Source organism: Cucumis melo, chromosome 1 (genome assembly GCF_025177605.1).
Source record: "Cucumis melo cultivar AY chromosome 1, USDA_Cmelo_AY_1.0, whole genome shotgun sequence".
NCBI classification, from domain to species: Eukaryota; Viridiplantae; Streptophyta; class Magnoliopsida; order Cucurbitales; family Cucurbitaceae; genus Cucumis; species Cucumis melo.
The window spans coordinates 29,733,228-29,805,316 of record NC_066857.1 but is presented as its reverse complement, the minus strand read 5'-3'; the positions used below and the strand labels follow the sequence as shown (position 1 = coordinate 29,805,316).

Sequence of the window (72,089 nt, the reverse complement as noted above, 5' to 3'; positions counted from 1 at the left end):
AGAAGTGAGGAGATGGGGTGAAGTGGCGGCAATTGGTTGAGGAAGAAAAAGAAGAAGATAAGGGAGGGGGCGTTGATGGCGGAGATGAAGAAGAATAAGAATTTTAGGGTTTTTTTTTCAAAAAGAAATTTAATAATAATAATAAAATAATAATAAATAATAATAAATAATAATAAATAATAATAAACTAATAATATATTTTTATTATTTATTTTATTTCATTTTATCACCCAAAATATTTTCCTTTCCCTTTTCTTTTCCTTTTCTGACCAAACCAAATAATATAACACCCAACAAAAATAAAATCTTCAAAATTTAAGATAAAAGTGTTAAGAAATTTACCTTGAAAAATTGGGATGAGGTAGGTTAATTCCAAAAATTGGGAGGGAAATGGAAAAAGTAAAAAGAGAAGGGGAAATGTAGGTTTATTTTTTTAAAAAAAATAAGTTTTTTTTATAAAACATTCTTGACGTTTTTAAAACGTCAAGAAACGTCAATAAATTTAAAAATAAAAAATTTTGACGTTTTAAAACGTCAAGAATTTATCGACATTTCTTGACAGTTTTAAAATGTCAAGGATAAATATATACATTTGACGTTTTAAAAAACGTCAAGAATATCGAACTCATAAAAATTCTTGACGTTTGAAAAATGTCAAGAATGTAAAATAAACAACTTGACGGTTTCAAAACGTCAAGAAAAAAATGCATATTACTCGACGTTTCAAAACCGTCAAGAATTCTGTAAATTGCCTCCCCTCCGCCTATTAATCAAAATTCTTGACGGTTTTTTCATTAAACCGCCCCTTTCTTGACGGTTTTTCAAGAAACCGTCAAGAAAAGAAAAAATCAACCGTCAAGAAAGGGTCTTTTTCTAGTAGTGTAAAAATCCAACTAGTTAACAGAGTTACATCTAGTGATTACTATTTCGTGGTCCAGTCTTATGCAAACTCATTGCATAGGATACCCTCACTCGCATGTCGTATACACGAACACATTGGATCAATGTGTTTGTATCAAATACAAAGTGAGTCGTATCCATAGTGTTAACAGGATAAGGTACCCAACTTTAACCCTATATTATAGACCCTTTAAGCTGATCTTGAACATTGATCCCCGTATGTCTCTACATATTGTTCAAGACTCATCAAACAGCTTAGGATGTTAGTTTATTGGATTTAGGTTATTAAGACAAAACTAATAATATAATCAATAACACTTATTGAAATTATAATAATAAAACACTTTATTAATGGCAGTCAATTAATTATATTTATTATCTACGAGTTTTAGGATATAAAACCCAACAAGGTTAACATGTTCATGCATATTTTGTATGCATGTTGGGTAATTAATATGGAAATTAATTAATATGATTAATTAGTTGATAAAATTTAAATTAACATGATTAATTTAAAGTTTAATTGAATTGATTTTATTAAATATGATTTAATGAAATTAATTAATTATTGATTTATTTAAAAGTTAAATAAATCAAAACACCATATTAATTATTTGTTGTATTCCTAGATGAATGTTATAGGTTTATCTAAGAGTTTTATAATGGTTATAAAATAAATTAGATTTTAAAATCTATAATAAAGATAAGATACATGCTCACCTAGGTTAATACCATATCTTCCAAAATTAGATTTAAGTCGATATCTTGAAAAACTAGGTTACAAGAGGCACGCCTAATTCGATCTTGTCAACAAGTCAGATAAGATGACTAAGGAGTGGAGGCTTTTAAGTTGACGGTTTACAAAACACCTCCTACCTAGAGATCGTAATCAGTTCTTGAGCCTAGTTAACCTAATTTTATGAGCATGCGTGAGAGATGTAAGATAATAAAATTAGTTTATCACCTAGACATCGTAGGTTAAAATCCAGTATAAAAGTTATGCTTGGATGTTTTACCTAGATTTAGGATTTGTTTAAACAAAAATCCTGAATAATTTACCCAAAAATCTTTTTAGAACATTTCAGCTGGAGAAAAATATTGTACTTTTAGCTCTAGCGTTGCCAAGAGTTCACACCGTGAGGTTCATGCAGGGCTTTGGACCGTGCGTAGGAGCGGACTCCATTTGGAGAGTGTTTGCATAGGCTATGAACAAGGTGAATGGGCGAAGTAGTTCATAGTAAGTGGGTGAGGGATATATGACAATACATCCCACGGTCTCTTCCATTGGGTCGAACCGTGAGATTCTTATAATGCGCCTGCTTGTCTGCCCTAGAGCGACGTTCCATTTGAAGGGTTGTATTATAGGATTCGGAACATCGCGAACTCCATATTTGGATAGGGTCTCTTAGATAAGTTTTCATATTGTCTTTCCACTTTCGAGAGCATAATGATTCTCATCTCTAAGGACCGAAAATGGAGGGTTACACTTACAAAAATTACTAAAATAGTTAGTATATTCTTGACCGAAGTAACGGTAACTAAATGCTAAGTAAATATAAGATATTTGTGAGTTAGCATTTGGTCAAGATTGTCTTGATTCAAAGGACGAGTAATCGGCTACCCCTCGGTAGAGGTTATTCTAAACCTTTGAAATATCGTTGCAAAACATAATAAAGGGTATATTATTAAAAGTTTTGCTAAAAAAATTGGTTTATTTGGATTATAGTTTCTAAACAAAGTTTGTTTGTTTTTCAGCATGAATAGCTCGATAGTTCAATTATTAGCTTTTGAAAAACTTAACGGCGATAATTATGCGGCATGGAAATCAAATCTTAACACAATACTAGTGGTTGATGATTTAAGATTTTTCTTAACTGAGTAATGCCCTCAAACCCCTGGCTCAAATGCAAACCAAACTAGTCCGAAAGCATACGATCGATGGATAAAAGCAAATGAGAAAGCATGTGTCTACATCCTTGCTAGCATGTCTGATGTTTTAGCAAAGAAACATGAATCCTTAACCACGGTTAAAGAGATAATGGATTCATTAAAAGGAATGTTTGGGCAACCAGAATGGTCCCTAAGACACGAGGCAATTAAATACATTTACACTAAACGAATGAAGGAGGGGACCTCTGTTAGAGAACATGTCCTGGACATGATGATACACTTCAATATTGCTGAGGTAAATGGTGGTGCCATCGATGAGGCTAATGAGGTTAGCTTTATATTAGAGTCTCTTCCAAAGAGCTTTATACCATTTCAAACAAATGCGTCCCTAAACAAGATAGAGTTTAATCTGACAACCCTTCTAAATGAGCTCCAACGTTTCTAGAATCTTACCATGGGTAAGAAAAAAGAAGTAGAACCAAATACTTCTACTACAAAAAGAAAATTCTCAAAAGGATCGTCCTCTAAATATAAAGTTGGACCCTCAAAACCTAATCGTAAGATAGAAAAGAAGGGGAAGGGGAAGACTCCCAAACAAAACAAAGTTAAGAAGACTACAGGAAAAAGGTAAGTGTTACCACTGTGGTGAAAATGGGCATTGGTTAAGAAAATGTACAAAATACCTTGCTCAGAAAAAAGCAAAGAAGGAAGCACAAGGTAAATATGATTTACTTGTCCTTGAAACATGTTTAGTGGAAAATGAAAATTCTATCTGGATATTAGATTTAGGAGCCACTAATCATATTTGTTTCTCATTTTAGGAAAATAGTTCTTGGAAAAGGCTTTTTAAGGGCGAGATCACTCTCAAAGTTGGAACTGGAGAAATGGTCTCAGCTAAAGCAGTGGGAGACTTGAAGTTATTTTTTAATGATAGATATATCATGCTCAAGAATGTCTTGTATGCACCTCAAATGAAGAGAAATTTAATATCTATCTCTTGTATGTTAGAACATATGTACAAAATTAATGAAGCGTTCATTTTCCGAAAAGGTATTCATGTTTGTTCTGCTATACTTGAAGACAACTTATATAAGTTAAGACCAACACGAGCAAATTTTGTCTTAAATACTAAAATGTTTAGAACAGCTGATACTCAGAATAAAAGACAAAAAGTTTCTTCCAATGCCTTCTTATGGCACTTAAGTTTTGGTCACATAAATCTCAATAGGATTGGGAGATTGGTTAAGAATGGACTTCTAAGTCAGTTAGAAGATAACTCTTTACTTCCATGTGATTCCTGTCTTGAAGGAAAAATGACCAAAAGATCTTTTACTAGAAAAGGTCTTAGAGCCAAAACATCTTTAGAGCTCGTACATTTGGACTTTTGTGGACCAATGAATGTCAAAGCTCGGGGAGAATATGAATATTTCATTAGTTTTATTAATGATTATTCAAGGTATGGTCATGTTTACCTAATTCAGAACAAGTCTAATTCTTTTGAAAAGTTCAAAGAATATAAGGCTGAAGTTGAAAATGAATCAGGTAAAACAATCAAGACACTTCGATCAGATCGAGGTGGAGAGTATCCAAGACTATTTGATAGACATGGAATCCAATCACAACGCTGTGCACCTAGTACGCCTCAGCAAAACGGTGTATCAGAAAGAAGAAACCGAACTTTGTTAGACATGGTTCCCTCTATGATGAGTTTTGCTCAGTTGCCAGATTCTTTTTGGGGATATGCTTTAGAAATAGCTATCTATATTTTAAACAACGTTCCCTCTAAAAGTGTTTCTGAAACACCTTATGAGATATGGAAAGGGCGTAAAGGTAGTTTACGTCACTTTAGGATTTGGGGATGTCCAGCACACGTGTTGGTGCAAAACTCTAAAAAGTTGAAACGTCGTTCAAAATTATGCCTATTTGTAGGTTATCCAAAAGAATCTAAAGGTGGTTTGTTTTATAACCCTCAAAAAAATAAAGTATTTGTGTCGACAAATGCTACGTTCTTAGAGCAAGACCACATAAGAAATTATCAAACTCACAATAAACTAGTATTAGAAGAAATTTCCAAAAAAACTACAGATAGACCGTTCATCCACTAAAGTAGTTGATAAAACTAGGAATATTGGTCAAACACATTCTTCTCAAGAGTTGGGAGAACCTCCACGTAGTGGGAGGGTTGTACGACAGCCTAATCGCTATTTGGGTTTAAGTGAAGCTGAAATCATCATTCCTGATGATGGGATAGAGGATCCATTGACCTATAAATAGGCGATGAATGATGTGAAATGTGACCAATGGATCATAGCCATGGACTCGAAATGGAATCTATGTATTCCAATTCTGTCTGGCCTCTAGTCGATCAACCAAATGATGTAAAACCTATTGTTTGTAAATGGATTTACAAGAGAAAATGAGACCAAGCTATTAAAGTACAGACTTTCAAAGCTCGACTAGTGGCAAAAGGTTATACACAAAAGGAGGGAATAAATTATGAAGAAAATTTCTGTCCTGTTTCCATGCTAAAAACGATTAGAATACTCTTATCCATCGCTACTTTTTATGATTATGAAATTTGGCAGATGGATGTCAAGACAGCTTTTTTGAACGAAAATCTTGAAGAGAGTATCTATATGGTCCAACCAGAGGGGTTTATACAAAAGGGTCAAGAACAAAAGGTTTGTAAGCTTCAAAAATCCATATATGGATTAAAAAAAGCATCTAGATCCTGGAATATAATATTTGATAATGCGATCAAATTTTATGGTTTTGAACAAAACGTTGATGAACCTTGTGTTTACAAAAGGATCATCAATTCCACCGTGGCATTTTTAGTTTTGTATGTAGATGACATTCTACTCATTGGGATGATGTAGGTCATCTAACTGATATTAAGAAATGGCTAGCTACGCAATTCCAAATGAAAGATTTGGGAAATGCTCAGTACATTCTTGGTATCCAAATAGTTCGGAACCGAAAGAACAGAACACTAGCCATGTCTCAAACATCTTATATAGACAAAATACTGTCAAGATATAATATGCAGAATTCCAAAAAGGGTCTATTGTCGTACAGATATGGAATTTATTTATCAAAAGAACAATGTCCAAAGACATCTCAAGAAGTTGAGGACATGAGTAACATTCCCTATGCTTCTGCTGTTGGGAGCCTGGTGTATGCAATGTTATGTACTAGACCTGACATTTGCTATTCAGTAGGGAAGGTTAGTAGATATCAATCCAATCCTGGACGTGATCATTGGACAACCGTTAAGAATATTCTAAAATATCTTAGAAGAACAAAAAACTACATGCTTGTGTATGGTTCTAAGAATGTGATCCTTACTTGATACACTGACTCTAATTTTCAATCTGATAAATATGCTAGAAAGTCTACATCGGGATCAGTTTTCACTCTGAATGGAGGAGCGGTAGTGTGGAGAAGCATAAAACAATCCTGTATTGCCAACTCCAATATGGAAGCTGAATATGTAGCAGCTTGTGAAGCTGCAAAGAAAGCAATATGGCTTAAAAAGTTCTTAACAGATTTGGAAATTGTTTCAAATATGCATCTACTAATCACCTTAATACTGTGACAACAGTGGTGCAGTTGCAAATGTTGGGTTTTATGTCCTAAAACTCTTAGATAGTAAATATATAATCAATTGACCGTTATTAATAATTATTATTATAATTTCAATAAGTGTTATTGATTATATTATTAGTTTTGTCTTAATAACCTAAATCCAATAAACTAACATCCTGTTTGATGAGTCTTGAACAGTATGTAGACACATACGGGATCAATATCCAAGATCAGCTTAAAGATTCTATAGTATAGGGTTAAGGTTGGGTACCTTATCCTGTTAACACTATGGATACGGCTCACTTTGTATTTGATACAAATAATACATTGATCCAATGCGTTCATGTATGCGACATGCAAGTGAGGATATCCTATGCAATGAGTTTGCATAAGACTGGACCACGAAATAGTAATCACTAGATGTAACTCCATTAACTAGTTGGATTTCTATTTCATTAGGATGCCCTAGGTGACTTAGTCTTAATCCTGAGCGTATTATGAATTCCTGTTTGCGAGGGATTGTCTTTTGATTTGTACGGGTGAGAGTGGTCAAATTGCCGACTCAATATGCTTATCATTTTGGAGAAAAGACCGAGTGGGGAGCTGGGAACATAATCACACAAGATGGAATTCACTCATTCCCACATTTAGGGTAAGTAGATAAGTATTCCTTTAAATGGTGTCTCCGAGACTTGAACAAAGGGCCCTACCCTCTCTATGGAACGAGAGAGGTTTCTGTTTAGTGGTTGGACCATAAACAGGTTGTTCATTAGAGGAGCACTGGTATTTAAGGACTAGAAGTAACCCAGGGGTAAAACGGTAATTTGACCCAGCTGGTGTTACGAACACTTGTGAAGGACAAACTTACTGGTATTGGTCTATATCCGTGGACACATAAATATATCTACAGTGAGAAGAGTTCAGCTGTGAGTCTTTAGTGGAGTGTACACACAGTTAACGAATATTGATTAATGTGGTTAATAAGTTTAGCTAATTAATCTCATATCGTTGTAGCTTCTGATCTGTAGGTCCATTAGGTCCCCTTCCTAGCTCATAAAGAGTAATGAGATTTATTTATATTGGTTGTAATTTGAAATGTTCAAATTTACTTTGGAAATTAATATAATGTATATTGATACATCATAATATAAAGTTTATATTTTAATAAGACTTTATTATATAAATTTAATTTTGGATATGATTCAAAATTAAATTACGAGAGAATAAAATATTTGAATGAGTTCAAATATTAGTTTAATGTGAATTAGATTCATATTAAAACTATAGGTTAAAATTTAATGTGTATGTGATACATATTAAAACTATAGGTTATGAACGAAATTTATATTTGAATATGATTTAATTAAATTAAGACTATAGGTTATGCGAGAGATATTCATTTAAATATGATTTAAATAAAATATTAAATAAATATGATTTAATTAATTAATTAATATTTATTTATTAAATTAATAAGGAACGTGGGTGGTTTTTCCACGTTCCCATTTATTCTCTCTAACTTCCCTCTTCTTCCGTCTGAAGAAGAGGGAATTCTTTTAGTAACAAAAACACAGAAAGCGTCTTGTGATTTTTTGCAGAAAAAAGGATCATCGCATACTCTCAACTTTTTCTCTCTAAAAAAAAATCCCTCAATCCAATTTGGTTCCCACAAACCATCTCAATCAGAGAATAGGAAGGTTTCCAAGTGGTGGTGTCCAAGTTGGCATTTGGTAGATTCAGAGTCGTCAACGAGAGTAAGCTCTTAGTCTCTATATTTTCTTCAAAACATGTTTAACCATAAAAATTAGTTTTGTAATTTTTGCCAATGTATTGGTATTTTTAAGTTTCCAATTAAAATTGGGTATCTGTAATTCTTCCGCTGTAAAAGGTTTTCATCCCTTCAATTGGTATTAGAGTCATCTCAATTTTAATTGAGAATTTTTAAAAATTTGCATTGATTAGGTGGGATCTCTGCATTATGAATATGGGTTTTGAAATTGAATGTTTCTATAATTTTGGCCATAGATTTACTGTTTTGATAAGATCAAAATGTAAAGGCCCCTTCGTTTTTGGGCATTTTAATTTGTAAATCTGTAATTTAGAGTCCAATTTTTAAATTCGAGGTGTTTTTATGAGTTTTTCGACACCAAATTTGCCCAAAACGGACAACCGGAAGGTCATCAACGGAGAGTTTTTCGATTCTATACGGAAATCGAAGATAACAAAAAAAAATTCTACGGTTGGAGGTAGAAGAAGGGATGACGTCATCATGACGTCAACGTGACATCATCATAACGTCAGCAGCAGGGATAGGTTCAGTGGCTCAGTGTGCGCAGCGCGGCTCAACTCGGCTTGTACAGAAGGCTCGCGTTCAGCTCGGCTTGTACGGACGGCTCGCGTTCGGCTCGGCTTGTACGGACGACTTACATTCGGCTCGGCTTGTACGGACGGCTCGCGTTCGGTTCGGCTATACGAACGACTCACTTTTCGTCTCGGCTTGTACAGACGGCTCGACGCGGTCGGCTTGGTTCGGGTTCGGTTCTTTATTTGGCATCGATTCAGGCGGTTTTTGAACCGATTCTTCATATTTTAGGCCGGTTCAAGCATTTTTTGGCCAGTTTGGAGCGGTTTTTGACTGGTTCAAGGTTTTTGGGTCCGGTTTGAAGCTTTTTGAAGGTTTTGAGGCCGGTTTTGGAGCTTTGAAAGCACTTTTATGATATTTTTAAGGCTTTATTATTATAATTATTGCTTTATTTTATCCTAGGGGCCAATTTTATAGGTTTAATTGTTATTTAAATGCTTTATGGATGTCATTTAGATAAATCCCACCTTAGGTTAAGCATGTTCATGCATTTTTATATATTATAAATGTTATAATGTATGTTTCTAAAACATGATTATGAATTTCATGAGTAATTTAAAATATGTTGATATTTTAAATATATGAAATTGAATAAGCATGATGCATGACATTACTTAGTTAAATATAATTTGTTATATTTAAATTAATGTCTTGTGTATGCTTGATTGATTTTCATATTTTATTTAATATAATTGTTATATTAATAAAGATGAAAATTAATTTGCATTGTGCATATGACATCCATAGTTTAATATAATTGTTATATTAATGTAATGTATGCATGTAATATGGTTTTATTTAATTACAATTTGATTTTAATTATTTAAACCATAGTATGCATGACTATAGGGCTAATTAACTAATTTTATAATAGTTATAAAATTTAATAATTAGAAACCATCAACCTATAATAAAGAGTTGCATGCAAACATAGGATCTTAGGATTAATTTGGTTTAATTTTAAATTGTTTAAAATTAAATAGACCTAAGATCACATTAATTCTAATAGGATTAGAAATAAGTCTTATTTTAGTTTAATGAAACTAAGTAGGCCAAATAGGATTTAAGGTTATAAGGGAACTCCACCGGAAAGTTCTGTCTAAGGCTGAGGGTACTTAAGTTGACGGTTTACGGAACACCTCCTACCTGGGAACTAACCCGGAACCGACGTTGAATTAACCTTATTCCTATTAGCATAAGATGTCACTAGGTAAATTAAATGGTTTAATACACCTAGAAACTTTAGTGTAAAGTTTTATTATAAGTATTATAATAAGAATAGACTTAGTTCGATTCATTTAGCCGAAATTTAGCTAAGTACAACTAAACCCTAAATTAATAGAACATTTTAGTGAGAGAAAAATGGTATAAATGATATATCAATTTTTTCTCTCACGTCCCTAAGAGTTCATACGTGAGATTCATACTTGGCTTCGTGTCACCCTAGGCGCGGCATCCCTTCGAAAAGCATTTGTATAAGTCAATAACAAGGTGAATAGGGGAAATGTTCATAGTAAGTGGGAGAAGGATGCGTGTCAACGTATCCTACGGTCTCCTCCATTAGGTTGCACCATGAGATTTCTATGATCCGCCTGCGTGTCGTCCTGGAGCGACCATCCCTTCGGAGGGCTTGATCATTTAAGTTGGAACATCATAAACTCCAGAAATGGATAGGATTTCTTAGGTTAATCTTCAACAGTTGTCTTTCCTAACGGTAGCCTATTGAAGCATATCTCTGGGATACGAAAATGGTAGGGTCACACTTACAGGATGAATTAAGTTAGTTAATGAGTCCTGGACCGAACAACGTTAGCTAAGAACTATAGGAATAAGAGTTATTCTGGTATTAGTAATTAGTTGAGATTGTCTCAATTCATAAGAGGAGTAATTCATCACCCTTCGGTGACTGTTGCTCTAAACTTCTGAAGTATCGTTGCAAAAACTAAATCATTAGTTTTATTAGGGTTCTTTGATTGTCTATTTTTTGCTGAATTGATTGGATTATTTTGTGTAATGGGTTAAGACAAAGATAACTAATACAGTCAATTGTTTGCTATTTCAGCATGTCTTCCTCAATTATTGCATTGCTTAAAAAAATCAATTAACCGGTGAAAATTATGCAACGTGGAAATCGAAACTGAATATAATTGTAGTTATCGTTGATCTACGCTTTGTCCTAAAGGAGGATGTCCTCCTTTTCCCACTAAAAATGCATCCCAAAGTGTTAGGGATGTATATGACCGCTGGACAAAGGCCAATGACAAGGCTTGCCTCTACATCTTGGCTAGTATGTCTGACATACTGAGCAAGAAACATGAGATCATGGTTACTATACGTCAGTTCATGGACTCTCTTAGAGAGATGTTTGGGCAACTGTCCATTCAGATCAAACAAGAGGCAAATGTTGCCCATTCCAGGATGTTTGCACCTTCATCTTCTAGATTTGAGAAAATTTAGACGAGGAAAAGAGGGAAGGGGAAAGGTCCTACTGTTGCTGCTGAGGGAAAAGGAAAGGCTAAGGTAGACATCAAGGGTAAATGTTTCCACTGCAATGCTGATGGGCATTGGAAAAGAAATTGCCCTAAGTACCTTGCTAAAAAGAAAGAAAAGGAAGGTAAATATGATTTACTGGTCTTGGAAACATGTTTAGTGAAAAATGACCAAAATGCCTGGATACTTGATTCAGGGGCCACTAACCATGTTTGTTCTTCTTTACAAGAAACTAGTACCTTCAAGCAGTTTGAGGAGAGTGAGATGACACTCAAGGTTGGAACGGGAGATGTCATTTCAGCTCGTGCAGTGAGAGATGCTAAGTTGTTTTTCGAAAATAACACTAATACAAATATGGGTTTTAACGATGCAAGTTTTGCGTCATAAAGACTTTCAACGATAAAATTTTCGCGTCGTTGAAGCCACTATCAAGAAAGGCTATTTAACGACAATTTGAAAAACGTGTCATTAAATATGCTTAGATGACACCAAAATTGTGTCATTAATACCTTTACTTTGACGCAATAAATATGTCACCGTTATCTATAACTCGACACCAATATATTGTCATCAATACCCTTATATTGACGCAAATCATGTGTCACCGTTATTTATACCTTGACACTAATATATTATCATCAATACTCTTAAATTGACATTTTAAATGTGTCACCGTTATCTATTACTCGACACGAATTTATTGTCATCAATAATCTTATATTGACGCTTTAAATATGTCATCGTTATCTATACCTTGACACAAATATATTGTCATTAATACTCTTATATTGACACTTTAAATGTGTCACCGTAATCTGTCACTCGACACAAATATATTGTCATTAATACTATTACATTGACAATTTAAATGTGTCACCGTTATCTATCACTCTACACCAATATATTGTCATTAATACTCTTATAACGACGTTTTAAGTGTGTCACCTTTCAATATAACTCGACACTAATATATTGTTGTTGTAAATATTTCGTTACACAAAAATGTTGTCAAGAAATGTGCTTTAACGACACTGTTTCTGTTTAATAAAAGCTTATATGTCGACACATGTTTAGTGTCGTTATTTTTCATTTTCACAACACATATCTTTCTATCATATATTTCTTCTTTAAAAAAAATTAAATACTAAATTTCAGCATTACCCACATATGTTTGGAAAGATATTTATATTGATAATAAAGAAAATATAACATACATTATCGGTAAAGATTTTACAATAATCCAAAAGATAAATTTACTATAATATTACATGTATGTATGACCTAATCTAATCAAACTGACGCATAAATGAGAACTTGATCGATTCCATGGTCCGTGAATTCTTCAACTACCTGCAAATTTGAAAAAAATGAACCTTAGCTAACATTCATTACGGAAAATGCATAAGCATAAGCATAAACATTAAGTACATGCCAAACAAAAATCACCTTCTTAATAAGCAGACCAATAAACTTTTCAAAATAAGCGTCCAAAGTTCATACAACCAAGGTTTTTAATAAAAGACCCATAAGGAATGCAAAAGATTAAAAAAAAACACCGACTACATAAGCGTAAGCATAAGCATAGTATATAAATGTTGCAAATGTAAGTTTTGATTCAATCTTTACAGTCCAAGCAATGTTCTAGTTTGCATCAAATTGAAACTTAGCATAAACTTACCCTTAGCCCCCCTCCTCCAAAGTAAATACAAAACAACATGATTTCTATAACATATGTCTAAACGGATTGAACAAAATAGTTTTTCAATGACTACCATAACTGCAGAATAGTTAACAAAACAAAGTATCAAGTTCCTAAATACGTGTCAACATGATTCCTAAAACATACGTCTAAGCGGATCGTACAAAATAGATTTTCAATGGCTACCACTGCAGGATAGTCAAAGCAATATTCCTAAATACATATTAACATGATTCCTAAAATAAAATAGTTAAGTTACGTTACAAAACATAAAGCACGCTTACCTCTTTCTTTTACTAAATCTCCACCCCCATATCTTGATTACCCTCCATAGAGGCTTTTTCTTTCTTGCAAGTTCGGAAGCCCTAATAATGAATAGCAAACTACGTAAGTTATACAATTATTATTTCATATGCAATATATTAACTCATTATTTAATTCCTAACAGAGTTCATGATAAATTAAGTTAACATCATTTTCAAAGTTATTCCAAGAACAAAAGTTGCAACCAATGTTATGAGAAAACAACAAACAATGTAACAAATAACAAACACTTTAAAATTTTGCATACTGCAAAAATCCAAATAATATATAAAATCCAGTTGCAAAATAAGTAAGTTTCAAAACTTTCTTACCATGAAGATTGGGAAGTGTTGCTATCAAAGATCTCTTGTAGTTCCTCTTCTATCAAATTCAACCCAAAAAATCGAGTAGACAATATATTGATCTAAATAATCATTGTTTTTTCCTGGGAACCATAAAACAAGAAAACATCATCATTGACATTCAACACATAAGCAAATCTTTAATGGTTTAAATTGAGAAGTCCTAGTTTTGTATCTTATCCTCTTATAGTTTTAAATTTAGTCTATCACTATTCTTAAATATCAAAATTAGATGATATTGAAACTTACATAGCATGATACTTCATAGATTGGCAGAAGTTTGAAAAAACAAAAAAAGTCATCTAAGTGAAGAAAAATGAAATTTTTTTACTAATTGAAAAATGTAATATACTATTTGCGAGCTAAGAACGATAAAATCCATAAATGAACATTATTCCTTTCCATCTCAAATTTTTATATCCATATGGCAAAAACCAAATGAATTTTTCATACATTTTGCAATTATAGAAATTGAAAAATAAATAATAATAATAATAATAATAATAATAATAATCATAATAAATCAATAATAATAATAATAATAGCAAACCAATGTGAAATATGACAAATATAGGTTGGAAAATAATATAGGTTGGCAAATGATTTGACAAATAATACAGCAAACAATATAGTTGACAAATAATACAGGTTGAGAAATAATATAATATACAAGTTGAGAAATACTATATAGGAAATAATATAAAATAATATATTGAAAATAATATAAAATAATATATTAGAAATAATATAAAATAATATATTGGAAATAATATAAAATAATATATCTAATATAATATAAAATAATATATCTAATATAATATAAAATAATATATCTAATATAATATAAAATAATATATCTAATATAATATACAAGTTGATAAATAATAAATATTAAAGGTAACAAACTATTCTGTCTTTTACAAGTCTAATCAATTAATAAACACTAAACCAAAAAATTAAAAATAGCCAAATTAAATCAATCGGCTTAAACCTACTAAATTTGAAGCAACCATAAATTCAATTGCCCTAAATCTAACAAAATTAAAAGTTCAAATGACCTAAATCTAACAAATTCGAAGCATTGAAATTAATTGACTAAACAACAATAAATTCAATTGACCTAAATTTGAACTAACAATAAAAGCAAACAATAAAACCACAATAAACCCAATTGGCCTAACCTTAACAAAATTAAAGTCACCTTAAAATTAATTAACGAAATTACAACAAAAAAAATTGAAAAACTACATCTTATAATTTTTCAACCCTCAAAAGGGAAGGGAAAGAGAGGAAATCAAAAAAAAAATTACCTTTGACAGAATAGTTTCTGACCCTTCCAATTGATCTCAAAGGTACCCTAAAAAAAATAGTCCTTTGTTTTTATAGCGGAGAAGGTGGAGTGAGAGAGAAAATTGGGTTAGTTAAGAGAAAATAGGGGGAGAGTGGAGAAGGTGGGAGTAGAGAGAAAATTAGGTGAGTTGAGGGAAAATAGAGCAGAAGAGTGGAGAAGGTGGGAGTGGGAGAGAAAATTGGGTGAGTTGAGGGAAAATAGGGAAGAGACTGATATTCATTTTTAAAAAAAAAAAGTTAAATTCAAATTCAAATCTAACTTTTAAAATAAAATAAAAATAAAATAAAATAAAGTAAATAAATAAAATAAAATAATAAATAAATGATAAAATGGTGTATCTACAACTTCTTAGAACACTACCCCTCCATTGGATCAAAAAATATTTCTTGTAGACAAAGATAATCAATTGAATTTTGCACTTTAATTTTCTAAACAAAATGTATCTTGCATACTAATTAAACAATCAAGAGCAAATTAAAAGATTGTTTCATAGAGATCACATGGAATTGAATTCGTTTTTGAACAAAAATTAAAGAATCAACATGCTAAATAAAATAAAAATGGAAGAAACTCTCAAATAAATTGAATAACCATGATCCTCTTACCTCTTAGAAGATTACCCCTATATTGGAATAAAAGATTGATGGAATATTTTTTTGAGAAAAAAATGAATGGAAGAGTTCTGAAAAAAATGATATTTAAAGAGAATTTGGGTGAAAATTGGAGTTGGATTTATGAATGGATCAAACATAACTGAAAATTTTGATTAAGATTTACAGCTCATAATAGAAAAGAAATGAAAATAACTGCTTCATGGGTTTCGAACTCATAACTTCAGGGCCAGGTGCGCTCAATTTGACAGAAAGAGAGGATTTTCGGAAATTTGTTATATATTTACAAGATTGCCACTGAAAATATGTGAGAAAAAATGATCCAGGCTATGAGATTCGAACACAGGACATCAAAGGCGCCCGCGTAAGGAGAAGACGACATGTGGCATGCATAGATTGGCTGAAGAGTGAAGAAGGTGCGCACGTGAAGTCTTTCGAAAATGGGGAATAAAGGAACGCTCGGCTGGGATTCGAACTCACGACCTTGAGGTGTTTGCATGTGTGGAAGTATTGAATCTTTTTTGTTATTTACCAATTGGTCTCTGATCTTCGATTTATCCGATTTTGTTTTAAGTGTTTTTCATTGCATTGAGTTCGTAATAGAGTCTAGATTGCATTGAGTTCGTAATATGCATGATATAGGTGGAGACAGCCTAGACTTTCGCGTTTTTGGTAGAGAGAGAAAATGTTGAGAGAAAATATGCTATTGTCATATAATTTTAATTGCCTGAGAGAGGGAATTAACAAATTTTAAAATTTGAGGTTTTTTTATTTCGAAAATTTTTCAATGACACAAAAAATTTGTTGATAATTAACGACGCTTTAAATGTGTCAAGAAAAATTACATTGTGTCAATAGAATTGTGTCAATAAATAATTTTCAACAACACAATTGTACCTCATCCCATCTTTTTTATTTTCAACGACACAATTCCTTGATTAGTAGTATCATTAAAACTCATTTTTCTAGTAGCCGAGGGAGAAGAGAAATCGGAGTGACCAAGATTCTTCAACGGTAGTCTCTTAGATTGGTGGGTTCGACGACAGTCCCTTAGACAATGTTTGCTTGTTCGACGGTGTGAGATTAGTGGGTTTGACGACAATCTCTTAGATTTGCAGATGAGTTACATTGTTTCCCGTTTTTTGGTAGGGAAAGAGAGAAAAGGTTGAACAAATTGTAAAACTCTTTTTGAATGTCGCGCGAAGAGGGAATTGAAAATTTTTGAATTTTTGGTTTTTTTATTTCAAAATTTATTTAATGACACAAAGAATTTGTCGTTAATTAACGACACTTTAAATGTGTCAAGAAAAATTAAATTGTGACAATAGAATTGTGTCAAGGAATAATGTGTCACTTTTATTTTTAACGACACATTTTACTCCTACCCTATCCTTTTTTTATTTTTAACGACACAATGTTTTGATTTGTAGTGTCGTTAAAACCCAAATTTGTACTAGTGTAAATTCATGTTTTTTGAAAACTTGTACATAGTTCCTAAAATCAAAAGAAACTTAGTTTCCGTTTCTTGTCTTATTGAACATATGTACTCAATTAATTTTTCTATGAATGAAGCGTTCATTTCTAAGAATGGTGTACATATTTGTTCAGCTAAGCTTGAAAACAACTTGTATGTATTAAGACATAAGGAAGCAAAAGCAGTTTTAAATCACGAGATGTTTAGAACTGATAATACTCAAAATAAAAGGCAAAGAATTTCTCTAAATAACAATACCTATCTTTGGCATTTAAGATTAGGTCACATAAATCTCAATCGGATCGGGAGATTGGTAAAGAATAGACTTCTAAACGAGTTAGAAGATAATTCATTACCTCCATGTGAATCTTGTCTTGAAGGAAAAATGACAAAGAGACCTTTTACTGGAAAAGGTTATAGAGCCAAAGAACCTTTAGAACTTATACATTCAGACCTCTATGGTTCGATGAATGTAAAAGCTAAAAGGGGGTTTTGAATACTTCATCTATTTTATAGATGATTATTCAAGGTATGGTTATTTTTACTTAATGGAGCATAAGTCTGAAGCTCTTGAAAAGTTCAAGGAGTATAAGGCTGAAGTTGAAAATCTATTAAGTAAGAAGATTAAAATACTTCGATCTGATCGAGGTGGAGAGTATATGGATTTGAGATTCCAGGACTATATGATAGAACATGGAATCCAATCCCAACTCTTAGCACCTGGTACACCTCAACAAAATGGTGTATCAGAAAGGAGAAATAGAACCTTGTTAGACATGGTTCATTCAATGATGAGTTATGCTCAATTGCCTAGCTCGTTTTGGGGTATGCAGTAGAGGCTACAGTTCGTATCTTAGACAATGTTCCCTTGAAGAGTGTTTCTGAAACATCTTTCGAGTTATGGAGATGACGTAAACCTAGTTTAAGTCACTTCAGAATTTGGGGTTGTCCAGCACGAAGCAAAGTTATGCCAAGAAGTTGGAAGAAGTTGGAACCTCGTTCAAAGTTATGCCAATTTGTTGGTTACCCTATAGAGACGAGAGGTGGTCTATTCTTCGATCCACAAGAAAATAAAGTGTTTGTATCGACAAATGCTACTTTCTTGGAAGAAGACCACATGAGAGATCATAAACCACGAAGCAAATTAGTATTAAATGAAGCTACTGATGAATCAACAAGGGTTTTTGATGAAGTTGGTCCCTCATCAAGAGTTGATGAAACCACCACATTAGGTCAATCTCATCCCTTCTCAAACGTTGAGAATGCCTCCCTGTAGTGGAAGGGTTGTACCACAACCTAACCGTTATTTGGGTTTAACTGAAACTCAGGTTGTCATACCAGATGATGGTGTTGAGCATCCATTGTTCTATAAACAGGCAATGAATGATGTAGATATGGACCAATGGGTCAAAGCCATGGACCTTGAAATGGAGTCTATGTACTTCAATTCAGTGTGGGAGCTTGTAGATCTACCTGAAGGGGTAAAACCTATAGAGTGTAAATTGACCTATAAGAGAAAGAGAGATTCAACTGGGAAGGTACAGACCTTCAAAGCTAGACTTGTAGCAAAAGGGTATACCCAAAGGGAAGGGGTTGACTATGAGGAAACTTTTTTCCCTGTTGCTATGTTAAAGTCTATAAGGATTCTCTTGTCCATCGCCACATTTTATGATTATGAAATATGGCAAATGGATGTTAAGACTGCTTTTCTGAATGGCAATCTTGAAGAGAGTATCTTTATGTCTCAGCGAGAGGGGTTCATAACCCAAGGTCAAGAGCAAAACGTTTGCAAGCTGAATCGATCCATTTATGGGTTGAAACAAGCATCTAGATCTTGGAACATTAGGTTTGATACTGCGATCAAATCCTACGGTTTTGACCAAAATGTTGATGAACCTTATGTATATAAGAAAATCAACAAAGGAAAAGTAGCTTTCTTAGTACTTTATGTGGACGATATCCTTCTCATTGGAAATGATGTAGGATACCTTACGGACATTAAAGCTTGACTAGCAGCCCAATTCCAAACGAAAGATTTAGGAGAGGCACAATATGTTCTTGGAATCTAAATCATAAGGGATCGTAAGAACAAAAGGCTGGCACTGTCTCAAGCAACCTATATCGACAAAATGTTGGTTCGATATTCGATGCAGAACTCTAAGAAGGGTTTATTACCTTTCAGGCATGGGGTTCATTTGTCTAAAGAACAGTGTCTTAAGACACCTCAAAAAGTTGAGGATATGAGACATATTCCCTATGCCTCAGCTATGGGCAGCTTAATGTATGTTATGCTCTACACTAGGCCAGACATTTGTTATGCACTGGGAATAGTCAGTAGGTATCAGTCCAACCTAGGGTTAGACCACTGGACGTCGGTTAAAATATTCTCAAGTATCTTAGGAGAACGAGAGACTACATGCTTGTGTATGGAGCTAAGGATTTGATCCTTACAAGATACACTGATTCTTATGTCCTTCTCAAGAGTTGGGAGAACCTTGCTATAGTGGGAGGGTTATACGATAACCTGATCGCTATTTGGGTTTAAGTGAAGCTCAATTCATCATACCTGATGATGGGATAGAGGATCCATTGACCTTTAAACAGGCAATGAATGATGTAGACTCTGACCAATGGATCAAAGTCATGGACCTCGAAATGGAATCTATGTATTCCAATTTTGTCTGGACTCTAGTAGATCAACCAAATGATGTAAGACCTATTGGTTATAAATGGATCTACAAGAGAAAACGAGACCAAGCTAGTAAAGTACAGACTTTCAAAGCTCGACTTGTGGCAAAAGGTTGTACACAAAAGGAGGGAATAGATTATGAAGAAACTTTCTCTCCTTTTGCCATGATAAAGTCCATCGCCACTTTTTATGATTATGAAATTTGGCAGATGGATTTCAAAATAGCCTTTTTGAACGGTAATCTTGAAGAGAGTATTTATATGGTCCAACCATGGGGGTTTATACAAAAGGGTCAAGAACAAAAGGTTTGTAAGCTTCAAAAATCTATTTATTGATTAAAACAAGCTTCTAGGTCCTGGAATATATGATTTGATATTGCGATCAAATCCTATGGTTTTGAACAGAATGTTGATGAACCTTGTGTTTACAAAAGGATCATCAATTCTACTGTAGCATTCTTAGTTTTGTATGTAGATGACATTCTACTCATCGGGAATGACGTAGGTCATCTAACTGATATTGAGGAATTGCTAGCTACACAATTCTAGATGAAAGATTTTGGAAATGCACAATATGTTCTTGGTATCCAAATAGTTCGGAATCGAAAGAACAAAACTCTAGCCATGTCTCAAACATTTTATATAGACAAAATATTGTCAAGATATAAGATGCAGAATTCCAAAAAGGGTCTGCTGCCGTACAGATATGAAAGTTATTTATCAAAAGAACAATGTCCAAAGACACCTCAAGAAGTTGAGGATATGAGTAACATTCCCTATGTTTCTGTTGTTGGGAGCCTGATGTATGCAATGTTATGTACTAGACCTGACATTTGTTATTTAGTAGGGATTGTTAGTAGATATCAGTCCAGTCCTGGACATGATCATTGGACAGCCGATAAGAATATTCTAAAATATCTTAGAAGAACAAAAGACTACATGCTTGTGTATGGTTCTAAGGATCTGATCCTTACTAGATACACTGACTCCGATTTTCAAACTGATAAAGATGCTAGAAAGTCTACATCATGATCAGTTTTCACTCTAAATGGAGGAGCAGTAGTATGGAGAAGCATAAAACAATCTTGTATTATCGACTCCACTATGGAAGCTGAAAAATGTAGTTGTCCGTGAAGCAGCAAAAGAAGCAATATGGCTTAAAAAGTTCTTAACAGATTTGGAAATTGTTCTAAATATGCATCTGTCAATCACCTTATACTGTGACAACAGTGGTGCAGTTGCCAATTCACAAGAACCTAGAAGTCATAAACGTGGAATGCACATTAAACGAATCTACCATCTTATCAGGGAAATCGTACATCGAGAAGACGTTACAATAACAAAAATCTCCTCCGAGAAAAACATGGCTAATCCGTTTACAAAATCTCTCACCGCTAAAGTGTTTGAGAGCCACCTACATGGTTTAGGTCTACGCGGTTTGTAAAGTAGGACAAGTGAGAGACTTATTGGGATTATGCCCTAGTTTATATATGTGTTTATTGTACTCATATATATTCTCTCATTATAAAATTCTAACTTACTTGGAGTTTTAGTCCAAGTGGGAGTTTGTTGGAATTTGTGACCTAAAACTTGTACTTTGCTATTTGATTCAATGAAATTTATTATTGAATGTTATAATCTTAAAACCAATATATTGGTTTTATTAAATTTATTAAAACCAATCTTAAAACCAAAATTACATTTTCCGTAAATAGCCTCGGGACCTTAAATTTATTGGTTTTAAGATTATAGCATTCAGTAATAAATTTTATTGAATCAAATAACAAAGTATAAGTTTTAGGACATAAATTCCAACAAACTCCCACTTGGACTAAAACTCCAAGTAAGTTAGAATTTTATAATGATAGAAAAGTATATATACATGAGTACAATAAACACATATATAAACTAGGGCATAATCCCAATAAGTCTCCCACTTGTCCTAGTTTACAAACTGCGTAGACTTAAACCATGCAGGTGGCTCTCACACACTTTAGCCGTGAGAGCTTTTGTAAATGGATCAGCTATGTTTTGCTCGGAGGAGATTTTTGTTACTATAACGTCTCCTCGATGTATGATCTCCCTGATCAAATGGTACTTTCGTTCAATATGCTTTCCTCGTTTATGGCTTCTAGGTTCTCGTGAATTTGCAACTGCACCACTATTGTCACAGTATAAGGTGATTGGCAGATGCATATTTGGAACAACTTCCAAATCTGTTAAGAATTTTTTAAGCCATACTGCTTCTTTGGCTGCTTCACAGGCAACTATAAATTCAGCTTCCATAGTGGAGTCAGCAATACAAGATTGTTTTATGCTTCTCCATACTACTGCTCCTCCATTCAGAGTGAAAACTGATCCTGATGTAGACTTTCTAGAATCTTTATCAGTTTGAAAATCGGAGTCAGTGTATCCAGTAAGGATCAGATCCTTAGAACCATACACAAGCATGTAGTTTTTTGTTCTTCTAAGATATTTTAGAATATTCTTAACGATTGTCCAATGATCACGTCCACTATGGAAGCAGACCCTTTTTGGAATTCTGCATCTTATATCTTGACAACATTTTGTCTATATAAGATGTTTGAGACATGGCTAGAGTTTTGTTCTTTCGGTTCTGAACTATTTGGATACGAAAAACATATTGTGCAATTCCCAAATCTTTCCTTTGGAATTGCGTAGCTAGCCATTCTTTAATCTCAGTTAGATGACCGACGTCATTTCCAATGAGTAGAATGTCATCTACATATAGAACTAAGAATGCTACAGTAGAATTGATGATCCTTTTGTAAACACAAGGTTCATCAATATTCTATTCAAAACCATAAGATTTGATCGCAGTATCAAATATTATATTCCAGGATCTAGATGCTTGTTTCAATCCATAAATGGATTTTTGAAGCTTACAAACCTTTTGTTCTTGACCCTTTTGTATAAACCCCTCTAGTTGGACCATATAAATAATCTCTTCAAGATTACCGTTCAAAAAGCCTGTCTTGACATCCAGCTGCCAAATTTCATAATCATAAAAAGTGGCGATGGATAAGAGTATTCTAGTCGATTTTATCATGGCAACAGGAGAGAAAGTTTCTTCATAATCTATTCCCTCCTTTTGTGTATAACCTTTTGCCACAAGTCGAGCTTTGAAAGTTTGTACTTTACCAGCTTGGTCTCGTTTTCTCGTGTAGATCCATTTACAACCAATAGGTCTTACCTTACTTGGTTGATCTACTAGAGTCCAGACAGAATTGGAATACATAAATTCCATTTCGAGGTCCATGGCTTTGATCCATTGGTCACAATCCACATCATTCATTCCCTATTTATAGGTCAATGGATCCTCTATGCCATCATCAGGTATGATGATTTGAGCTTCACTTAAACCCAAATAGCGATTAGGCTATCGTACAACCCTCCCACTACGACGAGGCTCTCCCAACTCTTGAGAAGGATGTGTTTGACCAATATACCTAGTTTTATTTACTACTTTAGTAGATGAACTAGGTCTTTCTGTAGCATTCTTGGAAATTTCTTTTAATACTAGTTTACAAGGAGTTTGATGATTTCTAATGTGGTCTTCCTCTAAGAACGTAGCATTTGTTGATACAAATACTTTATTTTCTTGAGGATCATAAAATAAACCACCTTTTGATTCTTTAACCTACAAATAAGCATAATTTTGAACGATGTTTCAATTTTTTAGGGTTTTGTACCAACACGTGTGCTAGACATCTCCAAATTCTAAAGTGACGTAAACTTCCTTTACGCCCTTTCCATAGCTCATAAGGTGTTTCAGAAACACTTTTTAGAGAGAACGTTGTTCAAAATATAGATAGTTGTCTCTAAAGCATATCTCCAAAAAGAATCTGGCAACTGAGCAAAACTCATCATAGAGCAAACCATGTCTAACAAAGTTCGGTTTCTTCTTTCTGATACACCGTTCTGCTGAGGCATATTAGGTGCAGAGAGTTTTAATTGGATTCCATGTTCTATCAAATAGTCTTGGAATTGCAAATCCATATATTCTCCACCTCGATCTGATCGAAGTATCTTTATTGTTTTACCTGATTCATTTTCAACTTCAGCCTTATATTCTTTGAACTTTTCAAAAGAATTAGACTTGTTCTGAATTAGGTAAACATGACCATACCTAGAACAATCATCAATAAAGCTGATGAAATATTCGTATCCTCCTCGAGCCTTGACATTCATTTGTACTAACTACAGAGCAGGCCGCATCCATAGTGTTTATCCAGAATAAGGCGTCCAACCTTATTCATACACTATAGACCATTTGGGCTATTAACTTGAACTTAATCCATGTTTATGTATTTATATAAAGCTCAAGTATATATGACAAACTATTAAATAGCCTCGGGACCTTAAATTTATTGGTTTTAAGATTATAGCATTCAATAATAAATTTTATTGAATCAAATAACAAAGTATGAGTTTTATGACATAAATTCCAACAGGATCGACTTACTCATCATGGTTATATCAGGTGGACAGAAATATATATATAGTGAGGGAAGTGCAACTATGAGTCTTTAGTGGAATGACTCATTAGTTAACGAATGTTGATTAAGCTTGTTCTAAAAGAGTTTAGCCAGTTAATCTTGAATCCTTGGAGCCCATGATCTATAAGTCCATTAGGTTCCCCTACTAGCTCATATGGATTCAACTAAGAACAATATGTTGGAATAATTCAAATTGTTCGAACTAGAAAAACAAGAGAGAAACCGACAAGTATATAAGATATAAGCTGGTAGATATAAACTTTAAGTTTTGTGTTTAAATATGGTTTAAATAAATATGAACATAGATTCATATTTAAAAGCTTCGAAAGTTTTAAAACGGTAAAAGTTGTAAAAGTCAACATGTTGACTTTTAACTTTGAAAAACAAAACTTTGACCGGATTTATATTCAAATATGGTTTGAATTTTAGAAAAATGAATGGGGATTCATACTCGAGAGGTTAGAATTAGTCAAGACAAGTAAAATAACAAAAAGTCAAAAAGTTGACTTTTGACTAAGAAAAGTCAAAGTTTGACTTTGACTTAAATTGGTTAAAAGACCAAATTGCCCTTTGACTAATTTCTTTAACTAAATGTTAGTGAAAAATGTGGCAGATTATTATGAATTAGAAGGCACTAATTCCATTAAATAGTTAATGGATTAATTAGGTGTTAAGTTTATATGAAATAAATTGCATGTAAGTTTTCTATTTAAACTTCTCATTTCAGAATGAGAAGGGATGATGATTCTCGTATAAAAAACTCTAAACGATTTACCTACCTCCTTCCTTCTCTCTAAACGATTTTCTTCATAGAAACGATTCCCACAACTCAGTTCTTAGTCCTGAGATTAGTAGGTCAACTTAGTGGTTGTCCTTGCTCATGATCTGAAGGCAGAGAAGAAGTTTTAGAACAAAGTAGAAGTTGAGAACTACAAAGGTAAGCTCATCGTTTACTTTTTTACTCTCATCGTTTAGGTCTTTCGTTTAGAAGTTGCATGTTATTTTCTAAATCGTTTAGATGCATATAGAGTAGAACATGATCTTTTCTTCCGCTATGCATGCCATCTCTGATGTTTTTGTTCCAGCAAGTGCGTCCGTGCATCTATGCATGCGTGCATTCGTGCATGCATCCGTCCGTCTGTACGTCTGTCCGTGCGTCCGTTCGTGCGTCCGTGCGTGTGTGTGTGTGCGTGCGTCTGTACGTGTGTATGTGTGTGCGCATGCATGCGTGCGTCCATGCGTCCCTGTGTGTGTGTCCGTGCGTTCGTGCGTCCGTGCATCCGTGCATGCCTGCGTACGTGTGCGTGTCCGTGTGCGAGCGCGTTGGAAAATAATATGTCTTTTCATAAATAATTTGTAAAATAAAAAATGCTAAAATTAAGTGATTATCCATTGTCTTTGGTATAATTTTAAGAATTCAAAGTAACAATCTAAAATTAAGGTATAAAATTTGGATTTAAAAATAGTGTTATAAATTTGAATTAAAACTAGCGGTTAAACTAAGGGTGGAAAGTAATGTTAAAAATAATAGTAGAATATCAAATATGTATTATGTATTTTTATGTATTTTTTATAAATAATTTAAAAAATAAAAAATATGAAATAGTTGAATTTGTCTTTGAAGTTATCTTTAAAGTTATTTTAGGAAATTTGAATTCAAATTGACGATTTTAGGGGATGATGTAGATTGAAATTGTTATTAAAAATTTGTAATATATATTATTTAATATATTTTTTATAAATAATATGAAATATACAAATCCGTCAATTACTTGATTTTGTATTCTAGTAATTAGAGAATGTTGAAACTAAAGTCATATCTTTAGGTATTGTTAGTCCAATCTTATGCAAAAACATAATATTTTCTGATTTAGTTAAGATTTATCATAAGTGAATGTGTTTACAGATACAACTGTATTCGTGATATGTGATATTTTGTTTGATTTTTTGATCTTAATAAATACACTATCCCCTTCGTGGAGGGATAAATTCGGACCAAAAAATTAAAAAAATTTATGTAGTTTTATCATAAATAAAAATAATTTTGGAATTAGCTATTTTTCTTGTTTCTACAGAGGATTGATATTTCAACGGTTTCAATTACGTAAAAGTAGAGACTGACGTTCATGGAATTTCTCCATTCTCTCCTTTTCACAAATGTTGGCCCAAAATTAACAAGACCCACGAGGATATGGCCCAATAAATGACCATCAATCAAAACTAATAAAATATAAAACTAATTAAATTTGATAGTAGATTCACAGTATATGATTTAGTTTTTGAATAATACAATGGGCTAACTATTTAAGAGGAGATTTGTTTTCCATCCTTTAGAATTCAACTCCCAAACTAATTACATAGTTTTGAAAATTATACTTAATATATAAGTTCAAAAATTTAATTTTCATCCTTCCTAGATTCAACTTGAATCCAACTTTTATAATTATTGTAAGTTTGAGGATTTATTGTTAACACATTTTTAGAACTTTATAAATTCAATTGTTGCTATTGATATTAAAGTTTTAAGAATGTAATTATTTAGTTTATTATTTAAAGTATAAATAGCTGAAATAAATTCTATGAATACAAAAATATTCCTCAATAATTGAAATGAGACCAATCATATTACAAATTATTGGCAAAGTATATTAATAAATGACATTCTAAGGAAGCATTTATTATTATGGATTCTTTTATGACTTACAGTTCTTTTAAGGATTAGACAAAACATTCCTTGTTGGGTTCATCATAAATGTTATGCAATTAATGCTTAAATTAAACCCATCTCATACTTTCATAAATAATATTGAAGAGGGTAGATGATTTCATTGAGGTCAGTTTGTAAAATTGAAATTTTAAATCAAATACAAATACTTTTTAGTATGCAATCAAAAAAAATTTAATGGTTTTATTATATAAACAAAAAAAAAAAAAAGAAGAAAAAACAATTTGAATACGATGGGTTACTTTTACCCAAAGCTTTACTCAAGTCAGCCAACATATCAAGTCAACCAATATATCTATACATCCATGGTTATACAATATTCCAACGAGTCTAATGAACATTAATAATGAAACATTCAAACTAGGCTAACCAGAACCGTGACACAAAACTGTTTAAGAAACATGCATCTAGTTTGAGTTCTTCATCGATTTGTTCTCAGACACCACGGGATTCAGTACCTATGAACCTCTACTACATTCCACCTAAGTACATAATGACAGTATAAAAGGAGAAAAGAAAAGAAAAAAGGCTCACATCTCGTATACCAAAAAAGTAATGGTTGAAGCCAAAGAATACCCCTGATAATCCCACAACAGTGTGCTTCAAGAGAAGTTTCAACAAACAATCTTCTATGAATCATTTTGCAATATGATGAGCCATCAAACTTGTCTTTTGCCTTCCATACTTGATACCACTGTGACTGCAACTAAAATTTAACATGTGTTGAATGAATCAAAGTCTCCCATTGTAATTTTATGATGTCAATTCTTCATATTGTGCATGTTCAAGCATAGGTAGCAATCTAGACACCACATTTTGCAACATGATGTAATTTATTGACTTATTGTTTCTATCGACGTTCGATTTTGACATAAATGTAATATCTTGACATTCCAAGTTTTCACTAAACAGTTTATTCCAAAAGTCACGATCTTCATTGGTGTTTGCTTTCATCATAAGTTCTAGTACTTTTTCTAGGGTTGCAACACTCCTACCAGCACCACAGCCCATGGCTGTAGCAGCACCCACAGCATTGGCAATCGTTAGTGCATCAATGGTTGGCAAATTGTGTATATACCCATAAGCAATTGCTGCTACAAAGCTATCTCCACATCCAACAGTATCGACAACATTCACCTAATTCACAAACAAGATGAGCTTCATTTAGCACTTAGCTAAAAAGGAAAATTCAAGATACATTACCATATATTTGAAGCATTTGGACTTCATTAAGTTTCTAAGCAAAGTTAGAGCAAGCACAATTAACATCATTTCAGGCATTTATGGAGAGAACATAACTTACTTGTCGTCATACCATTTTGAGTAATAAAATGCATATCAAGACAACCTCAACAAAGCAATTCTGAGCATTACATTTGTTTTATCCAAATTCAAACCACTTTAATAGTGATCTCATCAAAATAATTCAAAGCCTAAAAGAAACCTAGGCTCAACACAAAAGTCAAAAGTTTGATGGGCCAACTTAGTCCAGCTTGTCAATTTTCTTTGGATTGGACTAAATCATATCTGCTTGTTTGGGCCATATTTTGGGTTAGTCGAAGTCGTGGGCCATTATCTAACCTAAAGACCAACTTAAAATTGAATTTTAGCTATAGTCAAAGACCATAGATGGTACTGAAGAAGAACATCAAAGAAGGTAAACGCTAATGGAATGATCATTAACGTGCCAAAGCAAAAGTAGGTCCATGCAACCTAAGTACGGGATGAACCAGTGTTCAGAATACATTTATGGTAAAAGTTAGAAATCCCTTTGGATTAGTAAGGATATATTGGTCTTAGGAAGTTTGTTAGTAGGAATTGGTCACGAATAAAAAGGAGTCGAGACAATGAAGTAGGGAACAATTGTGGATATTTAGTCTTGTGTGCACTTAGTGAGGCCCTAGCGATCAAGGAGTCAATTTTAGTTGTTTAGCAGTTTCAAGTTTGTTAGCTAAATTGCAGGAGAGTCTGCTAAATATAGAAAGTCCAGGAGATTCGGAAGCTGAGATTTGCGGGAGAGAAGGCGCAGCTTGAAAGAATATCATTGTTTAGTGAGACTTTTTGTAGGCTTCTTGTTTGCTATTATGTTCTTTGTAGGCTTCCATTTCGAAGACTTTTTGTAACTACTTTATAAGTATTATTTTGCATAGTTGGAGTCTCATTTTTAGAAGGGTTATCTCTTTTGTGGCTTGGTTTTGTATGTCCGTGCTAGTATTTTTTTCATTTTTTCACAACAAAAGTAGTTACTTAAGAAAAAAAAAAGAAAAAACATATACTAACAATCAAACATCCAAACACAACAAGAACAAAGAAGATGAACTGCACGGTGCACACTGCAACACTCTAATGAAAATGTCCACAACCAAAAGTCACAAACAATTCAAAGACATCAAGAAAATAAGCTGGAAAATAAAGTTGAGGGATTGGATGGAAGCATATGGAACATTGATCTAATACCTTGAATGCAGGTGCACAAGAGATGCTCGTCTTAGTTATCAAAATTGAACCTCTTGAACCCATTTTGACAATAACCCACTTTGTACGCACACCTTTTTTTAGCAACTCGTTACCTGCTAATATCGGATCCTGTATGCCTGTCAAGGACTCAACCTGCGAAATGAATTAATAATATATTCAATAGTAGATTTTTTAAAAAGAGAATGCATGTCTCTTTATTGATAAAAATATAAACAATAAGATAAAAGCTCATGGTACAAGAGGACTATACTGTGAGCAATTACAAAAATATAAATGGATCAAGAAGCGCACTCGAACATCTTAATTAGGTTGACACCCTGATGTAGAACATCTTCTATTCTTGATGTTTTTTTAAGTTCTTAAATGTTTCTTTAGCTATTTCTTAAGCTTCTTGATTTTAGCTAGGGCTTATCATTCTTGTATCTTGAGTTAGTTCTAAAATAACTAACTCAAATCAAAGTCAGTTTCCAAATTAACTAACTCCTAACAAATTCTTGTTAAACTTTCAGCCTATAAAAGGCTCCTCTTTTCATTAATAAAAGATATCTTGAAATATTTTCATAAGAAACTCCTAAGCTTTGCATCAATTGGTATTAGAGAGCTCGATCCTAGCTCACCCCATTCCAAAGAAACTTGGATCATCACCATTCCAAACCATGGATGCGGAAGCCTCCGTAAACCGACGCTTGTAGTTAGTGGAACAAGCTATTGAAGGACTCCGAAAAGGACAATCGGATGTGCAGCAATCAATAGTAGATTTGACTAACATTTTCACTCGATTTCATGTGTAGCTTTAGAAGAAGCAATTCAACCTCCAAGAAACCCAAGTTACAACAAATCAAGAACGGCAAGAAGTACCAAGAAACCAAGCTGCAGGCTGCAGCAAATCAAGAACGTCCAAGAAACCAAGTTGTTCACATCTACAACAATCGGCTCTATGGGGACAACTTACCAGGCTTCTTGTTAGATGATTCCGACTCTTCCGTGAAGAAAACTTGTTGAATATTCATCAAAAACCACAAAGAGGACTTGGTTTTCGACCATATTTTCAAGAAGATCAAAAAATAAGAATGAAGGTGGATCTTCCTACTTTCAATGGTCGAATGGACATGGAAAATTTATTGACTGGATCAAGAATGTAGAAAAAAAAAATTTGACTATGCCAATACACCTGAACACAAGAAAGTCCGATTAGTGGCTCTCAAGCTCTAAGGTGGCGCTAGTGCTTGGTGGGATCAATTACAAAATAACAAACGACTATTTGGTAAACAACCGATTAGAAGCTGGCCAAAGATGTTAAGACTCATGAAAAAACGATTCCTACCAATCAACTACCAACAACTACACTACAATCAATATCAACAATGTCACCAAGGCTCTCGAAATATCATGGATTAGACAGAAGAGTTCTATAGACTTGGCACTCGCCAACAACCTTCCTGAAACCAAACACCAACAAATTTCTAGATTTATTCATGAGTTACGGGATGAAATTAAAGATATTGTCAACTTACATCCACTTACTTTTCTTTCCGATGCTATTTCCTTGGCATCCAAGATTGAAAAAAGTGAGGAGATCAAGAAAACCAAGACCTTTCAAAGAAAGAACAGTGGGGGCAAACAACAAAAAACTAACCCCACTAACTCGTTTAAAAACTTTCAACAAAGAAGCTCATCCACACTTTCGCAGCCCATCAAGAAAGATGAAATTCCCCCAAAAAAATCCATCCACCAAACCAAGTGAAAATACTAGTAAAAAGAAGGTTGACAACATTTATAATCATCCTACTTTGGGTAAATGTTTCAGGTGCGGCCAACAAGGACATCTATCCAATGAGTGCCCTCAAAGTAGAACTTTGACAATTGAGGAAGGGCAAGAAGATGATTCAGAAGCCAACATCTATGAAGTTTTAACACCAAACGAGGGAGATCAATTATCTTTTGTAGTTCAAAGAATCCTTTTCACTCCAGCAGCTGATCGTATATCTCAAAGAAACTCTTTTTCATAATAAGATGTACCATTAATGGTAAAGTATGTCAAGTTATTATTGATAGTGGTAGCAGCGAAAATCTGGTATCTAAAAAACTTGTTTCTGCCCTAAATTTGAAAACTCAACCCTACCCAAATCCCTATAAGGTTAGTTGGATAAAAAGGGGGAGAAGCTACTGTTAGTGAGGTTTACACTATTTCTTTATCAATAGGACAGCACTATAAAGACCAAATATATGTGATGTTCTAGATATGGATGCTTGCCACATCCTTTTAGGACGCCCTTGGCAGTATGACAAAAATTATGTTCATAGGGGTACCATTGAGTTTGATTGGATGAGTCATCGTGTAGTTCTTTTACCTATAGGCAGCTCTCCCGAAACAAAACCTAACCCTAGCAAAGGGAAACAACTTTTCACGGTAATCAAAGGTAAAGAGTTCTTGCCATCAAATACAATACCTCTCTTAGCCTTTGTCATCAAAGGAAACGGCATTGCATCCACAGAAAATAACTTACCTATTGAGATAACTAACCTTTTAGCCAAATTCCCAAAAATCATAGAATCAACCACTTCTTTGCCACCTCTTAGAAATATACAGTACACTATAGACTTAATGTCCGGTAGCATCTTACCTAATCTGCCACATTATAAAATAAACCCTAGGGAGTACCAACTTCTACCTGAACAAATAGAAGAGCTCCTTAGCAAAGGTCATATCCAACCAAGCTTTACTTGCATCCAAAAAAGATGGTAGTCAGAGACTTTGTGTTGATAGTAGAGCCATAAACAAAATCACAATCAAATATAGGTTCCCCATCCCTCGTTTATCCAACCTCCTTGACCAATTGGGTAAAACCTCCATCTTTTCCAAAGTAGATCTCAAGAGTGCCTACCACCAAATTAGAATTAAACTAGGGGATGAGTGGAAAACAACCTTTAAAACCAATGAAGGGTTGTTTGAATGGTTAGTTATGTCTTTTGGTCTCTCAAATCCCCCTAGCACCTTTATGCGTTTAATGAACCAAATCCTCCAACCTTTTTTGAATCAATTCATTATGGTATACTTTGATGACATACTCATCTATAGCTCCTCTAAAGAAGACCACCTCAAACACATCCATTTACTTTTTACTATCTTACAAGAAAATGAGTTGCAAATTAACCTTAAAAAGTGTGAATTTTTGTGTTATAGCATTCATTTTCTTGGCTTTATCATAAATTGTAATGGTATTTCAATTGATCCTAAAAAGATCGATACTATTAGTTCTTGGCCTCAACCAAAAACTCCAAAAGATATTCAATGCTTTTTAGGCTTAACTTCCTTTTATAGAAGGTTTATAAGGAATTTCAGCACTATTGCAGCCCCCTCGATAAATTGTTTAAAAAAGGGTAGTTTCCAATAGGGACAAATTGAAGAAGACAGCTTCTTGCAATTGAAAAAAGCTTAGGCTAGCCCCCTTGTTTTAAAATTACCTAACTTTGATAAACCTTTTGAAGTCATTGTAGATGCCTGGAGTTTAGGAATATGAGCTATCCTTAGTCAAGAGGGCCACCCTTTAGAGTATTTTAGTGAAAAACTAGATATCTCTAGACAAAATTGGAGTACCTACGAACAAGAATTGTACTTGTTCTAAAACAATGGGAACATTATCAACTTGCTAATATTTTTATCTTGCTTACCGATCACTTTTCTCTCAAATTTCTAAATTCTCAAGAAAAAAACATTAGTAGAGTCCATACTCGATGGCTCCAATTCTCAACGATTTGATTTTGTGATTAAGCACACTTGAGGTAAGACTAATAAGGTTGCTAACGCCCTCAGCTGAAAAGGTATACTCCTCACCACCCTTCAATCTCAAATAATTGCCTTTGATCACCTTCCTACCTTATACCCCACTGACAGTGATTTTAGAATTATTTGGGAAGCTTGCTCTAATCATAAATATTGCAAAGACTACCACATTGTTAATGATTTTCTATTCAAAGGTGATGTTTTGTGTATACCTCATGCATCTCTAAGAAACATTTTGGCCGAGACAAAACATTGGCTACAATTTTTTCTAAATTCTTTGGCCACAACTTAATAGGGATGCCACTAACTTCATTAAGAGATGCTCTATTTGCCAGACCGCTAAAGGTAATTCTCAAAACACAGGTTTGTACACCCCTTTACCTACTCCTACTATTTGGGAGGATTTAGCTATGGATTTTGTCTTAGGCTTACCAAAAACTCAAAGGGGTCATGATTCAGTTTTTGTAGTCGTAGATCGTTTCAGCAAAATGGCTCATTTTATCCCTTTGCAAAAAGAACTTTTTATGCCTTGAATATTGCGAATCTATTTTTTCAAGTAATTGTTAGATTACATGGAATTCCTAAAACTATAGTTTTGGATCGTGATGTAAAGTCCTTGAGCCACTTTTGGAGATCCCTATGGAAGAAATTCGACACTAACCTACTATTTAGTACCGTTAGCCACCCCCAAACTCACCCCCAAACTAACGGCCAAACAAAGGTGACTAACCGCACTCTTGGCAACCTCATTCGATGTCTTAGCGGGGACAAGCCTAAACAAGAACCTAATATTGCCTCAAGCAGAATTTGCCTTCAACCACATGGCAAATCGCTCAACAGGGAAGTCTCCATTTGAGGTTATATATACTAGTCTCCCTCGGGTTACTTTCGATTTAGCTCATCTTCCCTCTGTTGTCAATGTCAGTATGGAGGTTGAAGCCATGGCTGACCGTATTTCCAAGCTACACCAAGAAGTAAAGAATCATCTAAAGCTCGCTAGTGACTCTTACAAAGCAGCAGCCAACTCTCACAAGTGTCTTAAGGAATATCAAGTGGGCGACCTTGTTATGGTGTACCTCCGCAAATCACGCTTCCCAGCAAGTGAATTCTAAAATGACCAACAAATGCATTGGCCCACTTCAAATATTGGAGACTCAGCCCCAACGCTTACCAATTAGATCTTCCAACTAACATGAGAATCAACCCATCACTCAACATTGATCTGTCTCCTTACCATGCTCCAGATTCCTTTTCCTTGGCTCCCTAATTTGCACTTGAGGATGAGTTTTTTCCTAGGGGAGGGGTTTGATGTAGAACATCTTCCATTCTTGATGTTTCTTTTAAGTTCTTAAATGTTTCTTTAGCTATTTCTTAAGTTTCTTGATTTTAGCTAGGGCTTATCATTCTTGTATCTGGAGTTAGTTCTAAAATAACTAACTCAAATTCAAAGTTAGTTCCCAATTTAACTAACTCCTAACAGATTCTTGTTAAACTTTCAGCCTATAAAAGGCTCCTATTTTCATTAATAAAAGATATCTTGAAGTATTTTCATAAGAAAGTCCTAAGCTTTGCTCACATCCTCGTAGTGCCATCATCATATCCATGGCCTACCAATAACAAAGCTAAATATAGCAAACAAAATCTACACAGCCTTGGCCATTAAAGGCAAACACAAGAGATGAAATAGTAGCAGAAATACAGGACTAAGAACAAAATACTAGAGAAACATAAACTTTGACAAAAATCTGCTAGGGTGGAGAAATGAAAACTAAATCTGCTAGGGTGGAGAAATGAAAACTCTCCAATTCAAATTGAGATCTTGAAGGCTAGCTAGCAAAGCACTATTTGAGAGAATACACCATGATGAGGCATTTCGACAGGCTACTTCATAACAAAGCACACCAATCTTGGGATTTGTCATGGAAGACCCGCTGGTTTCTTTCAAACCGAATTTCCGCCAAAAGAGCCTTTGATGCATTTAGCCAAAGAAGCTGAGAATGTTTGCTGAGGTGAGGCCCAATAAGAAGTTGCTGAAAGCTTGCTTTAATTTTATCACCATGCACCCAAGACGGACCAAAAAGAGAGAATAAATTTGCCCAGCAGCTACCTGAATAAAAGCACAAAAAGAAGAGATGGAGTCTTCTCCATGTTGATGGCATCACGGACATATGGAGGGAGAAAGTCAGCTTGAAGGCATTTTGTACTGTAAAACAGAAGAGACATTCAAGGAACCAATTGGCATTATCCAAATCAAAATATTCACTCTTCTAGGGCTCTTGGTTTTCCGAATGGCAACTCTTGTTGAACGGGAAAATGGAGATGGGTGGTTGGTGAGGGATTTCACAGTGAACAATCCATTTCCTGCTATTGACCAAGACCTTCCATGTATGTTGCTGACTACCTTATGCCAAAGAGTATCTTCTTCCATATAACGCCCTTCCCATTTTGAGAGGAGAGCCAATTTTTTTCCTTTTAGACCACCTAAGCCGAGACCCCCATCCACTGTAGATTTGTTAACAACTGACCATTTTACCAAATGGTTAATCTTGCTGCTACTATGCCCTTCCCAGAAAAAGATACTTAGAAAATGTTTCTTAGGAATAAAATCAATAAACCCTAGTTTCCTTTAACAAAGTTTTCCATTCTTCTTAAAGTCTTCAAGTAAAGAGAGGATATTCGGCTTCACTAAATCTCAATATTTCAAGAGAAACTCAGCTGAGAACCCATCAGGCCCTGGTGCTTTGCCTTTGGGTTTTTAACTGCTGCCAAAGTTTTCAAGGCTGTAAATGGAGCTGCAAGCTGTGTGTTCTGATTTGGGGTAATCATAGGCTAGTCAAAATTCAGGGGGAGTTGTCTCAAGCCAGGACTTTTCATGTACAGCTTTGCATAAAAGACTAGGACTGACCCTTCTATTTCTCAGAAGGAAAGTTGGCACATTTTGGTCGTAATCAAATTTCTTCTTTTCCTTGCTGCTACGAATTTATGAAAGAAACTAGTATTTTCATCTCCCAACCTTGACCAGTTCAGCTTACATGTCTGAATTAAACTCACCTCCTCCTTTTAAGGCCATGAAATCAGTCTTCAAGGAATTTCTGAGATTGTGCTTTTCATCCGACAACTGTAACGATTCAGCCATGTTGTCCCATCTCTAGATTTCCAATAAGAGCTCATTTTCCTTTCTCCTTTGCTTTTCCTGAAAATCCGCAAACCAATTCTTGACTGCCACTTTAACTTTTCATAATTTATCGCTAAGAAAGAAACCAGCCCAACCACTGAAGGTGCAACTTGTCCAAACTCTTTTGATTACTACACACAAGTTTTATCAGACAACCAACTATTGCAGAATCTGAAGGGGGAAGGGCCGTGGAACCAACTTGAGAACAAGAGGTTTGTTGGGGTTTGAATTTGACGGTATGGTAGAATTGGTATGGTTTGAGTTTGGGTTCGTTGAGGCACCTATAGCAACTCCGGGAGCCGCTATTTATTGCTGGAAATCCATTTGGAGGTTTGCCAGTAGTTGTTGCATCATGGCCTGAAAACACCATGTCAGACGATTCGCCACTCTCAACTCCGGGATAGTGACCGGTAGCCGGGTTAGAGAAATTTGTCGGTCTGGTCGGGACGAATGAGTGATGGCTGTGTACTGCCGGTGAGCAGTGGGTCCCAGAGAAGGGTTGGTTGTTGACGGAAAACAGAAGCTGCTTGAATGAGGTTTTGTCTCCGCCAGAATTAGGCTGATCGTTGACAGAAACAGACACCAGAGATACTCGTTGACGGCAGCTTAAATGGCGGCGGCGACGGCAGACAGTCCAGTGGCCACCGCAGCTGTAATATTATGGTTTCCCACTTGTTGTTCTTCTACCATGACGGCCAGGGTTTTGTTAACCATGATAGCTAGGGTTTTTTATCCATGTGTTTGATACCATATAAAAATTAATCAAAGAAGAAGAAAGAAGAACACTGGGTATACGTGGAAAACCCTAGTTTAGAAAGAAAAAATCACGATACGAGTCTTTTGTATATTTTTCTTATTATCAAAAGAACACAGGGGGTGAAATATTTATAGGCCATCATGAACCTTGACGAAAAAGAAACTAAACAAGGGTATGAAGATTACACAAATACCCTTAGTACAATTATTTTCAACAATTATAAATATATATTTATGACATAAATTGCTTACCATAGACTAGATGAAGGCATTTTTTTGACATGCTTAAATTGCAACTGAATAAAGGTTATATTTAAATAAATTAACAAGTCTACCTCATCAGAAGTTAAAAGCAGAGCGTCACTCATCCTCAAGAAATGGTTTAAAGCACTTCTTTCATCAGGAGTACCAACAGACAAGCTCTTTCCACGTGGTCCAGGATCAAAAAAGATCGATGTTCCAACCTCCAATGCATAATCCACAATTGAAATAATGAGGTTAGGGGAGAGCTCATCAAAGCCATAACCATTACAAAATAGGACCTTCGACCGTCTAACAGTAATTTTAACTCCTTCAGATAGTTCAGTAATCCAACTGAAAGCAGGCTCCTTAGTGAAATCAGCTCGACTGAAAGAAAAGAGAAGAAAAGCCTCAACAAAAGCCAATAACAAGCACTACAAATGATTTGATTTTTTTTTCCTTCTTTTTTTTTGTTTTTCCATTTTTGCAAGGGGCAGGAATGGGCTGGTCGTGCAAATGTTATGTGAGATTAATTAGAATATGTAGAAGTAATCTAAACAACCATAATTATCCCAAAAGAATACCACAAAATGGAGAATCATGTCAACAAGGATGTACATCTTTTTAACACAAAGGAAAACCTATTTTAAATCACTTAATATGCAATTCTTTTTTTTTTTTTCTTTTCTTCTTTTGGCTTGTACCTGCAAAAGCCATGTCTTTGTAAGGGATCCACCAGAACCCAACATAGAAGAGTCTCATAGGAGGTCTTTGACCTAACGCCACAACTAGCATCACTCATTCCAACTGTAGAAATTCCTTCCTCATGAAGTACATCAAGAAGAAATTGGCCATAGATTTCATTTCCCACATGACCAATTGTCGCACAACGAAGTCCCAATCTAGCTGCCGCTATTGCCATATTGCAGTTGCCGCCAGCTTCCCAATAACACTGGCATACAGAACCATATACTCGAGTTAAGTTGATTAATACAAGTAATGAAGACTATAATAATGTATTTTTTTAGAACACAACACTAAATGGCAAAATACGTGTGTGCTTGGCCAAGAAAAACTTGAAATCTGAGACTGTGAAACATAACAGTAGCTATTTTAAGTCATCTAGAAAAGTCAGCTCACAGCCCCTAAGAAACATTTATTACTCTTTTCCAATTAAATTGGCTATTGGTCAAGTATGATCATGTTAACTGTGTCAACTTTACATGAATTTTTCTCTGACCCAAAGAAATTTTCCAATTGTCTCTACACTTCGCCTTCCTATCTCATAGAGCATGCCTGCCTGATTAAATCAGAATTTGCAAAGTTCATTGAGGCAACCATACATCATTGAAAGTATAATTTGCTATTCCTACATTTTCTGTTTCTATGGATTCTGGTGTCCTGTAGGTTAGATATGCTATACCCAATAGTTAGTTTATGAGGGGTCTAGAGTCTTTGAAAACCAACCTTCCTACCGAGCCAATACCTGGTAGAGTTAGGATTATCTACAACATTTCCAGATAGAAAATGCATGAAATTGATGGAAAACCATTTTGTAACTATTGAAGAAGCATAGCAAGGAACATAAAGAAATATGCAGTAAACAATAGTTTAAGGTAAAGCTTGTATGTTGTATAAAGAAATTTTTAAAATAATATTGATGAAACAATGAAGAGATATATGATCAGAAGTAGAGAGAATGGAGTTATCTAAAATCTAAAGCCATTGGTTCTATGTCAGTTCAAGAACCACCCTAGGATTGTATCGGAGAAACCTGCAAGCAAATCCCTTTTAAAATGACTATGTTGTTTATCTTGGGACTTTGGAATTTTGGTTCATCGAAAGAAACTTTCAGAAAAGCTAACCCCTGCATTTCTTGTTCCAAAAAGAAAAGGAAAACTAAAGAAGAAGAAAAAAAAAGCTAACCCATGCAGGCCGAGAGTGAGTTAAAACTCATTATTTGGAAAGTTTTTTTGTTGGAATTAGTGGGCTTGGCCCCTAGGGTATTTATAGAAAGACTATGGAAATATTTACCCTAATTCCTAAATCTTTTCTTTTTTTATTCCCTTGTGTATTCTATTTATTCTCTCTCATTGTACCTATTGTAAAATGTACCGATACTCGGGTTTCTACATAAATTTGTGTGTTCTTTGTCTCTACTTTCAATATGGTATCAGAGAATCCTTTAGTCTCGTTAGTATTGATGGTAAGAATCCTTGGATACTGGACTCTGGTGCCACAGATCATTTAACCGGTTCCTCTGGACACAGTCCTACTTTCCGTGTGCTGGGAATGAGAAGATAAGAATTGATGATGTCTCCTTGGCTCCTATTGTCGGAAAATGGCAGATTTCTCTTTTTGACGGGTTCCCATTACACAATGTGTTTCATGTGCCACGAATTTCATATAATCTTCTGCCGATTAGCAAGTTTACTCGTGGATTAAACTGCAAAAGCAACATTCTTACATGATTCTGTTTCTTTTCAAAACCTGAGCTCAGGGAGTTGGATTGGCACTGCCCAACACAATAGGGGTCTTTACTTGCTTGATGATGATGCCTCCTCTAGTAGTATTTCTAGGACAACTCTTTTATCTTCTCTTCCTACTTTACCACTTCTGAAAAAGACCTTATATTGTGGCATTTCCATTTATGTCATCCCAACTTTAAATATATGAAATATCTATTTCCTCATCTCGTTTCTAAAGTTGATGTTTCTTCCTTATCTTGTGATGTGTGCATACAAGCTAAACAATACCGAGTCTCGTTTCCCTCGTAACCCTATAAGCGAACCCATTTTACTCTTGTCCATAGTGATGTTTGGGGACAATCCAAGGTCACTACCTCCTCTGGGAAACGATAGTCCTTCATTGATGACCATATTCATCTTACTTGGGTTTTCCTTATCTCCGACAAATCTAAAGTTACCTTCACATTCTGGGACTTCTATCACACCATAGAAACGCAAATCTAAAGTTACCTTCACATACAAAGATTGCAATCTTGCGGAGTGATAATGGTTATGAGTTTCAAAACCACTCTCTTAACGAGTTTTTATCCTCTAAAGGAATTCTTCACCAAAGTTCTCGTGCTTACACCCCCAACAAAATGGGGTTGCCGAACAAAAAATCGTCACCTTTTGGAAGTTGCTCGTTCCCTTGTGTTGTCCACTTCTCTTCCTTCCTATCTCTGGGGTGATGCCATTCTCACTGCCGCTCATCTCATCAAACCACATGCCTTCCCATGTCCTTCACTTCCAGACACCATTAGATTGCCTCAAAGAATCCTATCCCTCCACTAGTCTCATCCCTGATGTTCCCCTTCAGGTGCTCGGACGCACTACCTATGTCCATAGCCATGGTCCTGATAAAACTAAATTTACCCTAGGGTTCAAGCCCGGGTGTTTGTTGGGTATCCTTTGCACCAACGAGGCTATAAATGCTTCCAACCATCTTCACATAAGTACTTTGTTACCATGGATGTCACCTTTATTGAAGATTGTCCTTTTTTTTCCATTAGCCTACTTCAGGGAGTGTGAGTGAAGAGTCTAACTATATGCTTCCCTTAGAGTCTACTTGTCCTATTGTGACCTTACCAGACCCTAGCCCTTACAGTAGAGTCCTACCAACAAATCAAGTTCCTTGGAAAACCTAGTATAGGAGGAATCTCAGAAAGGGAGTTAAGTCTCTTGTTGTTCAGAAGGCTCCAGTCCAGGATTTTGAACCAATAAGAAATCAAGGTATGACTGATTCCATTAACTCACATAGTAATAATAGAATGAGTGAGAATGACAGGTCTGAGACGAATTCAATTGACTCACATACCGACAATAAGGCAGATGAAAATGACGGGTCCAGACAACTGTTCTAGAAGATATGTGTGAGCAAGGCAGTATTGATGGGGTCATAATAGATGGAGAGGATAGGATTGATGAGAACGAGGTTTTTGTTGAACATACTAAAAATGAAACTAAGTCACACCATTCTAGAAATACTAGTAACTGTGATCCATTTATTGATCTTCTTATTGCACTAAGGAAAGGTACTAGGTCCTGTACAAAGCACTCCATATCTAATTATGTGTTATACGAGAATCTCTCACCTCAGTTCAGAGCTTTTACTGCTAGTCTTGACTCTATCACAATACCCAAGAGTATCCACCTTGCCTTAGAGTGTCCGAAGTGGAAAGTCGCTGTCATGGAAGAAATGAGATCCCCGGAAAAGAACAAAACCCGGAATCTCTGCACTCCCTAAGGGACACAAGACTGTTGAATGCAAATGGGTGTTTACACTCAAGTACAGAGCAGACGGTACAATTGACAGACATAGCCCAGACTAGTTGCAAAAGGGTTCATTCATACCTATGGGATTGACTACTTTGAGACTTTTTCTCCTGTTGCAAAGTTGAACATATTATAGTTTTGTTGTCTGTTGCAGTGAATAAAGATTGGTTCTTACATCAACTTGATGTTAAGAATGCATTCTAGAATGGGGATCTTAAAGAGGAAGTGTATATGAGTTCGCCTCTAGGATTTGAAGCTCAATTTAATAATCAGGTTTGCAAGCTTCGGAAGTCCTTATATGGGTGGAAACAATCACCAAGAGCGTGGTTTGACAGATTTTTCACTTCATCAAGTCTTAAGGGTACAATCAGGGGCACTCGGATCACACCTTGTTCACTAAAGTCTCCAAGGTAGGGAAAATTGCAGTATTGATTGTCTATGTCGATGACATTGTGCTATCGAGGATGGTACTGATGAGATTGTTCAACTAAAGAAGAAGATGGGATTTGAGTTTGAAATCAAGGATTTGGGAAATCTAAAATATTTCCTTGGAATGAAGGTGGCTAGATCTAAAGAAGGCATCTTCGTGTCTCAGAGAAAATACGCCCTTGATTTGCTAACCGAGACAGGCATATTGGGATGTCGTCCTGTTGACACTCCTATTGAATTGAACTGTAAACTAGGAAACTCTGATGATCAAGTTCCAGTTGATAAAGAACAATATCAGCGTCTTGTAGGTAAATTAATTTACTTATCCCACACTCGTCCTAATATTTCCTTTGTTGTGAGTGTTATCAGGTAGTTTATGCAAGCTCCCTATGAGAAACACATGAAAGCTGTCAATAGAATTTTGAGATACTTGAAAACAACACCTGGTAAAGGGTTGATGTTTAGAAAGACAGCTAGAAAGACCATTGAGGCAATCACTGACTCGGACTGGGCAAGATCTGTTGTTAACAGAAAATCTACCTCCGGTTATTGTACCTTTGTTTGGGGCAATCTTGTAACTTGGAGGAGTAAGAAACGAAGTGTTGTGGCCAAAAGCAGTGCTGAGGCCAAATACCAAACCATGATTTTGGGAATATGTGAGGAAATTTGGCTCCAAAAAGTCATATCTGATCTTCAACAAGAATGTGAGACACCATTGAAGCTTTTCTGTGATAATAAAGCCGCTATTAGTATTGCTAACCCTGTTCAACATGATAAAACTAAACATGTTGAGATTGATCGACATTTCATCAAAGAAAGACTTGACAGTGGAAGCATATGCATTCCGTACATCCCTCGAGCCAACAGGTTGCTGATGTTCTCACCAAGGGGCTTCTCTGACCAGACTTCGACTTTTGTGTTAGCAAGTTAGGCCTCTACGTCCCAACTTGAAAGGAAGTGTTGGAATTAGTGGGCTTCGCCCTTAGGGTATTTATAAAAAGATTATGGAAATATTTACCCTAGTTCCTAAATCCTTTCCTTTTTTATTCCCTTGTGTATTCTATTTATTCTCCCTCATTGTACCTATCGTAAAATTTATCATAAAATAATAAGAAGAAAAATATCGTGGTTTTTCTCCCGATACTCGGATTTCGACGTAAATTTGTGTTCTTTGTCTCCGTATTTTACATGAGAGTTTTTACTTTAGTTTGAAATAGCTTTAAAGGTAGCCTTAACGCTGTAACTAGATGTAGGAGTAGAGACATAGTATATGGCTTTAAACCTAAAGCATCATTAGTAGAACTAGCCACAACTTCTTTGACACATGTACTTTCACCATAGATTCACTACACTGAAGTCCTCATCAGGAAGGGAGATGTTGAAGGACAGTAAGGCTATAGCTAAACTAAGTCATTACAAGAAAGTGGCACCAGAGAGAAGGCCTACCCTTTTACAGGAAAGCCTCCTCAGCTCTTTTTATTCTACGCTATGAAGTCGTGGCCAAAGAGCTTGTTGGGTGGGGTTTCCTTTTTCAATGATAGCATGCCTGGTCTTCTCCTTTCGCTTGGTAAAGAAAGGGTTACAAAACCGTAGGCAGCAAATAGGATCGTTATTATAGCGAAATAGATAGCTATCCCTACAAACTACAAAAGGTAAAAAGGTTTGGTCTAGAATCCTAAGGAATTACAACTGACCACTCTCTTTTCAACATTGTCGCAGCAACATTGTCTATGGTATGAAAAGATCCAGCCTTAATTCACTGAATTGTATACACATTCAACTTAAAACCCATCTGTTAAACCTCCCATTGTAAATGTATATGCTAGAAGGGAGAGACAAGGGCAAGGAAAAGTAGTTATTTTAGCAATTATTATATTTGAATTCTATATTGTGTGTTAGGGAGTTATGAGTTTTTAACTTCCTTTCTCAGCTTTATGGTTATATATGTACGAGTTATTTTGAAAAACAGCGTGTGTTTTTGTGAAGTTAGTGTGGAGAGATTGTGACCCTCTCCAATGAGTCATGGTTGATAGGTTATACATTCTCACTAGAGAACTATAAGTAAATAAAGGACACCCATCACCATCGTGCACTAAGAAAAAGTCTACATTCTCCAGTCTCTACAAGCATGGAGACTGGAGATAGGTTCTGACCCTCTCCAATTGATCATGGTTTTTAGGTTGTAAATTCTCACTAGAGAACTATAAGCAAATAAAGGATACCTATCACCATCGTGCATTAAGAAAAAGTCTTCACTTTCCAGTCTCTACAAGCCTTAAATGATGATCGCACTTCAATTGATGTATTGAATAATACCACAAGGGAAATTATCTAAGTGCCAAAAAGTACACCCAGCACCCATTTATATAGGCTGTCAAAACAACATGGGGGGAAAAACAGGGGCTCCTTGTAAACCCAGGTTAACTATCAGCTTATAATAAAGCTGTAAGATACAACTAAGAAGGGCAAAACCTCAAAGCAAAGAATTATCCAACTTAAACAAGAAACACCACAAAGAATTACAAGAACCAATCCAAGAAAGAACAAGAACCCCAAGAACAACCTAAAGACAAACTAAATGCTAGCAAGACTACAAAACTACAAACCAAACATCACCTAAAATCCTCATCCACATAAACATCAGTTTATTGAGATGATAACGTTAATGAGGCAGCAGCATTTACAAACCTTATCAGGAGGCGAGGAGGACAACCGCTCCATATAAGCCCGTCGTTCATCGTCATTTTCTGGAGGTAAACTAGGAACATTAAGCACAATATCCACGCAAAGATTTCCAAGAGTAGCAACATCAATATCCTTCGAACTCGCACTCCTGAATTTAGGAACCGCAACGCACTCATTCGAGAAATTGAAAGAGTTGGGGTAATGCTTAGGCTCCGATACTTGAAGCTTCTTGCAACAGAGAAAACCTCGAGTGGGTTTTGAAGGAATTGAAGGATGAAGCCCCAAATTGGGCTGGAAGGGTGTAGGAAAAGGAAGTCCAGTGAAACAACGGAGTGAAGATTGGAAAGAAATGGCGGATAGCGGCATTCGGACAAAGGTTGAAGACGATTAGAGAAGGAATTAGCGAAATGGGTATGTGGTTATTTATTAAGCAAGAAGATGAGAAGGAAGAAGAAACGGTGGGAATTTCAAGCTCTGCATATGGAAAAACCAGTAAAAATGATTCAGAGAAATGGGTTCTTTGGGAATTTATTCCTATGGCCACTCAAAGCTTCATTTTTCAAATGGGTAATGCAGAGTGAAAGGGACTCTCTTACAAAAGTTGCTGTTGGATTGTTTATTGTTCAAAAGAGTTTTTGTTTATTTGCAATGGCGAGAGCCAAGAGCCAACATCCCTTGTGCCCTCAATTCAATCCAACGGAACAGTAAGATATCTTTTTCTTTTTTCTTTTTTCTTTTTTTTTTTTTATTTCATTTTCCTATTGTAGATCAACTAATTCTTGGAGACAATTTATCTAATTTTCTATTATTCAAGTTATTTCTTTAATTTCAATTTTAATATGATCATAATATTAAATTTTCGTTCATGAATAAATATTTGTATGAATATTTTTAAATTTTCATGAATTCAATTCAATGTTAGTCTGAATGATAAATGGGTATTTCTATTAAAAATCCATAAAACATAAATAAAAAAATTAATAATAAATAACAAAATGTTTAATAATATAAGTATCATGTAAAAGTAGTTCTAACTCAAGAGAGGTTCTAATCCACCATCTTCGTAATTATTGTACTAGAAAAATCAAACTCTATCTAACTCAATCATAATCAATTAAATAAGCATATTGTTAGATAGAAAATAAAAAGAAAATAAGAATATTTTCACATAAAAAAAACTATAGTAAACAAAGAAAACATCGTCCTTTATTGAAAAACAAAAACATTATTCTTTTATACTTTTATCCCTTGCAAAAAGAAAAGAAAGGTATTTACTTCCTAGTGGGTTATCAACTTAGGGTATTTAGTGGTTGCTTATAGACTTGATTATCACCTAATTATGATATTTTATCAAAATTAAAATTACATGTGGTTGGATGGATTCCATGCCTTCTTAAACTTTTTCTAATAACAACTTGTTAGTAAAGAAAAAAAAAAGAATCCGTAGCTTAAGAGCACTTGGAATACCAACTAAAAATTGGTAGAGTAGGTTGTTACAGTGCACTCCATGTTTGTGAACACAAACTATATCAGTGGTGTGTACATTTATTTATAACTTATAATTAAATAGTAAAGTCAAATTTATTTCAAATTTCTCACTCATTTTCTCTTTTCTTATTTGCTACATGCTTATTATTTTCTATCCACACAAAATAGTTAAAATTTTAAACCATTATAACCAAATCACTGAAGTAGTTTTTATCTAGATACTAACTATTGTAACCAATTAACTACACTAACAAAAACTATCATAATCAACTCAATATTTCAAATGTTGATTTTAAATTAATAACCTTGGAAGAGAATGGAAAAGAAAAAACGGAACACAATTCATTAATTTACGTATATACTTTCTCTAGTTGTTGTTTGCTATTTCATTCGTTTTAATAGTAGTTATTGTTTTTTGAATTTCCTAGCATTACTTCAACACAATTCATTAATTTATGTACATGCTTTCCGTGGTTGATTTGTGCTATTTCATTCGTTTTATTAGTAGTTATTGTTCCTCTAAATTTCCTAACATTACTTTCCCTTTCGATTGATGCATTTCCTTTTTAGAAGTCTCTTAATGAAATATTTGTCACTAGGGAACTTCTAATTTGTAATGTCTCAAAATAAGTAATTTTAAGTTCATTATCCTAAGTTAAATTTTGGCAATTATTGAAATTGTTTTTGGGTGTTATATGATTTAATTGTGGAAATTCTTGATTTCTAGAAATTAGAATTAATTAGATATTTTGGGAAAATATCTAATTAATTGAATTTGGAATTAATGTTTGATTTGGTTTGCTTTTTTTTAAGTAGTTTGGGTTGGGAGATTTGTAGTTGAGAGAATTTTGAATAATTATTTGGGATTAAAATAATATAATTATTTGAGATTGGTTTATTTATTTTAGAAGGAGATAGTTTATTTATTTTAGAAGGAGAAAGTGATGTGATTGGTTGAGAGAGAGAAGTATTGATTTTATTTTGTAGAAAAGTTAAAAAGAAGATTTGACGACTTTAAATGAAGAGAGAGAGTAGGAGATTTTAAATGAAAAAGGAGTAAAGAAGGAGAAAATAAAATAATAATAATTTTTATATTATTATTATTTCATTAAATAGCTCCTTGGAAAACGTGACAATATTCATCATCTTCTACACAAACCCTAGTATTACAAAGAAAGAAAAGAATCCTAGCTGCCCTTGTCGCTGCCACCTTCCTCCGGTCAACAGCCACCTCAGGTTGTCGTCCGTTGTCGTGTCCCACCCCGTTACGTCGATCATCCGCGTGAACCGAGCCGACAGCCATCTTTCAATCGCGCTCTCCTTCTCATCAACCGTTTTGTCGTGTCATTCTGTCTGTAGTCGCCGATCGTCATGTCTTGCCGTCCTCCATCGTTCTGTCGTCACAAGTCGTACATCTCAGATCAGCCGTCTCGTTGCTCCTTCATCGACACCATTCGAAGAGTCGATCGTGCGCAGTCCGAGCCATGTACGCCCCAACCCGAGCCGTTGACCCGCGCAAGCCGCTTCTAGCCTCAGTCGAGCCACCCTTCGCACGTGAGTCGCACCCGAGTCGTCCCAGCCGTTTTCCCTCCCTCAGCCAAGCCGCCTAGCCAATTGTTCCCCTAGCCAAGTCGTTTGAGGTGCAAGCTTGCTTTTAATCCTATTTAACCTATTTTGGTAAGTTTTGATTGGATTTTTTGCATACCCAACAAATTTTGAGTTTGGATTCTAAATATTTAATTTAGATTAAGTTGGTTAAATTTTTAGCTTGGAAATCGTGAGCTATGGAACTTTGTCCTAAATTAAGGTTGAGTTGGATCCGACCTCAACTTTAGGTAAGTTGAATTAACTAGATTTTTGGATCCTAACTTAACTGCAAGTTAAGTTGTCATCTTAGTATTTTATCCTTACTGTTTGGGATTTTCTTGTCATCTTAGTATTTTATCCTTACTGTTTAGGATTTTCTTGGGAATCTTGACTTTGCTGTCAGGAGTGTATTTCTATGAATTAAGCTAATCTTCAAATAATAGGTCACTACTAGAAAAAGACCCTTTCTTAATGGTTGGTTTTTTCTTTTCTTGACGGTTTTTGGTAAAAACGTTAAGAAATGGGTGGTTTAATAGGAAAACCGTTAAGAATTTTGATGAAAAGGCGGAGGGGAGGCAATTTTTAGAATTCTTGATGGTTTTAAACCGTCAAGCAATATGAACGTTTTTCTTGATTGTTATAAACTATCAAGGATTATCTTCTAAATTCTTGACGTTTTTAAAAACATCAAGATTTATTATAAAATCGACATTCTTGACGTTTTTCAAACGTCAAGAAATATCGATTACATTCTTGACATTTTAAAAACGTCAAGAAATATCGATTAAATTAAACTCAGTCCTCTGTCGTTTTCGTCGGTTCGCACCCCACCGTTTACCTAGTCGTCAACATTTAGATTCACCATCGTTCTCCCTTCGTCGGTGTTCGTGCAATCAACGCCTATCGCGCGAGGTTGTTCTATTTCGCGTTTCTTCCAGTTGTCGTTGCGTACAAACTAGCACCTCTGCCCTCTACTCACTCCGATCAATTATTCCGAATATAAGTAAGGTTTGGTTTAATTGATTAATTCATTGTTGGTGTTTGATTATCCATAACTAGGCTATCACTCTTTTTGGATTCTTTTTCTTAATTAATCAATAAAGAAATTTTGGATTGAGTAGATAGAAAATCGAAGTGATGAATAGAAGGAGGAAGTTCCTTTTAATCTCATTTCAGTTAGGTGGGGATGTTTTTCTTTGTAACTTCTTTGTGACAAGTCATAATCTTCTTGTGTCTTGTGTTATATATACTTAGTATCTCCATAACACACTTGTCTATTTAAAAAACAATGATGGGGGAAAGCTCTCTTAATTGATAATTTTTGTTTCTAATTTGATTTAAGTCAATTTGCAAAACTACTTACAAAGGGTGATGAGGCAAGAGTAAAGTTTCACTCTTATGATATTTTTTCTTTTTTTGTTTCTTCTGGATTTAGTTTTGTTAGGGTTCTGTTTTGAATTGAATCATTATTATTTAATTTGGTTGCCTTGTTTTTCTTTTTTCTAGGCTTGTTGATTTGAATGTTGTTTATTGTTTTTGGATATGGGTTTTTATTGAATTATGTATATATATATATACTTCTCTTTGGGTGTGGTTCTATTCATAGGCTCTTACAATTGAAAGTTTATGACCTTCATTCATTCAGGTAAGAAGAAATTGTATTCATCTTCACTTAACCCTTTGTCTTCTCTTGGAAATTGGCAGGACATTTTGAATCTTTTTTGGAACACTTCTGGTTTGATGTTGAATGTGAAGGAATGGAATTCTCAAGGCGGAAGTGTATGAACGTCGTGCAAGTGAAATTCAATTTGTAAAACCAATAAATTCAAAGAAAAACAATAAACAAAATAAGCATGCTTCTCATGGAGGAAAAGGTGAAAATAAACTAACCTTTGTAGAACCAATTATTCTTCCAAGCTTTCAAGACACCACAAAATCTTCCTTGTTATTCTCCAAGTAAAGAATCACAGAGAGTTGTGGGCTTCTGTAATTTTGGTGAGGGAAGAAATTTTGAGAGAATTTTGTTTTCTTTGGAATACAGAGAGATCGTAAAATAGTGCTTAAAAAAATCTCTCTCTTTTTTCTTTTAAAACAAATCTTAACAATGAAATGGATGGGGAAGTTATCAAAATAACTTCCTCCCTCTTTCCTATGTAGAATAACTCCCTTGGGAGTTATTCATTCTATTTATTTAAAAAATATATATTAATTAAATTAAATTAAATCAATATAAATTTAATTAATATATATTATATCTCATATAATATAAACTTTATATTATATCATATATAATATAACCACTGGTTTAGATCTCTCATATAATCTATAGTTTTAATATGAATCGAATCCATATTAATTTTAACCTGTAGTTTATTTATGAATCTTATTCATATTATTATTATTATTTGAATTATATTCAAATATTAACTTCTCTCATAAAAGCTTTACATTATAATGTATCAAATACATTATATTAATTGTATCATATACAATTTATTCTCTTTAATCAATTTGAACAATTCAAATTAAACCAAAATAAATTTGATTCTCATTTATCCTTATTGAGCTAACAAGGGGACATTATGGACCTACAAATTGAAGCTCCAATGAAATGAGATTAATTAATTAATCTATATTCATTAACTATTAGTCATTCCATTAAAGACTAATAGTTGCGCTCTTCTTACTGTAGATGTATTTTTGTGTCCATTAGATATAACCAATCAACAGTGCAATGACCCTTCACAAATTGCTTGTAAGTACAACTAGGTCAAAAATTACCGTTTTACCCCTGTAATTACATCTAACTCCTTAAATACCACTGATTCCTCTAATGAACAATAATTATAGTCCTATTATAACTGAACTCCTCTCAGGCCAAGAGAGGGTGTGACACCACATTGTTCAAGCCCTGAAATCAGCCCTTAAGAGAGCAATTTCTCTACTTACTCTATCTATAGAGAATGAGTGAATTCCTTCTTATGTAGTTGTGTTCCCAGCTCTCCAATCAGACGAATCCCCAAAATGGTAGGCATATTGAGTTGGCTACATAGGTCACTCTCACCCATACAAATCAAATGATCGCCTTCATAGGCAGGAGTTCACAACTCACTCAGGATTCAGGTTAAGTCACCTATAGTCATCCTGGTGAAATGTAGTCTCAACTAGTAACGGTGTTAATAAGATAGACTATTCGTTTCATGGTCCGGTCTTATACAAACTCTTTGTATAGAATACCTCCGCTCTAATGTCTCGACATGAATGATTAGGATCAAATCATTTGTAGCACTTTAGAAGAATTGTAACAACTACAAAGCAAGCCGTATTCGTAGTGTCACTAGGATAAGGTATCCAACCTTATCCATTTACTACAGACCATTTAGGTTATCACTTAAACGTGATCCACTTGTATGTCTCCACATACATGTTTAGGTTACAGAAGGTAACCTTGGATGTTAGTTTATTGGTTTTGTGGGTTAATGCAACTAAATGTCAAATAAAATAAAACACTTTAGTTTATTAGATAAATAAAAAGTTTGTATAATATATACAATTACAAACTACAAGACCACGAGATTTAGGACATCAACCCCAACAGAATGTGACTAAAATCTTGCTTATTTGTTTCAATATGAGTAAGGAGGGAGTTGAAGAATGGACATAGGAGTTTCAATGTAAAATAGGAGCATTTCTGATTAGTTACCTTGGTTTTTCTTTAGGCTGGAATCACTAAAGAAAAGCTTTTTGGAATATGTTGGTTGCTAAGCTCAAGGCTAAGTGGATGGTTTTGATAGATAGACATAATGATAGATCGCAAAAAAGAGGCATATAGTTATGATTGTTAAGATAATGATAGTGAAGTTTGGAATGTAGACCTTAGAAGGGGCTCTTTTTGACCGAGTTAATTAGTTGGATGGCTTTGGTAGATAGAAACAATACAGTGCATTTGCGGGAAGGAGTGGAAAACATTTTATGGTCATTAGAGGGATCTGGAAGCATAGAGGCTAATGGTCGTTGTTCTTTTAGTGGTCACGTTGAGAAATTTTCACGTCTGGTCGTACTTATATTTGAAAATTGATAATTAGTGAGACTTTGTATCTTCTCCTACATATTATATTAGAGGTAATCAAGCATGTAAGGAGTTTAAAAAAAATTATTCCTCTTCTGTGTTATTTGAAAAAAAACCAGATTATGCAATTTTTAACGAGTTTGTGCAAACTAATCATAAGTACATCCATAATATTACTTGAATTGATTAATTTTGGCTGCCTGAATGGGTTCCAAATTGTTAAGATTGATGTGTTTCTAATTTTTTTCAAGAGTTCTAAATTATTATCACATGGTCGTAGAGAGAGCTTTGTCATACTGTCAAGCCAGATGACTGTTATTGGAGCATAGGTACTTTAAGTTTTGTTAAAAAAGAAGTGTGAATAATGTTAAATTCTCTTTTAAATATGATTTATTTTTATATTGCTCAAGTCTTTGTGAGTTGATAGCATAAATAAGAAGGGTGGGTGCATAAAGTTAATTGAAAGCAGTTTTTTATGCTCACTTGGGTACTGATGTTTTTGTGTTTATTATTTGATCATGTTTATATGCATACTTTCTTATTGATACTTTCTTATATGGTCTTAAATGGAATTACGGGTTGGGGCACTTTCATTCTTTTTATCAATTTACTTGTTTAAGAAAAATTTAAAATTTGATTCCTCTTAAAAGAAATTCCATGTACCATCAACATATTTGATTCTTTAGCACTGTTACATATATGATCACAGGCTTGGTGATAGTGATTTAAGGGGCATGATTGTGATTTGTATCAAACTGCTATGTGGTCGTAAATGAACTAAATAATTGTCTGTAGTTTGATGATGAGATCTAATTGAAATTTTTTTGCACCTTGACTTCTACTTTTATTTTTTTTTACTAACTTAGATTCCTGTTTATAGGATTGGAAGATCAAATATTGGAGGCTGGAGCAGACATTTTGGTTACTTCATCTTACCAGGTTTGCAATGCCAATGGATTAAGCTTTCTTTGTTTTTGTACTTTTCACTATGTGATGGCTTTGGGGTGTCTTTCTTTTAAATGTTCTACTGTTGTTTGTTTAAAACTTGATGGTTCAAATTGGATATTTTCATGACGATGAACATAATGAGTGAGGATCAAACTGATCACTCCTCTTGAATTGAAATCAAAAAGTTCAAAATGAGCGTTTCTGTCCAATCATGAAATGATGTATGAAATTTGATCCGTTGTTCAATGAACAGTATCAAATTGGAGAAATTTCAATCAATTTAAATGAATTGGATTGAAGTTCTTTCCATGAAGTAACATTTCTGGACATTCAAATTGTTATAGGTAGTGGACCTGATGTACAGGAAGCAGACAGTATTTAATATCTGAAAGGCTAATGTTCGTGTGCTTAATAATATCTAAACACATCGGTTTAGCTCCATTGTCAAAAGTGCATGTAGTAAATCAAGATCCCTATTCTAAATGTATCATTACCTATGTAAGATATTAAATATCCTGTAAGTTTTCCAATGTTAAACGTTGCAGAATTAAGTGATCTGTTCAACAGATTGATTGAATGGCATTTAAAATGACATTTTGTTTGTCATGCTAATGTAAAAGATCTTCATTTGTCCATTTAAAATTAAATTCAATTTTGTATAACTCAGAATTGAATTGATATCCCCTTTTAGTTTTCAAAACTTTATTGTTCCATGTCAGAATTCTCTTTATTTTATTGACCCCAGATAGAATTTGAGTGTAAAATATGACATCAGTTTATGGCTTATAGTTTCTTAAGAATTCCAACAATCTTCAGGAATTGAAATGTTTTCTGGCTTTATTTCTCATATACTTTTTATAGAAATAATTGATTCTTTTAGAAATTATAAACAGAATGTCAATAAATCAGTACAGGCCACAATTCCTGGGTTTATATTAAAGGGGTTCTTCGGGGAAGAAGGGGAGTTGCTTTTAGAAAAGAGTGTTAAATTGGCCATTGAAGCTCGTGATAGTTTCTGGGATTCTGTGAAGTGTATCCCAGGGCATAATTACAATAGGGCTTTGGTTGCAGCATCCATTGGAAGCTATGGTGCCTATCTTGCTGATGGCTCAGAGTACAGGTGAATTTGAAACAATTAGTTACAAGGAGTTTGTAAATATTTGATATTGACAATCTGATCTAAACCTATTTCCACCTCCCCTTTACATTGTTATCATCAACATAGCTGATCATTAATCCTATATTTGTTGTTGTGATGTTATCTACTTCTTGTAGATTGGCTCTACTGTTGGTGATACTTATTTTAGCTCATGAATTGGAGGTAGTAGAGGACGCAGAATGCAAGTTTATTTGAAGCCAAGTTTCATTCAAGGTCATTGAGTTGGGTTGATAGAAGTAATGTTTTGTATATGACAATATCGAACAAATATGTAAAGTTTTCGAAATGTTGATACATATATGGTAAAATATTAATATATGTTAAAGTTTTGGAATTGTTCTAGTGCATATTTATGTTTGAGTTTTCAAACTATATTTGATGTATATTTGTCGTTTATATGTAGTTGAATTTTTGGACCAATGGGAGCATAATATAGGAACAATAATATAAATAAATTACAATTAAAAGAAAGAAAAATTGCTTGACGGTTCTGAAATGTCATGAACAATAAATTTCTTGACGGTTTGCAAATGTCATAAACAACGACATTCTTGACGATTCCAAAATGTCATAAACAATCACTTTCTTGAAGGTTATTAAATGTCATGAAAAATGCACTATTGACGGTTTTAAAATGTCATGAATATTCGTATTGTTGACGGTTTTTGTCATTTATAGTCACATTCTTGACGGTTCTAAATTGTCATTAAAACTTATAATCTTGACGGTTCTAAACTGTCATGAATAATTGAATACTTGACGGTTATAAACTGTCAACGTTAACAATTCTTGACGTTTTTTACAACTGTCAAGAAAATTTCCTTTCTTGACACTGGATTCAACGACAGTTTTAAAACCGTAAAGAATAATCATTCTTGATAATTTAAAGTCGTCAAGAGAGTCAGTTTTTGTAGTAGTGGGTTCTCCTGTTAGACCTTCGAATTGAAGTATAGCTTGCATGTAACTTTTTCCATTATGCATTAATGTAGCTAATATGCATAATGTGTTTATGATTTATAATGATTGGTAGTCACGACTAGCCTATGCTTACGATGACAGTTAGTTCTGACTAAGTTAAGTTGATGTTGATGTTATGCACGAATTATTAATCTCGTGCATTAATGTAGCTAATATGCATAATGTGTTTATGATTAAGAATTCTATGGTTAATATTCACGCCATGATTATGATGTTATATTATGCTACATGCTATGGATAGGTTATACTGTTAGCTTATCTATTAGAGTCGTACCCACATGGGTGTCCCTCGGGATCACCACCTTTTTATGACTGTGTAGTTCGACGGGATCGTCAGTCCAGTATGAGATGATATGTTACGAGTGACTCGACGGGGTCACTCATAGCCTGATTGTCTTAGTGTTGCTTTCGAGATTCACTAAAGACCAATTTGTCTTAGGTGTTCCTTGTGTTCACCGAAGACCAGTTTTGTCCTAGATGTCCCTTTGAGTTCACCGAAGACCAGAGATGTTCCTACGGAATCACAGATTGCACATGTTCGGGAACGTATCAGTTTAGGGATACCACTTTGCAGGACTCTAATAGGAAATTAACAGTCACCTAGCAGAACTAGTAGTAGGTCTCTTACTGAGCATATTTTTATACTCGCTCTTTTATGTTTAAATTTTTTTTCAAGCAAAGGTAAAGGAAGAGGTAGAGGAAAGTTGGCGAATGACAAGAAGTGACTGTGGTATGCCATAGGGAGCGTTTTGCTTCCTCCATTATGACTTTAGTTTGATTTTAGTATTTTTTGTACTTTCATTATTATTGTTTAAATCTAGATAGGGCCTGAACTAGGATTTTGTTATTTTGAGTTTTTTTATATTTATTTATTTATTTATGATTTTAAATGAGTATTTGAAGTTTTGATCATGAACATTTGTTTTACTTTCCAATTTAATTTAAGAAATTTTATTTTCATTTAAATAGTAATGACCTCATCTTAGTATAAAGAGTTGAATCGTTATATAATCCATATTGCTTCAACTATATATTCATCAATCCGAGACATGGACAAAACATTAATAATGAGTTCAAGGCTTCAAGCTACTAAAAAATCAGTGTTTCTTTCAAATCAAAGATTGAAATATTGATAGAAATTTCAATTTTATGAATATATTTACAAATTATTTATATCGTGACAGTTATATTTGTAAATAAAAACATCTTCAAATTAATAATTAAGATGATTTAACTTCCAGACCAAGTTAACTGATCCTATTATTGGTATTATATTCAATTAATAGATGAGGATTATTTGTTATGTTTAATGTGTATTTATTGAAATATATTGAAAATCATTCTACAAGAATAGACACATTTCAATGAATATATTGACATGTGTTTTTAACTAAAGTAAGTGAGTTTGAAAATAATCCTAAAATGAACTGGATACATATATATATATATATATATATATATATATATATATATATATATATATATATATATATATATATATATAAACTGAAAGGGGTGTTTATAAATTTTAAAAAACTGAAATTTTAATTGTTATGAACCAAACTCATGATTTATTTGGGAAGAATATGGTAAATGTAGAATAAATTCCAAGAAAACTTGTGGCCATATTTAATTTCAAGTTAAAAGAAAATACTTCAGCCAGATTTTATTTGGAGCTAAAATCTGGACACTAGCTATGAATTTCCAATTTTTAACGTTATTTTTTTTTTTAGATTTTTGAGTGGGGTTTTTTCAAAAGTAGAATAAAACGCATTTGCAGTTACAATTTAGAAAAAAAAAAAAAGCCAAAAAGCTCACAATGTAAAATAACAATAGTATTCCGCGATTAATTGACCAAACACGTGCAAAAAACTTGGTACATGATCGTTCAAATCTTGTTTAAATAATCTTAATACATGATCTGATACATGATCCGATACAAGATTTTGAATCAAATCGAAACGATATTGATACATGATCCTATACCAAATTTAAATGATGTTGGAACACGATCTTGATATAATCTATTAATTATCTATCTCTATCTATCTAGGATAGATAGACAGATAAATGGTGATCTATCTCTGTCTATCTAGAATAGAAAACTAATCGTTTAGATCTTCATATACGATTATGTAGTGAAAAAAGAAGAATAAGAACACAATACCTTGTAATAAAAAAAATAAGGAAATGACGGCGAAAATGAGAGGTGACAAAAAATGAGAAAATTTTGGAAGAGGAGAGGAAGAAATCACGAACAAGAAAAAGCAGAAATTCGAAGAAGGAGAAGTAATAATATGAAGAAAATGAGCATACATTCATCGCGAAATTCAAAACCAACAAGAAAATATCTCGAATTTTTTAAAATACAACGGTGGCTTTATAGATTTTTTTTATTTTGTTATATACTTAAAATATATATATATATATATATATATATATGTAAATTAACCTTATTTTAATCTAATACTTACAAATACATAATTTGTGTTAGCTTAAAAAACTATTTGATCTTTCATTCTATTTTATATTCCCTAAAATCTTTTAATAAATATCCAAATTAATTTTTATGGTTGATTGAAGTTAAATTTCATTAAAATAATAATTATTCGCACAAGATTTCTATAAAGAAAGGTGTTTTGTGAGGTTGAACTTAAATTTATATACATTATGTAGATGTGTTTTGATTTTTATTATCTCTGTTGAACATAGAATACAGGAAGGTTCTGGAGGGAAATGTATTTTTTATGAAGTGTCAAGGAGTTTTATGGAGTCTTTGTTGGAAAGAATTTTTTCCAAAGTCCGTCTTTTGGACAAACTAATTAAGTTTGGGCTTGGTTAACCTTTGGGCCAAATTAACCCTATTTTTAGGCTTAATTTAAACTTGTGTCCAAATATTATTAAAACAAGGGGTTTTAATTCAAATAGGCTATTTAGGCCTATGTTTTTACACAATGAGCCTAAATTAATGGGCCTAAATTGGTTATGTATTACACTAAAATACTAATTGGGCCAATATTTTACATAAAAGTCTGACCCAAATTACTACAATACCCATATTTAATTATTAACAAAAAAAAAAAAGATCAAATAGGAAAGTGTAACGTTAATGCCGTATATTGAGGCATTTTTGAACCACGAAAGGCAACTCCACGAAAGACATTACACATCCTCTTCCTCGACATTATTCTGCAACAAATCGTTAGGGTTTCATCACTTCCGCAGCGTTCATCGACTCCCGTGAGTGTTCTGCCGCATTCTTCTATTCCGGTGAATAATTTTTTCTGTCTGTTTACTGTGAACTAAATGGGGTATATATGAAAATGTATTTCGTGTGCAGTGATAGAGCTTTTTAATCAGAGGGATGTTACTAATTAGCAGGTACATATTCTATTCATTCCTGTGTTAAATATATGTGGACGTATATTTTCCCAAACTAACTATAATAATAAACATGATGGAAACAATGAAAAAGAAAACGACGTAGAAGAGGTAATTTATATTTGTAATTTATACTGTATATTACATACTAATTATGAATATTAACAGGGAGGACAAAATGAATTGTTTGATGATGACATATACAACACTGCTCTACTTAATGAAGTAGAAAAATGTATTATCAGATTGCTTACAATTTCAAAAACTATAAAAAAGCAGGAACATAACAAATTTCTACTGTGTAAATCAGAAAGCAAATAACAATATCCAAATTACTTCATTCTAAAATACAAATATGTTCCTTCAGTTCAAGATAACAAAAACAGAAGCAAATAACACATTCTTCTAAAGACCTTGGGAGAGCAATTTAAAGTTTGGTGCTTCAAATCCTTGAGCATTGAACTCTATCATTTCCTTTTTTGGCTCTACAAAGCCAAATTTTGTTGTGTATGACGATCTCAATATCCGTGAAGGTAAAGTCCATCTTCTCATGCTCTTATTGACTGCTTGTTGATAAGCATGTTATTCCATTCATTAATTATTTAGGTACATTTTCAATATGACGTCGTATATATTATTAATATTAGAAATATACATACATTAATTGAAGCAGTCCTAACAGGTACAGGTCTTAGCATATATTTTTCTCAACTTTCTCTTCTACATTAACCACATAATGTTTAATTTTACAATATAACTATATATATATTGAAATATATTAATATTAATCACTTGATTACTTATCTTCATTTTTATTGCTTCTTTCTCAATTTTTTCTACTTCATTCAGTAGAGCAGTGTTGTATATGTCATCATCAAACAATTCATTTTGTCCTCCTTGTTAATATTCATAATTAGTATGTAATATACAATAATATATAGTATAAATTACATATATAATTACCTCTTCTCCGTTATTTTCTTTTTCATTGTTTCCATCCTGTTCATTATTATAGTTAGTTTGGAAAAATATACGTCCATATATATTTAACACAAGAATGAATAGAATATGTACGTTCTGAACTGCATAATTTAAACAATACAATTATGGTTAATCACAATATTGAACATTATTGAAAGAAAGTTTGTAAAGTTATTGAATTTGAAAGCAATATCATCCTAAATTTTAGGACTGAGATGATATATATGAAATGAAATATTGTATATCATGATATTATACTTATTAATTTAAAGATAAATGAAATGTAGAATATTTAATACAATATTATTACTTTCTGAACTGCAAAATTTCAAGTATAATTCTGGCAAATAATGTATACATTAAAATGGAAAGCATATCATATGATTGAAAAAAAGGAAAATAATGAAGAGTATATTTCCAATATTATGAAGTATATAGGAACATATAATTAAGGAGAATTTAAGAAACATTTATAATTTAAATCAAAATCAAAATTTTAACAACATTACAATAAAAATGAATATAATAATCTAGTTAAATAAGGAAAACTTGCATCTCTTGCGGTTATGACGAACACATCCACAACGACCACATTTAACGCGTTTTTTGAACTCAATTCTTGAAGGAATTCTAATCTTCTTTGGTCGACCAACAACACGTTTTACATTAGGTGGCAGGATGACAATGGACATAATATGATCAAGTATTGGCCATTGACAATGATCACCTAAAGGATTTATTACTCCTCTATATATTGAACTCAAAATGCTATTCAAGTAAAGGGAGGAGACATATGACTTAATTGATAAATGTTTCATGGTGAAAATAGCACATGCATGCGCACAAGGTATTTCCAATATATCCCACATTCTATAACTACAAACCTTCGTAAGTAAGTAAATAACATATTGGGATGTTCCATCTATGACCTGATATTTCACGTTATTAATCGAATTAACCTACAACGGAAAAATATAAGAGTTATATATACTGTATATATGAGATATGGAGATGTATATCAAGCATACGTAATAATTGTTAAAATGACCATATCTTCATTGATTGACTAAGTTCAATCTATTCCCTTAATATACCTTCAATAGTCTTCGTAAAATCAGTCGCTTGATAATCAACTTCATTTCTTCGTTCAAAAAACCATATTTGCAACATCATTCGCAAAGCCTCAAGCATTGAACATATTAGTAACTCCCAAACCTTCAACATAGTAGAATTCAAACTCTCGGATATATTAGTGGTCATGACATTATATCCCTACGTGGTGAGTAGGCACGAGACCACTTAGCAAAACCAATGGATTCAAGTTCCTCACGTATACCAGAGGCAGAAGATTCCAACAAACACATTTCATCTTCAGAGTTACAATATTAAATGCCTTCCCACATGAATGAAAGACGGTATCAACTATTCTCTTATACTTCAACTTGAGGTTCTGAAGTAAATGAACAAGGCAGATGCAATGTAAAATGTTGGGAAATACTACCTCTATAGCTTTACATATACTTTTATGTCTATCAGATACTATGACAACATCATTCCGCCCACCTATAATTCTCTTTAACTCGTTGCAAAACCAAGTCCATGAGGAATCGTTCTCAAAATCTACAACACAAAAAGCTAGTGAAAAGATCTGATCATTGGAATCAGGTGTTGAAGCAGATAACAAAGTACCACTGTACTTATTCTTCAGACTAGTTCCATCAATAGAAATGACTAGACGACAATGTTACCAACAAGAAATGGAAGCAGATAATGCCATGAAAAAGTAAAGAAATCTACCATCGGCATCAACTTTGTAATCAATAACAAAACTATAAACATAAAAAAAAGAACATATAAGAAAAAATGTATAACAATATACTTAAATATATTGTTAATATACCTGGGTTGTTGAGTTCCAATATGTATGCAAATCTGGATAACATATTGTAGGAGTCCTCAAGAGATTTTCGAATATCATCCAACGCAGCCTCACGAGCACGCCATGCTTTTTGGTAAGATATACTTAAACCATGTTCAACACAAATGAAATGAACTATATCTTTGGGAGTTGACAATTCAGAACCAGCTAAAGAAGTTTTGTTCTTAATTAGGTCCTTGATAACAATAAATGTGGCTTTTCTATGATCCGTTAATGGAATATCTACTGAACATGTATGTTCTGAATCAAACCTAGTAAGTGTTGGGTTTAATGTTCTAAAACTCGTAGATAGTAAATATAATCAATTGACCGTTATTAATAAAGTGTTTTATTATTATAATTTCAATAAGTGTTATTGATTATATTATTAGTTTTGTCTTAATAACCTAAATCCAATAAACTAACATCCTAAGTTGTTTGATGAGTCTTGAACAGTATGTAGAGACATATGGGGATTAATGTTCAAGATCAGCTTAAAGGGTCAATAGTATAGAGTTAAGGTTGGGTACCTTATCCTGTTAATGGATATGGCTCACTTTGTATTTGATACAAACACATTGATCCAATGCGTTCATGTATGTGACATGCGAGTGTGAGTATCCTATGCAATGAGTTTGCATAAGACTAGACCACGAAATAGTAATCACTAGATGTAACTCCGTTAACTAGTTGGATTTCTATTTCATTAGGATGCCCTAGGTAACTTAGTCTTAATCCTGAGTGTATTATGAACTCCTGTTTGCGAGGGATTGTCCTTTGATTTGTACGGGTGAGAGTGGCCAAATTGCCGACTCAATATGCTTATCATTTTGGGGACAAGACCGATTGGGGAGCTGGAAACATAATCACACAAGATGGAATTCACTTCTTCCCCACCTTTAGGGTAAGTAGATAAGTGTTCCCTTAAATAGTGTCTCCGGGACATGAGGTCCATTAGGTCCCCTTCTTAGCTCATAAAGAGTAATGAGATTTATTTATATTGGTTGTAATTTGAAATGTTCAAATTTACTTTGGGAATTAATATAATGTATATTGATACATTATAATATAAAGTTTATATTTTAATTAGACTTTATTATATAAATTTAATTTTGGATATGATTCACAATTAAATTTCGAGAAAATAAAATATTTGAATGAGTTCAAATATTAGTTTAATGTGAATTAGATTCATATTAAAACTATAAGTTAAAATTTAATGTGTATATGATACATATTAAAACTATAGGTTATGAGAAAAAATTATATTTGAATATGATTTATGGATTAAATTAAATATAAGATATTTAATTTAGAAATTAATTAATTGGGGAATTAATTAATAGTTTAGTTTAATTTGATTTAATTAAATTAAACTAAATTAAATTAATTAAATTAAAACTATAGGTTATGCGAGAGATATTCATTTAAATATGATTTAAATGAAAATATTAATTAAATATGATTTAATTAATTATTAAATTAATTAACTAATTAATTAAATTAATTAATTAGTTTAATATATATTAATTTAATAATTATTAAGTTAATAGTGAACGTGGGTGGTTTTCCCACGTTCCCATTTCCAACTTCCCACTTCTTCCGTCTGAAGAAGTGGGAATACTTTGCGTAACAAAATAAGGGTGAGTTCTGCGAAGACTGACACTCCATTCTCTCTGAAAAAAATTTCTTCATAAAAAAAAATTCCTTCAATCCAATGTGGTTCCCACAAACCATCTCATTCAGAGAATAGGAAGGTTTCCAAGTGGTGGTGCCCCAAGTTGATGTTTGGTAGATTCAGAGTCGTCAACAAGAGTAAGTTCTTCTTCTTTGTATTTTCTTCAAAGCATGTTTAACCATAAAAATTATTTTGTATTGGTATTTTTTAAGGTTCCAATTAAAATTGGATTTCTGTAATTTTTCCGCATTAAAGGATTTTCATCCCTACAGTAGAACCCATATTGACCTATCCCGATGAATAGAACAAGAAGCACGCAAGGACCATTTACAGTTTTCAATGGCATATTGCAAAATCATAATTTCTTTGTTCGATTTCACAGTAACGTACTGAAAATTATCTCTAAGAGCAATGACTTGTACATACTTTTTGAACAAAGATTTAGTTGAAAACATGTCTTGGACTTTCAGTGCAAAATTGGAATCTACCTTAGACATATCTATGTTTTCAAAAAAATCTACCCCCATGATCATGAATTTGAAAAGAACTCGACGACGATGAACCCAAACAAATAGATAAATGACCAATAGAATGAACAATAAAGGCAATATGACGCTCAACATTCGATGATATTATATGGTAAACTCATTTAACACCATCTTCATTCACTAGAAGAAATTTGACATTTAATGTCACTTGGCAACCGACATCTTTGTGAGCGTTATTAAAGGCCTTTAATGTCGGTTGAGCTTTAATGTCGGTTTAAAAATGACATTAAAGGCCTCTTTAATGTCGGGTGAAAAACGACATTAAGGTGTTTAATGTTAGTTTTCAACCGACATCTTTGATGGTGTTATTGAAGCCCTTTAATGTCGGTTGAGCTTTAATGTCGGTTTAGAAACGACATTAAAGGCCTCTTTAATGTCGGTTTGTTAGTTTTCAATCGACATCTTTGATAGTGTTATTGAAGCTCTTTAATGTCAATTTAAAATCGACATTAAAGCCTAGTTTTTGGATTCAATTTTTACAAATTTATTTTTATTTAATTGTTACATTATTGCCCTATAGACCGACAATAATATTTGTCTTTTACATTTGAATACACAAAATAAAATCTTAATATTATGTTTATATATACATTCTACAATAGTACATGAAAAAAGATTCTAATACAAGAATTAAATAATTAAAAATCCTAAATGTCTTCTCAGTCTTCAATTTTCAACGGTCGCTTGGCCATCTTTACACAATCGCTTAACTTTCGACCCGATATGACTTCAATTATCTACAAATAATATCCAAATAAACCATTTAAATAGAATAACAAAGCTGTTTGAAGCACTAAAATTACAGAGAAGGATGAAAAGTTCTTAAGATTTTATATCCACACCCCAATCCACATAACTCTCTTCAGTCTACCCCATCCATCAGGCTTTCCTAAATCTCTTCAATCTAATATTAGAAATATTCCATAGATGCAATCATATACAATCCTTTTCCCAAATAAAAAAAATATTTTATGTGGCAACCTATGAACTCTTGTAATTGATTAGCTCATAATATTGCCCGCCAAATGAATAATCAACATTTTTTTACATAACATTATTATGAAAACCAATATCAATCTATAAAGAAATAAGCAACATCAACACAACAAGCTGAAAAGTAAAGCAATCATATTTGTATACCTTGGGTGTGGAGAACCCTTGATTGGCTTTTGGCCATATTTCCTCCATGAATAATCATCATATCTACTAGCTTGTTACTAATCGTGGACACCTTAATCGACCGCTTCACTCTATGCTTCACTCTAGTGTTATTAAAGGCCTTCCCCTTTCCTACCATTGCATTTCATAACAAAAATATCAACACAAATACACAATCAACAACCAACAATCCATTTGAAGCATCATTTAATCTTTAGAACACAAAAACACTGTGTAACCAAGAATTTACTTGCCATTTATGCATTCATAAAGTGTGTTCAAACTAGAAAGCCCTTTCTCATTGGATTAATAGGAAGTAGGGTATGACTGTTCTAAATGGGGAGGGAAAAACAGATAAAGGAGAAATTTTAGTAAAAATTTGCAAATGGAAAATGAGCAGGTGTAGCCATTTGAGGGTAAATCTTGAATCGCTGAACTGTCCAGTTTATAAGTGAAATAGAGTAGAAACAGAAGTAACAATCAACAAATAGACCTGTCAATCAAGCAGCCATTACATGCTACAAAAACTATATAGTAATAAAATTCTAAAGCAGAAAAACTTATAAAGTAACACAACATAAAATAACAAAGTCTCTAAACTGTAATATGCCATGCACGAAATTTTTCCTTCTATGTATCAAAGCTGCTTATGAACAAACGTGAGAGTTATAAACGGCCTCCATAGTGATAAATGCCCATGTTTAATCATCACACAATTAAAACAAACACAGATGAAGAACAAATAAAAGGGAAATGTTAGTATAGAAAAGGCAGGGAATTCAAAACCTTCTATAATCAGGAATTCCACATTCCGTACTTATTCCAGCTCCTGTCAATACCACAAGCTTGGAACTGCAGAATTCATAATAGCATGAAACGAATAATGTGTGATGTTAAGAATTTATCATCCCAAAATGGATATTGGTTCAAAAGTATTAAGATACCAATAAAGGGAAATGATAAAGACCTTCGATCAAGAAAGTTATATAAAAGATCAACATCCTTCATGCTAGGGGGATCCGAATCAGGAACTAGCTTCTTGTCCCTCGTAAAGTTTTGGCGAGGCTTTTCTTCACTGATCGATGAGGAACTAACTGAAATTTTACATGACGTTTCGATATTCCTTGAGGAGCAAAAAAGAGATATCAACAATCTTCCCTTTCTGAGCAATTAACAACTTTGCCCTCTATATTGAACAATATCTGTTATTGTTTAGAACAAAACAAGTTATAAAGTAATTTATTTTACACTCTTAAAAAGTGAAACCACGAAATAGAATTTTTTTTTATGGAATAGAAGCTCACTTACCTCCCATGGTGTTTCCAAGTAAATTCCTTGTGGTTGAGGAAGACTACCATAAAAAAATGAAAAGAAAAATAAAAAAGTCGAGAGAGAGAGAGAGAGAGATGGAAGATAAAAATGAAACCAAAACATAAGGAAACTTTAGTGGAAATTTTGGAGAAGATGGGTAGGGATGGAAATGAAAATGTAAGAACATAAGACAGCAAAAGAACTACAACACTTGAGCGACATTTTTTATATGTTGTTTTCCTTTTCTTTCTTTCGTTTTTATTTTTAAGATGAAAACCAGCACTTTAGGCATATGAAAAATAATCCCACAAAAAGAATCGGGATAGGACAGACTCTAATAACATCCGACATCATATTACAAATTTACCACCAACATAACCTTACAATAACATTTGAACATCAGAAGATTAATAATAACAAAAAAAAAATGAACCAACTGTTTTCAAGGATAGAACAACGAGCGTTCTACTTTTTTCATGTATTTCAATTGGAATTTTGAATTGAAATTCATGGCCAACAGGAAAAAGGAACCACCAACTCGCTATTCAAAGTCAAAAAATTTTTACCGAGGAACGAAACTTGGCTATGATTCTTTAACTCTCTGTCTATCATGGAATATTTCAAATTAGACCAGAACATAACTACTAATGGATACTGCCAAAATTAGAGTGAGACACAATCTTCCACTTGACACATTACAATTAGTAAAACATGAGGATGCACCACCAGCCAAAGACAAGCCTTTTTTACTCAGCAAGATGTTCATCTAACAAAAGCTCAATTAACATGTTAACATATTTTAGTATTTTCAGCACTACGAACCTACTTCCGCAGCTCTAGCAATTAATCCTACACCCATTTCTTTTCACATAGCAGGAGAGCATTTCCCCTTCCTTTTTCATCAATTCCATGGTTTCCTTCCTCCTCCCTGTAAAAATTTTGTTAGACATTAAACTCATTATGCAGATTAAAAAACATTATAGTTCACAAAAGCACAATTGAATAAACAACAATTTCAATACATACTTGGTTCAATTATTTTGCAACTCGAGCGATGCCACAACGATTATATGCCTGTATAATTCAATAACAAGTAAAGAACTTGTGATGAGCTCTAATAAATGCTTCAAATTCAATGAAATGTCTTATTCAATAAGGGAGCAAACTTGAAGTATATTTCATAGAAATATTAAAATGACAGTTCAATAAAGAGAGCAAATGTCACTTGTCATCATTTATATTAAAAAGAAGTGAACTACATCACAACCTTGTTTTTCCAAACATCTACATGCAATTACTTGGTAACTAATATGCATGTTATTAGAGATATTCCATAACATGCTAAACATGCTCATATGCATGTTTAGAATAAAAGAGAGATATTCCATCAGAAGAGCAACTAATATATGCCTCTTTAGAAAGTTCATCATTGCTCAAAAGAGATGGAAACAAAGTACACAAACACATGAATTCTTTAACAAATACTACTTGATAGGGAATTGCATAATTATGCAAGTGTTATAAGAAGAAAGTGTTCTAACCTTTAAAACAGAAGATACGTTTATGACTAAGCTCTGATTTAGAGAATAGGCAAGCTTATAGAACTAGTTCAAAAAGTTCCTTAAGCATGTTAGACAACCTACAAGAAATGGAAACGTGTAAAGTTGTGAATAATAATGAGCTTTGATCAAAGCTTTAGAATGAACTTACCCACAACAAGCATCTTCTTCTAAAACTTATCAAACAAACAAACAAAAAATAAAAGCTTGAGAAATGAGGTACAAGATAAGCTTGAAAAATGGAAGAATGACTTTAAACTCTCTCTCTAAAACTTTTTTTCTTTTTTCTTTTTCTATTTCTCTCTCTCCAAAACTCTTGATTTCTGGCATTGTGTACCCTTCCTTTCCTTTTTTTGTTCTTAACTTGTTTTTTTTTTTTGTTTTGCTATAATCCATTTTCTTCCATATCTTAGTAAAATGAAGAAGTTGTTTGGAATGGGCTTTGAAATCTTCTTGTGCATTGCAAAACCTTAGGCTTTGGAAGTGATGCAATCAAAAAGTATAGTCGTAAGCAGCTTTTTCAAATAAAAAATATTTTAAAAAAGAAAACATAAGTCCATGGCTGCTCCAACTCCAACATCCATACCCATATATAATATACTTGGTTCAAAAATTAATGAAATTACAATAGAGGCACTCAAAGATAGTTTTTCAGATAAAAAAACCCAGAAGCAAGAAATATACGCATGAGAAAAAAGAAAATAAGCATCCAAGGGTTGAAAATGATATCTACACTCACCACCAGTTGTTATAAGAAAAAACTAAATATACAAGAATGTAACTGATACTAGAAATAAAGTTTAAAAAGAAAAAAGAACAGACAAACAAATAGAACAATATGTATATATATATATATATATATATATATATTATCCAAAAAAAACAACAATTCATCATCCAAAAGAATGTAACTGATACTAGAATGTAGCACATATATTCATTAACTGTAATCTTGGACACACTAAAACTAACGTAATTGTGTGATTCATTGAAAAACCCATCGAAGTATATTGCAATTTTGGCCATCCTGTAAAACATATGAAAGTACTACTATATGACAAAATATATGTATTAATGAAAATAATAAGGGGTATATAACAAATTCAATATACTTCCAGAATGTCAATTCGGACGAATGTATGTACTTTGTTAATATGAACGGGTATATATTTCAATACACATTTACGATAAAAAATTACAGAAACGTAAGATCTAAATATTAAATACAGTATATTAGGTATATATCACAAAATCTAGCTACTGTAATATCTACGTATATATCACAAAATGTAATCTAACTACTGTAACGTTAATATTGTAAATCTGTAATCTAACTACTGTAACGTTAATATTGTAAATCTAATTAATTAAAATTGTGTATATATCACAAAATCTTAACTAATCGAAAATATGTGAAGGCGGATGGAATCATAAAGAAAAGACGGTGGAGAAAGATAACCGACTGTGTACAAAATCGAAGAAGAAATATAACCGGTTGTGAATTATTCAACCATTATTCAATCTCGGGAGACGAAGAATGTAAATAGATAAGATTAAACGTGAGAAATATAAACAGAAAAAAAAAAACACGAGGACGGAGGAGAAAGAGGATGGAGGAAATGGAGAAAATTAGATGAAGATATACTTATTTGATAATATTAGCATATTAAAACATATATTATTACATTACAGATATATTGGAATTATAATTAAAGAAATTAAATGAAGATAAAATAAAAAAAGTTATTTAATTATTCTATTATTGGATATTAATTGTCAATATAAATAAGGAAATTATATATATACAATTATTATAACAATAATGTAATTAAGTAAATAACTATTTACTAAAATGAAAAATTATATATATTAGTGGTTAACGATAAGGATAAAATGGTCCTGAAAAAAGTGATTTCCTATTTAAGTAAAAAATATATAACTTAGGATATTTTCGAAATTTCGTAGCCAAATTAGGTCTTTCCTCTAAATCTTTCTTAAAGCAAATTTGTTTGATTGAATTGAGTTGCTATGACAAAGTTAATTAAACACACTAGGATTCACCAATTCTTGTCTTCAATTTCAATTTTAACGCATTGTAGATCATTAATTAGCCTAGAATTTGATGATTTGTAATATTTTCATTAATTTGAGAATTGATGTGCTAATTTATAATTGATTCAAAATTAAGAAAAGATAAAATTTGTAGATATATTGAGTTTTTTGTTTAAAAATTCAAGAAACGGCTGCTTAAAAGATTTAATCAAACTATGAGGAATAAATTTGAACTGTTTAAAAATATATTAATTAAACTAGGATTAGTTTTTTAACTATAAGATCAGCTAGCATCATATCTTTAACTTTGATTTTATGTCGTTATTTATGTAATTACCTCTTTTAACTACACGTATACACGCAATATCCTAAAACAAACCATTTAAATAAATTGAATAACCCAATTCTTCTTGCCCTATATTTTTCAAATTTTATAAAGTATCATTAAATTACTTCCAAAATTGGAAAAAGAAAACTATATCTTCACACCAAACAACCAAAATTTAAAGTTATATATATATATGTAGTAATTACTTGTTGGAATGGTGTTCAGTGTTCTCCTAAAATGTCTTGAGTGCTACATTTCCATTGCCCCTTAGCTAGCTAGCCTTGGCTTTGTAGAATAAACAAGATCAATATCAACCAAAGCAATCATGAACAATATTGAATGGATTAGATTTCATAAGTGCTATGTTGTAGGTTTGTTGATTAATCAATCTTCTTCATTAATATATATATATATATATACATTATCATTGGATTCTCTAACAACTTAGATTTGTTTGGGGCCACCAATGGTGTTAATTTTTTATGTGAGTTGACATAAACTTGTCAACAAAAGGGAAAAAGGAAACTATACAAAAATTGATAGTATATATGATAATGGCTACTTTGATGCTTCTTGTTTATTATTATTATTATTATTATTATTATCTCCCTTTGTTGTAAAAAGAAAAGTAAGAGTTAAAATTATCATATATGTCCATGATTTTTGCTGTATGATTTTAGTTAATTGTAGTTTTAGAGGAATTAAAACTTACCTTCATTGGACCATCCCTTTAATATCTATATCTAATTCTATATATATATATATATTCTATCTGATTAAATATGATTAATTAATATTTAACTATTCAAGCATTTCATTGATAAAGAGGTATATAACTTAATGTCACCTTCAAAATAGTTCAACTCATTTAAATGTATAATATTTTGACTAAAAAATCAATTTGAGGTTTACAACTAATATACCTTTAAAATGACTTAGTTCACTCTACATAGAATAATATTTACATGAAAAAGAAATCATATTTGAAGGGAATTTAATATAACTAACATTTTCAAAACATAATCTACCAACCAACTTAAATTATATCGGTTAAATTAGAATTACAAAATTTATTTTTTTTAAATTATGAAGTTTGGGTTTATTTATTTTCTGAATTTTAAAGTTTGGGACTTATTTAAGTTCTTAGGCTTTTGATTTTAAATTTCCAACGTCTACAAATTAAGTCCCAGAACATCATACTTTTAATTATGTAACCAATGTTAATATATATAAAAATGTCAACTACTTTTAAAACAAAATAAAAAATTAAAGTCTTATTAGATACGTTTCGAGCTCCAAGAAAATTATATTGTAGACAAATTTGAAAGTTTAAAAATTTAAGAAATTAAATTAAAAAAAGAAAAATAGTTATAAAATTAAACTTAATTTAACCAATTATATTTCATAGGATTTTGGCATGATGAAAAACGTGTATTATCTCCACTTATATATCATCCATCCTACGTATTGAAGAACATATACATATGCACATCAATCATAGTTCAACACTAAAATTCTTGGTGGTTATTCACGTGATAGAGTGTGATTAATGGTCACATTTATCTCCTTTTAAGTTAGAAGATCACACCAATTTTCTATAATGATAATAATTGATATCTTATCTAATGAGTTATACATAGATTGAAAACTCACACAACAATCACACATAACGTGTAACGACCCAACATTCCGGACTAAGTTGAGGTTACTACTAAATACCAAAACTCGACCACACAACATAAAATTTATAACGGACCGGTTACGATTTCTTAAAACGTTAGAAATATTACAAAAAACAGTTTCGGGCCCTATTTTAAATCACAGTCACAAAAGTTTCAAATAAAAACTCAGGTCATCAGTTCAAAAATCGCAAACCAAATATTCTAACAAAATACATCAGCGGAAGCAATAAAGAAAACCAGACGCGTCCATATGGCCTTCACGCGTCCTTCTTGCCTCTCGTCGGTCTGTCCCTCGCTATGCCCTTACCTGAAAAGTTTAAGAAGAGAAAAGGGTGAGTATAAACATACCCAGTAAGGGACCCACTACTGGGCCCGTTAGGGAACAACAGTTAACTTCCTATTCGGGGGTACCCTACATAACAGTCTAGTGGTTCCGTAGAACGCACATATCAGTCTAGTGCTCCCGAAGGATGC

General features: G+C 33.2%; 1 protein-coding gene and 1 pseudogene across 1 annotated transcript; one reads left to right on the top strand and one right to left on the bottom strand.

Moving 5' to 3' along the window:
* Positions 1 to 2,656: 2,656 nt before the first annotated feature.
* Positions 2,657 to 3,235, top strand: LOC127148519 (uncharacterized; annotated as a pseudogene).
* A 24,005-nt stretch (positions 3,236 to 27,240) lies between these two features.
* Positions 27,241 to 45,486, bottom strand: LOC103492613 (fructokinase-1). Its single transcript, XM_008453041.3, has 5 exons — positions 44,794 to 45,486; positions 38,101 to 38,348; positions 37,492 to 37,783; positions 29,421 to 29,573; positions 27,241 to 28,100 (listed from the first exon to the last, which is right to left on the bottom strand). Exons 1-5 carry the CDS (start codon positions 45,154 to 45,156, stop codon positions 27,717 to 27,719), a joined length of 1,440 nt encoding a protein of 479 aa, XP_008451263.1. The 5' UTR covers positions 45,157 to 45,486; the 3' UTR covers positions 27,241 to 27,716.
* Between the last annotated feature and the right edge of the window lie 26,603 nt (positions 45,487 to 72,089).

Coding starts and splice junctions, on each gene's coding strand:
- LOC103492613 (XM_008453041.3), bottom strand. CDS start 45,156: ATGCCGCTATCCGCCATTTCTTTCCAATCTTCACTCCGTTGTTTCACT. Junction 37,784..38,100: donor CAAAGACATGGCTTTTGCAG/GTACAAGCCAAA, acceptor CTTTTCTTTCAG/TCGAGCTGATTTCACTAAGG. Junction 28,101..29,420: donor CTTGTGCACCTGCATTCAAG/GTATTAGATCAA, acceptor TTTGTGAATTAG/GTGAATGTTGTCGATACTGT.